The sequence below is a fragment of the Panicum virgatum genome, chromosome 2N, assembly GCF_016808335.1.
Source record: "Panicum virgatum strain AP13 chromosome 2N, P.virgatum_v5, whole genome shotgun sequence".
Taxonomy (NCBI): domain Eukaryota; kingdom Viridiplantae; phylum Streptophyta; class Magnoliopsida; order Poales; family Poaceae; genus Panicum; species Panicum virgatum.
The window spans coordinates 9,517,590-9,588,506 of NC_053146.1; the positions used below are offsets into that span (position 1 = coordinate 9,517,590).

The window sequence follows — 70,917 nt, forward strand, 5'->3', positions numbered from 1 at the left end:
CCCCCAGCACACAAGGAGGGCGAAGATGAATCAATCGAATGAGACTGAGCAGCCGAGTATCGGCGCAAGGAGGGTGTTGTGCGCCGCCACGTCGTCACCGTCGAGGAACAGTCCTGCCGCCACTGCCCCATTCACCGCCACGGGAGGTAGCCACATCTTGTCATCGAGGAAGGCCCCTTGAGACAAGGATGCATAGATCCGAGCTCCGATGTGGTGGATCTACCATCAACAGCCGGTGGATGGTGACAGGAGGCCTAGGGTTTGTGCGGGTTAGAATGTGGTAGAGCAAGGGTACGAGAGAGATAGGGGAGGGGAGGGGGTGGCTAGCCGCAACCACTGTTGTCGGTCGCCGTCGACGTTAGCAACCATCGGAGTGTGGTTGAGGACGGGCTGGCAGCCACGGTCACCCCCCCCCCCCGGGTCGCGAGGGACGTAGGGTTAGGCTAACATAGCAAGAACTTCTCCACACATTGAAATCAACAGAGGTTAGCTTTCTCTTAGAGCCTCTCCAACCAAACCCTTTCTTTTGGCCCCCTACTTCACCCATATGAGGACCTCTATTCCCTTGCCTACTTCAAAATGAACTCTACGAATCCCCTCATATTTGCCCCCCTACTTTCAATTCTCCCATATCATACTTTGTTGATACGAAGCAACTACCATGAGTGTGGTCTCAAAGTAAACGATGTTTGTTTGTTTCTTTTTTTTTTGAATGGCCATGATTTTCCATCCACTCTAGATCAGTACCGCTGCTCGCACCATTTTGATTCAAACAGGTTCGACCAGATATCCATCTTCGTCCCTACAGACGTGAGCCACAAATTACTGAATATATAGTAATCCACCTTTATGACAAATAAGGCTACGCTAACCGATCAAATTAGATAAATTAGTAGTACTATGCTTGTGCCTGCAATTGGCCAAGCCTATTCAATGACCTGAACTCAAGAACTTCAGAGAATAGTCACATATCAGAGAGGAAGCAAAAGGGGGGAAAAGACAACGAATAAGTGAAAGGGAATCAAATTACATGAGCATAGCTATCAAAACTCAATTGCTTGGGCACATCAACCAATTTTCAGAAATCAAACATTATCCTTCTTCACATCTCTTCCATAGCTTCATTCAGGACTCCCCGTTTGGCATAGTTTATTTTGGCTTCAGTGTAACACCCCTGGTGTTAATCCTTTGTTTAGCTGCTAATCATGACTTAATCATGGTCATTAGTGTTAATCAAGTTGGCTTTGTTTCATTTCAATCTTCGCTCCGCTTTAATCCTGATTTTCTCCCAAATTGACTCAAATAAACTTTTGTCCAACGTCAAAGTTGTAGATTTTTTATTTCTCCCTCTACAGCTCTTGTTTGGCCGAAATTTAAGTTCGATGCAAAATTTTAGGTTTACATCAGTCAAACTTAGATCAAAATTCAGTCAGTCATGGCCCATCTGTCATCCTCTTTCTCCCTCTCCCCATGCCTTCTCCTGTGCAGCACACAGGGCACGGCATGGCGCCTGGCCATCAGACCTCTAACATGTCGACATGACAGTGCCTGCCCATGCTGCCTGTTGTTCACTCGTCCTCGCCCTTATCCCCAACCAGCAGCTGCTCTCTTCCTCACCTCTCTCGATCGGCCCTCCCTTCTTCCTTCTCGCGTAGACCAGAGCCGAGCAGAGCTGGTGCTGCGCCGGCCATCCCGACCGCGTCCCCCTCCGATTCCTCCCACGAGGGCCTCCCCAACCGCATCCCGCACCTTCTCTGTCGTTCCCCCGAATGATTCCAGCCACTTCCCGGCCGGAATAGACCCCGCTCCGGCCGATCGCCATGGAAGCTCAGCCTGGAGCTCCGGCCGCCGTCAATCTGCTTCCTCCGGACCTCCTTTGCTCGAATCGAGGCTACGGTGAGCTCCGCTGTGTCACCCTCATCCTCCCCGGCCCCTTCCCCGACCTGCATCGGCTGCCCCCTCGCCGGAACCAGCTTTTTTTTCGAACAAGGGTTCACCCAGCTTTTATAGAAAGCGAATAAGGTTGGATACAAAGTCAATGGCACGTCGGGGAGACTGACTTTACAGCAAGTTCAAAAAAAAAAACTTAAGGCTCACAGGCCACAAACATAACGGAAAAACGACACTGGAAGCTAAAAGGGTCCTGCTCAGGAGGACGATCGCGAACTTTCTCCAGGAAGTCTTCGATCCAAGCTTTAACTTGAGGTCGCCACCCATCCAGGAACATTTGGTCAGTAGCTCGTAGCAGAATCCGCCACCTCTGCAAATGAAGATCAATTTTGAAGAGCACATCAGTTGGGTTCTTGACAAACACCCCCTTTATCGCCATTTTATTGCGTGTGGTCCACAGAGACCAGAGAGCACCAGCAAAAGTAATCAGTTTCTGCCCATAGTTTTTACACCCCAAAGGAAGCCACCCATCTAGAAAGTCACTCATGGAAGATGGTGTTTTATCCCACCCCAGAGCTATGATCTAGAGATTCTGGAACTTTGCACATACAACAATTACCATTCCCTTGCCAGTTTCTTTTCTTCAGGACCACCCCTGACTGGAGTCTGTCCTGGAAAGCTAACCACATGAAGACTTTGATCTTCAGTGGTAGTTTGCTTTCCCAAAGCAATTTCATCCTTCTATTTTCTACTCCCCTATTTGAGAGCATTCTATACATGGAGCGTGTAGAATACATGCCTTTTGATTCTAGAGCCCATCTTACTTGGTCACGGGACTCTGAAATCGAGAGCTAGGGTAAAGATTGAAGAAGGTGCTCCCATTGGACGATTTCAGCATGACCGAAAGATCGGCGAAATTGAATTTTCCATTCCCCCGCCACCCAACACTCACTCACCCTGGCATTTTTGTTGGTGCAGCACCCATAGAGCTTTGGGTATTGCAAACGCAACGGGGTGTTCCCTACCAATACATCCTCCCAAAACAGGATACTCTTGCCATCCCCTAAGATGAAAGTCGCCCCCCAATTGAATTTGGCCCTGATTTTCTGGATGCCAGTCCAGAATTGAGAGCCCTTCTTCCCCTTAGATAATGCCAAGGGTTTATTTCTCAGATACTTAGCTCTCAGTAATTGGCAGCAGAGGTCATCCTCTCGACCATATTAAAGATGCCAAATCCACTTAAGAAGGAGAGCCTCATTCAAGAATCTGGTATTTGTAATACCCAGCCCCCCAAAATCTTTTGGAAGACAAGTGTGTTCCCATTTGACCATGTGATACTTAAATTTGTCACTGTCCCCTCTCCAGAAAAATTGAGACCTCACTACATCCATCTGATGGTGAACTCCCTCAGAAAGATTATATATGCCCATGGTGTAAGTAGGTATGACGGAGAGGGAATAATTGGTCAGGACAAGACGTCCTCCATAAGAGAGAAGCTTCCCTTTCCATGATTGTAATTTTCCTTTCATTTTCTCCACCATTCCCTCAAAAGCACTGCTATGCAAGACTCTGTCATGAATAGGCAAACCAAGATACTTGAGGGGTAAGGTTCCAAGCTTGCAATTCAGCATATTTGCAATAGTAGTCTATCTAGATTCTGCCACCCCAAAAACATATACCTCACTTTTGTGATAATTGATCTTGAGGCCTGACATCCATTCAAAACAGTATAGAAGGAATTTCATGTTAGTAATGGAAGTATCATCACACTCCACCATTACCACAGTGTCATCTGCATATTGTAGGTGAGTGAGCCCCCCTCCTTGTACCAGGTGTGGAACTACCCCTTTTATGATCCCCTGGCTCTTTGCCTTTTCTAGTATATGAGCAAGGGCATCAGCAGCTAAATTAAAGAGTAGAGGAGAGAGAGAGGGTCCCCTTGTCTCAGTCCTCTATGGGTTTTAAAGTAAGGACCATTTTCACCATTGATGTTTACACACACTCCCCCCCCCTAACTGAACACATAATCCATGTTCTCAGTTTCTCATCAAAACCCTTTTTGATTAGGACCTCTTCCACAAAATCCCAAGATATGCTATCATAAGCCTTCTCGAAGTCAATTTTGAGAATCACCCCTCCATTTTTTTGCTTCTGAGCTCATGGATTATTTCGTGCAACATAACAGCTCCATCTAAAATATATCTGCCCTTAATAAAAGCAGTTTGACTGGGAGCTATAATTTTTTTTTGCCACATTGGTCATTCTATCCATCAACAATTTGGTGAAGATCTTGAAGCTCACATTGAGCAGACAAATAGGTCTGAACTGTCTGACATTGTTAGCATCCTTTATTTTTGGCACTAGAGTGATCACCCCATAGTTCAACCTACTTAGGTCCAAATGTCCAAGGTAAAAATCATTAATGAGTTTCATCAGATCCTCCTTAATAAAATCCCAACATTGCTTGTAGAAAGACACACTAAAGCCATCAGGGCCAGGTGCAGTGTTTTCTTTCATTGAGAAAACTGTTTTCCTGACTTCTTCCAGGGTGAAAGGGGAGAGAAGGAACTCATTGTCAGTTGAATCTAATCTTCCTTTCTCTGCCCAAGCAACTTCAAGTAACCCCACTAACCTGGCTAGTTGCTTACCAAAAAATTGTTTGTAGAAGTCATAGACCAGTCTCTGAATCTCTTTGGGTTCTGTATATACCCTCCCCTCATTTTCCAGAGATAAGATTTACTTTTTCCTTCTTCTGCCATTTGCAGACAGGTGGAAAAAACCTGTGTTGGCATCTCCTTCCAAGGTCCATTTCTCACTCCCCCTTTGTTGCCAGTAGATCTCCTCAGCCTCCATTATAAGTTCTAACTGTTGTTCTAACCTGGCTCTTTCCCTAGAGAGACAGATCTGATCATCATTTTCCATCAGCTGAATGTCAATTGCTTGGATTTTGCCCAAAATTTCCTTCTTATTTCTGATATATTCTCCTCTGATATTGTTTTCCCAGCCTTTCAGAAACTGTCTCAGCCCAGCAACCCCCCATGCCACCTATCCATGGAATAATCTGTGTCAGGGCATTTATCCATGATCTCTTTCCATTTCTTCTTCACAGTTTCCAAGAAACCCTCCATTTTGGCCCAATGTCTCTCATAGAAAAATTGTCTGCATCTCTGGGTTTGTGACTCTCCAGTGTCCAAGAGAATAGGGCAGTGGTCAGATCCTAGCCTGGTTAAACCATTTAAAGTGGTTAGAGGGAATTTAGCTTCCCAATCTGTGGAGATCAACACTCTATCTATATTGCTCTGGACAGCCTGATCTTGATTGTTTGTCCAGGTAAATTTGGCCCCCCCTATAAATGTCTCTGAGATCAAAATCCCCTATGAAACTATTGAAAGCATGCATGAGGTTTTTATTGCCCAAGCCTGAGCTCTTATCCTTCACTGATGTAATCAGGTTGAAATCTCCCCCTATGACCACTGGTAAAACAGCTTCCTGACATCTTGTTCTGAGTTTCTGGAGGAAATCCAGAGACAAGTCATGGTTAGCAGGGCCATAAACCACTGGCAGCTCCCATCTGAAGTTCATGATCCTGTGTCTAACAATCACCCCCACAAAAAACTCTCCCAACACCCACCCTTCCACTTGTAAGAGGTCCTTCTTGACTCCTAGCAGAATACCCCCCCGGAACTAGCTCGCCCTCGCAGCTCGAACTACTGCACCACCGCCGGCGCCATCCCGACCACCTCCGACCCCGGCCCTTGCATCAAACCGGCCCTAGGTGAGCCCCTTGTGCTTCCTCACCACACCCCTGCAGCCAGCATGGCCTTCTCTTGCCAAAAATTGAGCTCCTAAGCGCCTCCTGTGCACCAGATTCGCGTGAAGGACCTCGTGCAGCAATTCAGACTAGTGCAGGGGGTTTTCTGCAATGTCATAGAGTCATAGGAATAGTGTTTTAGGGACCAAATTGTTTGAAACTTTGAAAATCCATAGAAAATAGTAGAAAAATGCTAAAATGCAAAATTAGTTTTGTTAGCTTCATCTTTTTATTCTCTATATGATAGAAGCATGAGATGTTCTGTTTGATAACTTTTGCTGTGCAGTTTTATGTATGCAAGTTAAATAGTTTTGTAGCTGGTTAAATGCATAAATGGAGTTAGGAGCATGAGAAAAATATAAAACTAGTTGTCTTAGCTTTGTTTTGACATGTAGTACTTAGGAAAAATATTAAACATACTGTTTGGATAATGTTTCTGTGACGTATTGATTTAATCATGAGTAATGCTTGTTTTAGCTTGTTTAATTAATATCTGCAGTTCCACAAGTCTAAAAATTATGAAATTTATGTAGTAGCTCGCTCTTTGCATGCTTAGTTCACTGTAAAAGTTTCATGTCCAGAATCTATGCACATGTTTGTAAATCTGTTTTTGTTCAGTTTGTTTTGTTAAGGCCAAATTAAATGCTTTTTGTTATCAATAAAAGTTGGTAAATTTTTGTTGCATGTTTTATCAGTAGCTTGGCATGCTGCTAAATTTTTTGTTACTAAACCATGGCTACAAGTTATGTTTTTGCATTTGCTTAGTTCCTAACTAGACCTATGCCTTTTGTGTTGTTGCTTAGAATTTATTTTCTGCATGTTAATTTCAGCAACTTATTTGTTTCAGTTGTAAATCTTGTTAAATCTTTTAGGACCCAAAATGTGGATTATTTTTAGGTACCTTGGTTATGCTTGCTGTTAGTTAAATAAAAATATCTAGTTAATCTTTTTTGCTTTATAGTGTTGCTTGGCTTTTCTAAGTAAGTTTAGTATGGCTTTTGGAAGTGAAAAACTTCATTTATATATAACCTGCTGGCTGTGTGGTTTTGAGCTATTAAGTTATTGAAAATTAAGTGCCTTGTAGTAGATTAACCAATTGAACCTGTGTGCCATGCTTGATCTGCCTGCTATCTTTCTATGGTAGACTTGAGTAGTATCTAATTAAACACCTTTTGGCGCATAAATATGTGTGGTGTGACTCGGTTTATATCTTGTATGTCTTTTAAATGCATCATGTGGTGTTTTTCTTGAGTTCATGCATTTGCATTGTGCATATCATTTAGGTACGCTAGATGTACAATGCGCGGACATAAAGCACGTGATGGCGGGATCGAACCCCAAGATGGTGAATGGTGGATGCATCCAGAAGATGGAAGGACTGTCTGTAGTGCATGCTTGGACAGGAAATGATATCAAGCCGGTGCAAGATTGCAAGCTAACTAACTGACTTGTGTCAAACTCAGACAAGCCCCAGAGCATAATCCTTAATTTCAGTATTCAATGTTTATTTAAGTATTTGTGCATTTACGTTTCTAGGAGTTGTATGAAATTCTAGTATGCATGTATCTCCCTAGGTACCTATGAGTCTATACTATTGTGCAGGTATCGTTAGAAATGCCTTGCTAAGTAGGAACTCGGTAGAAGTCGAGTGATTCCTGTCACTCGCGAGATATAGGTCTTGTTACTTATGGAAAAGTTGCTGAAGAATGAATCAATGAGGAAAGAAAATGGAGACCAGGCGGAGATGAATTTGGTTATGGATATGGAATGAATGGAAAGTGAGCATCCGCCTGTGTTGCTTGAGGACCGTACCGTTGTTGTCATTGTTGATCGAGGATTGAACAGTACTAACCACATACCGAAAATAGGAGGTAGTCGAAACCGGTGAGCTGTGTACCGCTTTACAACGATACTTTGAATTCCGACCTGCTACGCTGGGCGTGGGAGTTGGCCGGTGTTGGATAGGATGTCGCCTTCGGGTTCTCTGGGGGTTCACCGTGAGAGGCCCAACACCTGGGTTTTAGTAGGCGTGGTTCAGATATCGTGGTAATGATGGGAACAGTTGACACGTGTGGTCCAGTGTGGCTTGCATGTGTCGTGTGAGTTAGATCCACCTTGCAAGGTTAAATCGGATCGATTCGCCGTAACTCGTGGATATGAGAGTCTTGGTCATTGTGTCACACCGTAATAAAGAAGTGGAATGAGATTGGAAATGTGATAATCTGAGATATGATTACATATTCTTGGAAGATTAATTTGATATATCATGTTTGCTCTAGATGATTATGCAAACCTAGTTGGTATTTATACAACAAAACCTGAGCTAAAATACTGAAAGTAAGGATCCACTATTAGCAGTTTTTCAGCAAAATAACTCCAGAGCCAAATAGTCTTGCATGTCTAGGAGTCGGCAAAGTATATACCACTAGTCGGGTAAGTCTTGTTGAGTATTAGTATACTCAGGGTTTGTTGTTACCCTGTTTTCAGATAGCTGCTGCTGATTCAAGCTAACCAGGATTTACATCGGTGGGCTCGATGTGACCTCCTCACGACTTCGTAGATAACGTTGTTTTCAAACCGACATTTTAGTTAAATTCCGCTGCATGTTGAACCCTGATAATTAATTCAAATTTATTTTGTAAAGCTTTGTTTTTGTTTTAAATTTGAAAACCTCTGTCTGCTTGTAATCATCTGCGATCGTCGTCGTGCGAGACTTCCAGTGTTTTCGATCATTAATCCAACAGGCTGCCGGATTATACCATTTTAAGTGCGCGGTGATTTGATTAACGTTTAAGATGATAGTTAACACACTTAAGTCGATTTAATTTGGGTGGTTCTGTCACATTTAGCTTCACTTATTTCACACAAATCGAGAGAATACAGCGTGAAACAATTTTATAAGCTCATGTTAAAATGAACTAGAAGCCAGACGAGCCCGTTTTTTTTTTGGCTTCACCAACTTTAGCTGCACTAGTGAAGCTGTTTTGGCACAAACTATACCAAACGGGGCCTCAGTAGACGTCGCTGCAGCCCCTAGAGCCGCCTCCCAACTGCCGCTGCAGCATCCCAACGCCACCTACACCCTCCCTATCTCACGCACCGGCTGCAGGCGCCACCTGCGCCTTCCTTAGGCGCTGGCTCCCCTCCATCCCCTCCCTCAACAAGCACAGGATTCCCCTTGATTTCGCGGCCGAGTGCGTGGGGCGTGCGGTGTCGTCGGAGCATAAGGAGACGAGGGCTTGCACGGGAATTGGAGATGTACCAGGTGTGGGAGAGCTCCGAGCAGGCGAGGGAAGTCCGGGAGTTGCAACAATTCGTGGATGAGGGAGCTTTTTCTCTCCCCTACATGTGGGAAGTCGGCTATGGAAGATGAAGGCTCTCTCATCCGTCGGGGCTCGGTTGGGAGTTCCGTTGGAGACTTTTTTTTTTTGCGCTTTAGCCCTCAGAAGTATAAGAGAGCAGATAAGATCTTGGTTGGAGCAGGATACGAGCACATCTACACATAGCTAAAACTATCTAATAAAGACAAAACGAATTGTAATTTAGGACGGAGGTAGTACTAATTAATGTTAGCTAAGAGCAACTCCAACAGATTGATTTTTTCCTTTCTCATTTCTTATCTTAAAGGGAAATCTCCCATCACAATTTTAAATTATAGAGGAGATGTGCTCCAGCAGATTGATTTTTCGTTTTCCCCTTTAATTCATGAGTGGCCAAGATCTTTTTATGCATGTGGATCTTGTGGCTAGGAAAAAATGGATAGAAAGGGAGAAGGAAAGAGAGAACGTGGAATTCCCCTTTAAAAAGGGGAGAGAGGAGGGAAATAAAGGGGAAAGGAAAAAAGGAAAAAGAGAAAATCAATCTGTTGGAGCTAAATTTTTTCCCCTAAATTCTCTTTATGACTAAAAAATAGAAAGGAGAAAGAGGAAAATCAATCTGTTGGAGTTGCTCTATGTTAATAGTAGCTGGCAGGTATTATTAGCTGGGCAACTACATATTAGTATTGGGATTGGTTGGATCCACGTATACTAATAAGTGTTTGAAGTAATTGTTCTTTGTCACCCTACTCCATTCCTCATGTCCTTTGTCTCTTTTTTTTTGCATTTGCGAATGTTGATGATTTGTTCGTGATGTGTTTCTGGTGATTTAATAAGATTTTTGTTTAATATTTCGCATTCTAATCAGATCTATTACACCTGGGTTTTGAATTTTTGTTTACATTCCTTACGGTTTTAATTTTTGCTGCAAATTATGGTTACATTAGATTCAATACCTAGCCTAATCTGATTTATATATTTTCATATCCACTTGTTTTGTGCATGTGGATGATTTGTTGATTTTTTCCCAACAAATCCCCAGTCATCTGTATTGGTAGTACCCATTTATTCGTACTCGCTTATTTGTAGGCTAGTTCATTGTGGTATTTTGGATTCTCTGATCCATAATCAATGGATATGAGGTCGATATCTTAGTTGTTATCAACCTTTTAGAGGTCGCCCTATGTGTGAAGTGTAAACTGCTAGTTATGCTCTTCTCTTCACACCTAACCTTTTTACTTACAGTTGGTACTAGTTATTTTTACAGTATAATATTCAGTGTAAATTCTGCATAAGATAACTGTCATTAGTTAACAAGTGAACCTTGTAGTGGGGTAGCTCCGTAACTGTGCAATCAATTTTCAGAGTTTTGATCTGTAATAGAATAAATGGATGGTTCTGTATATTCTGACTTTTTTGCACACATACAACATAAACAATCAGAATTTATATCTAGTGAATCATCTTTAGCTACTATATGCATCTGATTATCTGAATAAAATGCATCTATGTCTGCCTCTGAATTTCAATTTCCTGATTCATGTGTCATTTCTCACTCACAATTTCTATAAATGAGATTTGACAGTTTGTACTAGTAAATTTGACACTGTGCTGTTCCATGTAGTTTGTAGGTTAAATAATTGTCATAAAAAACTCTATGACATAATCACCAATTCTTGTGTTTTTACCTATCTATCTAGCTGCATGTGTATCTATTTGACTATATCTAGAATAAGTTTGAACTTTTATTACTCTAATTTTTTTTTTGAAATAGGAAATCTATACTTGCAGACTGCCTATGAACAGTTTACCATTTCATTGGTATATTCAATAAATGATGTTTCTGCTGCTACATGTCATATTAATTACTAGTTGTCCATTCCACGCCATTTCTGTTATTTATTTATTAAATATATTACACATCTATCAAGGTACATGCTTATCCTCAAGGTTGTATTCTTCATTATAAGGGAAGTAGTTGAACTCAATGCTTTCCTCAAAGATATAGTTAAAATTTCAGTTGACCTGAAACATTATAGCTCCTTGATTATTCATAGTGCTATTGCTTACTATGTATTTGCTCTATAATTACGGTGACATAACTAGTGTAATTTGTACACAATGTATATGTACCTGTCCACTATATTTGCATATGCCTTTTTTTTACAAAAAATTGCATATGCCTTTTTTTACGAAAATTTGCATATGCCTATTTGCTATTTGCATATGTGGGGTTTCACTCATTACCCAAACTATCTGTTGTTTGATAGACTTGTGGGTTTCAAATCCATTAGAGTGGCTATTTTTTTATGCTGGTTTGTCAAAATCTAACGCAACCCTCCTCCTTTACCCGGGCTTGGGACCGGCTATGCTGAGACGACTCAGGAGAGAGAGAGTCTTCCAGTCAGCATAGGCGGAGTTTGTTGTTTCATAGACTATAAAAAAAATCTGAATATTTGATATTTTGCTATATGCATCTGTGGGGTTTCACTCATTACCCAAACTATCTGTTGTTTGACAGACTATAAAAAAAATCTGAATATTTGATATTTTGTAAATTTCTCATTTGTATTTTAGGTTTCTCAATTTGGACCCAAGCTATCAGTAATTTGACATGGCATAGAATCTAAATATTTTTCATTTCAAGATTAAGATTTCATTTCAACTTGCAGCTGAGAAAAGGCCTCCTTTGATTATGCATGCCAATGCCATCATTTTTATTAGATTCGACATACTTTTTTTTTCTAGTGTAATGATGGATCTATACCTCAAAAAGAGAGGGGGGGGGGGGGGGGGGAATGAGGGAGGGAGGGAGTTTCCTATCGCTTCATCCTCCTTTTTATAGGATTTGGACTACCTCTGAATGCTGATTAATCTTTTCTAGTTGTACTCCTATTTGACTACATCTGAATGTATTATATATATATTTAAATGTTTGCTTGTTGTTAATCCAGAACATCCTTTTATATTTTTTTTTGAATAGATGCCTCCTGAAAGGCATTCTCATTTTTGTTGCTGTTAATTTCTAGTTGCAGGATCAATCAACTTGTGTTTATGTTTTCCCCACTATTGGCATCCAACAAACTGGTGCACAACACTGGCTTGTGCTCGCCTATGGCAACTCGCGAACAGAGTGATGATGATAGTGACTCACGCAGTTAAAGAAGCATGTGGTTTTCCAGCAGTGACTATGTGCAGGTCTTTTCTTTTTTATAATCAGTTGCTTTTTCGGTACTTCAACCTTTTGTCCTTTGTCCCATATATAGCATGATCATGTAGTCTACTTTTTCGTTTGCAATTTTGTTTTTTATTTTAGTTCTGTTCTTTTTCGTTCAAACGCAGCTATGCTCTTGATAGTGAATGCAACAATCTACTCTTTCCGTTCCAAATTATAGGTCGTTTGACTTTTTTGACACCAAGTTTGACCACTCGTCTTATTCAAAAAATTTATGAAAACATAGTCAAATTTAACTCATTCTTGAAGAACTTGTATTGATGAAGTAAGCCACAACAAAAAAATTGATATTTTGCATAAATTTTTGAATAAGACGAATGGTCAAACTTGGGGGTGAAAAAAGTCAAACGATCTATAATTTGGAACGGAGGGAGTATATGCTGCTACCTACTATCGAACAGGTGCATGGATGTGTTACGACATCGGAGAAGATAAAACCATTTTGGCAACTGTTGTGAATGCCAATCTCGACCTGCAAAGCAAGAACCATGCTCAAATTATGTTGAGGCGGCTTGACATCCGAAGATATTTGCAGCTCTGCAGCTCTTATTTGTTTCAAGTGATGTGAAGTGGCAAATACAATCTGATGAATCTATTTGGTGCCGGAGTTTCTGTTGTGATCCTATGAAACTTTGTTAGCTTTTGATCAACGACCTATGTAACTTTGATAGCTTCTGATAGCTATGAACCCAGAGATGCAGAGTCCATGCACAAGTTCAGTCTGTTTCTATTTTCTAATCTGGCTATTTTTAACTGTTGAACCAAATTTAGAATATGATGTTTTTCCCACCAATGGTGTTTCAATTGTTTTTTGTTGATTAGAGCCATCTGATTAAAATCTGATGGTTAGAAAATTCGGGTGCTAGTTACCTTTAAAACACACGAATGCTCCTGAATCTTTTTTTCGTGTGTTTTGTCCACTTCCGATGCCCGGGTGTCAGATGCTTACGAAACACTCAGGTATGAAGGGCGTGTTTGGCTGGGCTCCTCGCGGCTCTAGCTCCGGCACTGTTCACTACTGTTCGGTACTGTTTGAAGCCGCAAGAAGCCGCTAAAACCCAGCTTCGCGCGGCTCCCTCTAACACAAGACACAGTAAGGAGGAGCCGGAGCCGTTTTCTGTTGCTGCCACAGTGAGAAACAGTATAAAACAGTAGTATTTCCTGTAGCATGAAGCCGGAGCCGGCGGAGGCGGAGCCCTCCAAAGGGCCGAAGTAGACAGATCGGCGACCACCCCGACGCTGGGCCGTCGGGTTTTTTCTAGACCAAAGGGCTCTTTGGCCCAACTTTTTTAGACGCTGGGCCGTCGGCTTTCGGCACCATCACAAAAAACCACAACCACTCCGCCGCCGCCCCGTTCCATGGCGCACCTCCTATCCCCCGCCGCCGCCGCCGCCGATGCCGCCTGGGAGGCCGCGCTGGACGTCCACGACTCCGTCATCCGCCTCGACGCCCCATCCCCATCGCCGCCCATCCCGCGCTCCCGCACCGCCGCACCCTCCCGCGGGGACAGGCCCCCGCACCCCTCCCGCCGCCACCGCGCCCCCGAGCCCGCCTCCGCCTTCCAGGATACAGCGCGGCGCCGCGTCGCCGAAGGCTCGCCTCTCGCTCTCGCTCTGGGGCGCGCCGGCGCGCGGGCCCCGGACGCCGACTTCCTGCTTCCCCCCTGGCTCTGCGCCCTCCAGTTCCTCGGTGAGGGATACCTCCGAGCATGTGTCGCGGGTCTCGCCGCTGATGGCCTTTCTCTTCGCGTTTCTTAGCGAGTAAAATATGTTTGTGTTGCAGGGAAGGACCGCGCGTGGGAGCAGCCGGGGATCAAGGCGATCAGGGGTGAAGATGAATTGCATCGAGCACCTCTGGTGCGTGTTCCAAACCTGCCTAGCTTTCAGCTTTTCATCTCATCCGAGTGTGATATTTCGTGGTGCACTGACCATTTTGGGCGTTTGCATTGCCGTCAGGTGGCCGGGGTGGTGACATCCTGCAAGCCAAATGGCCTGGGTGATCTCCTGATTACGCTTAAGGTTAGCATTGGGAATCATCGCCTTATTCTGCTCCTTGTGCTGTCTTTTTTCTTTTCAGTAACTAGTTTAATGCATGTTCGATTGCTACTGCCACAGAAAATAGCATCTCTTTACCTGAGTGACAATGATTGGTAATTCTTGATAGGACCCTACCGACACAATTTCTGCTGCAGTACACAAGAAAGTTCTTTTGGAGGGTAATAATGATCAGGATATTTCTGTTGGCTGTGTCATTCTCCTCAGTAAGGTATAATATATAAGCTGCGGTTTCTTTTGTTTTCAAACTACTCTACTGACTACTGTGGTGGCTACTGGCAAGTGATTCATTAAGCAGTTGAGGATGTTTTCAATTTCAGGTAGCTGTTTTCCGTCCAACTCCCAAATCATGCTACCTGAACATTGCCAAAGTGGTTAAGGTATCATCCGTACATGCTACTAATGCATGCAGTCTGTTTTTGGTGTTCATGATGGTCATAGTTTCCCAGTTTAATTGTTATTGTAACCAATGACTGTTGAAATATGACTTGCCACTGAATGGTTAAAAGGAAAGGAAACTAAAATAAAACACTCTTGTAATATGTAGAAAAAATCCTTTATTGTACACTGCAATTTTCGGAATCTTACTAATGATATTGGTTATTGACTTGAATTTTGTGTATTTAACTGTGGTAATGAGATACAAACCATTACTTTAAGGCAACAAAACAAGCGTGAATCCAAAGGTGAAATTTTTCAATCAACCATTGATCTGGAATGGACTAGATATTACTTGTAAAATCTTGAAATGTTATAGCGCTTTAGTCATTGCACGATTACACTGAAAAAGAAAACATGACACTTGGTATCTCCCTTTTAATTCAGTTGCATTTCAAGTCTCAGGAGTCAGGAATTTAAGTGTATAGCATTCTTTCTGCAGCAATTTCGCAGGGGTGTTTTGTCAAATGGTCTTAAACACATTACATGATACTGTTTTGTATGAGAATCCTCTTATGACATATGGGTATAATATGCAAATGTTTGCAGGTTTTCAGAAAGGACTGCGATGCCCCATCTAAGCGATTGATTTCATCAAATACTACTGAAAGAAGTGAAGATTCTACCAACAATATAATGACAAGACTTTTAGGTCATGAAAGGATGATGGCCAGTAACAATGAGATGACAGTTATTGAGGTTTCTCTTCAACACCAGGGAACATCTGATTCAAATAATAGCACTTCAGCACTGGATATTTATGGTAGATGTAGTATAGGAAATAACCAGGAAGGTGGACTACAAATGTTGGCTGGAGGTCCACACAGAAAGACATGTTCTCAGCCTAGTCTTTGTGGAAGTACAGTCATGTTTGGAGACAGATATTCTACTCAGGCTAGTGATAATGAAAATCTTAGGCTACCTTTTGATAATGAAAAGATGCTCCATATTAATAAAAAGCTGAAGAGTGATGCAATGCTTCCTGATGGCAATGGTGAAACTGCAAGCTCAAGAATAGATACTGAGAACAGTAAGGTTTTAAAGAGGAATATGAACACTGAGTTAGATGGTATGTCAGAACAGTTTAATGGTCAACATGCCTCCATCATGGAGCCTATTGAGCATCAGCAAAGGAACTTCACTGCTGCGAATGCAGGTGTTCAGCCAACTAAAGAATATGCTCCTTCCATCAGTGGTTCTCTTCTCAATCCCGAAAAAGCATTGCCAGTTGCTTCTTTAGCAGAATGGACAGATGACCAGGTTTCTGAGCTACTTACTGACTACTAATATTGTAATGTGTATCTGATCAGCAAGTTGATAGATTTTGGTAGTCAATTTGCTGCTGTTATATTAATATATTTCTGTACACTAGCTCTTAGGATCTAGATTTGTATACGGTTGCTGTCCAGTTCACCTTTTTGAAATGTTTGTGCCATGCGGTCTCAAGTTGTACATAAATCTTTCAAGTTAGGGGGAGAAAGGACTTCCTTGTATCCATTTTCCCTTGTGGAAACAGAAAGAGAATCCATAAGATAGGTTGCATTTTTCTAAGCATTTTCAGATTTTTCTTTACACGATTATGAATGTGGGTACAAAATTGTGAATTGAGTTGGATATGTAACTCTAATTTTACCTTTATTCACTCTGTTCGTTTGGTTGTGGCTGGTGGCTGGTGCTGATTTGGTGTGAGAGAAAAGCACTGCTAGCTGGTTGGCTGACAAGCCAAGTGAATAGAGTATGCTGTCCGACATTAATATCTGGCTGCCAGAGGCTCACCAGATGCACGTAAAATGTAGCATTTCCACCTTGTACAATCTCTGTAAAAATGGTTTCGCAAACAAGCTGATCAGATCAACAAAGAATTGTGAAGCCCCTATTATAATTGACGGGATGCTCAAATTGCAATGCAGTATATTATTGGTAAACAAAAATGCACAACTCCAAAGTTTAAACCAATCCAGAGGCGAAGTGCCTTTGTCATTAAAAAAACCCACCACGAGATCTGCCCGTCGACCATCATCACAGCTGCCCCAAGATCAAGTTAATATTGAGATAGTCAAATGCTCATCACACATCAATTCACTATATTACGTCAAGATGCCATTACTGTAAGAGGAATAATTGATCTATTCCTCCAACCCTAGAAGGGTGGGTATATATAATACATATACATGGGCCTCTATACACATGAGCTCAATATACACCAACACCCCCCCCCCCCCCCCGCAGTCTGAACTACCGGCACAGCGGTGTTCAAGACTGGACAACAAGAATACCAACACCCCCCGCAGTCTGAACAACCGGTGCAGCGGTGTTCAACACTAGACAAGAATAGAGTACAAAGAGCTAATACCCCCCCTGCAACCATAACTAGCCACCGGCTACATTGAGGCTGGAGCGAAACTCCAATAAGGTCGAGGAGGGCAGCCCCTTGGTGAAGATGTCAGCAAACTGGGAGGTAGTCGGGACATGGAGTACCCGAACATCGCCGACGGCGACTCTGTCGCGCACGAAATGCAGGTCAATCTCCCCATGTTTCATCCGCTGATGCTGGACGGGGTTGGTGGAGAGATACACGGCGCTGACGTTGTCGCAGTAGACAAGCGTGCTCTTGGCGAGCAGGCTGTGGTGCTCCGCCAAGAGCTGTCGTAGCCAGGATGCCTCCGCCACGCCGTTAGCAATAGCCCGGTACTCCGCCTCAGCACTAGAGCGGGAGACAACCGGCTGCCGCTTGGACGACCAGGAGACCAGGTTGCCGCCTAGGAAGACGGCGTAGCCGGAAGTGGAGCGACGAGTGTCCGGGCAGCCAGCCCAGTCAGCGTCGGTGTAGACCACCAGCTCAGCAGAGGACAAGCGGTGCAGCTCCAGGCTGAGGTCCACTGTGCCACGGACGTAGCGGAGGAGACGCTTCAGCACAGCAAGGTGTGACTCCCGCGGATCATGCATATGGAGACAGACCTGCTGGACAGCGTAGGTGAGGTCCGGCCTGGTGAAAGTGAGGTACTGTAAGGCTCCAGCAAGACTCCGGAAGGCAGTAGGATCAGCCACCAGATCACCCAGATCAGCAGACAACTTCGCCTGAGTGTCGACAGGAGTGGAGCAGAGCTTGCAATCAGTCATCCCAGCCCGCTCCAGAATATCAAGTGCGTACTGCCGCTGGTGAAGGAGAAGACCAGACGGGCGAGGCTCAACAGTGATGCCCAAGAAGTGGTGGAGCTGACCAAGATCCTTCATAGCGAACTCCTGCAGCAGAGAGGAGATGACACTCTGAAGCAACTATTGACTGGAGGCTTTGAGCACAATGTCATCGACATAGAGCAGCAGATATGCAGCCTCATCCCCACGGCGGTAGACGAAGAGAGACGTGTCAGACTTGGCCTCGGTGAACCCCAATGTCAGCAAGAACGTGGCGAACCGAGAGTACCAAGCCCGAGGAGCCTACTTCAGACCATAGAGAGACTTGTTGAGCCGGCAGACCATATCCGGACGACTCGAATCCACAAATCCCGCAGGCTGAGAGCAGTAGACAGTCTCTGACAGAGTGCCGTGAAGAAACGCATTCTTCACGTCCAGCTGGTGCATAGGCCAAGAGCGCGAGAGCGCAAGCAAGAGGACCGTGCACACCGTAGCGGGCTTCACCACTGGACTGAATGTCTCATCATAGTCCACACCAAGCCGCTGGGTGAATCCCCGGAGAATTCAGCGAGCCTTGTAGCGCTCCAGTGTGCCGTCAGCCCGACACTTATGCGTCCAGATCCACTTGCCAGTCACCACATTGCAACCAGACTGACGCGGCACGAGGTCCCACGTCTGGTTGGCGAGGAGAGCCGCGTACTCCTCTTCCATCGCGCGACGCCAGTGAGGATCCGCCAGGGTGTCGCGGACAGAGTAGGGTACCGGAGAGACCCGCGGCTCTCCCTCGGTGGCGGAGAGAGTTGTGGCCTGAGACGCCATCCGCCGAGTCACCATGGGATGGATATGCCGAGGATCCCGATGGATGACTGGCGGGTGGTACACCGCTGGCTCGGCTCGAGAGGGAGCCGGAGGAGGCGGCGTCGGTGACGGCTCCGGTGTAGGCGTCGCAGGAGCCTCCGAAGCAGGAGGCGAATCTGGTGTCGGCGCCGAACGACGCCGGTGCACCTGGACCGGCTGAGCGTACCGCTGCGGCGCCGGTGTCGGCGCCGACCGGCGCCGGTACACCTGCACCGGCTAAGCGTACCACGTAGGTGCAGGGAAAGGCACCGGGGCCGCGCGTGGCACAGCGGGAGACACCGGGTCCGCGCGAAGCACGATCGAAGGTCCGGGGGCCGCGCGTGGCGCGACCGCGGGCACTGGGGTCGCGCTCGGCGCAACAGGGATCACCGGAAGCGGTGCCGATGCGCCGGGAAAACCTGCAGGGAAAGGACAAACAGGTAACGGTGGCTGAAACACCGGGTCAGTCGGAAACAGAGACTCCAGCTCGGGGTCATGAGAAGGAGTGGAGGAGGTGGAGTAGGGGAAATCCGACTCGTCAAAGACGACGTGTCGGGAGATCAGGACGCAGCGAGAGGTGAGGTCAAAGCATCGGTACCCCTTGTGGTCAGGGGAGTACCTTAGGAACACACAATGAGTCGAGCAGGGCGCCAGCTTGTGAGAAGCGGTGGCAGAGGTGTTAGGGTAACACGCACACCCGAAGACCCGAAGGTGGTCGTAGCGAGGAGGGGTACCGAAGAGAGCGTGGTGTGGAGTGGGAGCAGAAGAAGCAGTGGACGGAAGACGGTTGAGCAGGTAGGTGACGGTGTGGAGGCTCTCAGCCCAGAAGCGCGGGGGCAGAGAGGCCTGGATCAGAAGGGTGCGCACGACGTCGTTCGTCGTTCGAATCATCCGCTCAGTCTTCCCGTTCTGGGGAGAGGTATACGGACAAGACATATGCAGCTGGACACCCCGAGAGAGGAAGAAAGAACGGGAGGTGGAGTTATCGAACTCCCGCCCGTTGTTGCACTGGACGGCCTTAACGGTGAGGCCGAACTGAGTGGACACCCAGGCAAAGAAGTGGAGGAGGGTGGGAAAAGTCTCAGACTTGGCGCGCAAAGGGAAAGTCCAAGAGTAATGCGAGAAATCGTCCACCATGACCAGATAATATTTGTAGCCAGACATGCTGAGTACATGAGATGTCCACAGGTCACAGTGAATTAGATCAAAAGCATGCGCAGCATGCGAAGAAGAAGAAGAAAACAGAAGTCTAACATGACGACCTAACTAGCACGCATGGCAGAGGTGCTCAGCAGGAGCCCTAGTACATGAAACTTCGGTACTACGGCTGAGCTGAGCCAAAACGTCGCGGCCGGGGTGACCAAGCCGGCGGTGCCAGGTGGTGGAGGAAGGCGTCACGGCAAAAGTAGTAGACGAAGAAGCCGAAGGCGAGGCAGCGGAAGCAGGAAGCCGAAGAGTGTAAAGGGGCCCCGGGCTGTCACATCGGAGGAGCGGACGCCGGAAAGCCGAATCCTTCACAGTAAGACCAGAGGAGTCAAATTCGATAGAACAGGAGTTGTCAGCAGTAAACTAGCGAATAGAAAGAAGGTTGTGAACCATTTGAGGAGCGACAAGAACATTAGGAAGGCAAGGAGCAGAACCCACGGCGGTGACAGGAAGGCAAGACCCATCGCCAACCATGATAGAAGAAGGACACGAGGGGTGTAGGGGTCGGACAGAAGAGAGGATACCGGTATCAGGAGTGGTGTGGAATGAGGCACCCGAGTCGGCGATCCACTCGGTGCTGGCCGGCAGCGTCAGTCCCATGGTGTTGAAGGACTGCGCCAGAGCGGCCTGGTCCCACCAACAGGCCAGGTCGGCTGCTGGCCGGGCTGAGCGGGCGGGGTCCAAGACGGCGCGAAGAGGGGAGCGGCACCAGTGAACATGGCCGCCGGCTGGAGCTGAGGACGAGGCCCCCCTCCCGGACCCTGGAACGGCCACATCGAGATGCGCCCTGACCATGGGTTGCTGAAGGATGGCCAAAGTGTACCTCCAGGGGCAGGGGTAGGAGCGGGAGCTAGAGCCGGAGGCGGCGTGCCTCGACGGCCCCCACCGACACCGGTAGTCGCAGGAGCAGGGCCACCAGTACCACCACCACTCCGTCCCCCTACCGGCGATGTCCACGCCCCCCCTCCGGTCTGCCCGGCTAGAGCAGCACCAAGGAGCAAGGTGGCAGGAGCGGCGGAGGAGGCCGGAGGAGCAGCGACGAGCACGGTGGGGGTGGACGAGGACGATCTGGGCGTGAGACCCCGCGAGACACCCGATCGGAGACGGGACACCCGAGGTCGTGAAGAGCATCGGCCATGCCCTTCATCCTCCGGCAGAACTCACCAACGGAGAGGTCCCCCTGTTGGAAGGTGCGGAAGGTGGCATCGAGCTGGAGGGCGCAGTACTCGGCGTTGCCGAGGAACTGCCCCTCGAGCGCCACCCAGGCCTGCCGCGCGGTGCCGCCGTGGGTTCTGACGAGGTCCTGAAGATCCAAGGAGATGGTCCCGAAGATCCAGGACATGGCGACGCTGTCGAGGCGCAGCTACACCGCGTCCCGCGCCTCGATCGGCATGTCGAGGAGGACGTGGTTGTCGAGGGCGTAGCGGCGGAGGGCGAGCAGAACCTGGTCCCGCCAGCGTCCGTAGGAGGAGGACGTCGGGTCGAGGAGGACGGTGACCAGGGCCCTGATGTTCTGGACGCCGGCGGCCTGGAGGTGGAGCTGGGCGACCATGGGGTCAGTCAGGTCGTGCCGGGCTCCAGATCCAGCGGGCGGGGCTTGGCGGGAGGAAGAGGCGCCGGGCTCGGGATCGACGGGCAGGCCGAAGGAGACGCGGAGGAAGCGCTCCGCCTCGGCGACGCGGACAGCAGAGGCGTCGGCCGCGGCGCGTTCGCGCTCCCAGGCCGGAGGAGCAGCGACGAAGAGCGGCGCATCCGCAGGCGACATCCCGAGCTCGGTCCACGCGGCATCAGGCACGGCGTCAGCGGCGGGCTGCTTGCCCGCGACGACAGCGGCGCGATGGGGCGCAGCGGCGGCGGCGGGATCCTGCAGCAGCAGCAGCGCGGCCTGCAGGGCGGCCGGATTGGCGCCCGCGGCCTGCAGCAGCTATACTGCGGCCCGCAGGACGGACGGATCGACGTCGCCGACGGGCTGCTGGGCCCCCGCGCCAGCAGCAGCGGCGGCGGCGCGCTGCAGGCGGCAGGAGCGGCCGGATCCACGGCGTCGGCCTGCTACAGAGCAGCGGCTGCGACCGGAGCCGCAGCGGCGGCAGCTGGGCGCCAGGCAGCGGCGGCAGCAGAGGAAGTGGCGGCCGGCCAGGCGCACGGCGCAGCGGCTGCGCCTGCAGCAGAGGAAGGGGAGGAGGGAAGGGGAGGGAAGGAGGCGGCCCAGGAAGGGGAGAAGAGGGGCGGCGCCGGCGGCCGGCCATGGCTGCCGGCGGCGGCGGCTCGGAGAGAGGAGAGAGAGATGCTAACCCTAGGCTAATGATACCATGTAAGAGGGAATAATTGATATATTCCTCCAACCCTAAAAGGGTGGGTATATATAATACCTATACATGGGCCTCTATACACATAAGCTCAATATACACCAACAATTACATCATATTTCATTATGAGCAGTAGGACATACTGTCACCAGCAACATCATCTAATTGATTATCATCTAAAAGATAGAAGTGTGCATCTAAGCAAGCAGTAGAATTTGATGTTTACGTTTTTCTTACATGAATACACAAACGCATAGTTAGAATACTAATACTACAATATATTACGTCAAGATGCCATTACATCATATTTCATTATGAGCAGGACATGCTGTCACCAGCAACATCATCTAATTGATTATCATCTAAAAGATTGAAGTGTGCATCTAAGCAAGCAGTAGAATTTGATGTTTACGTTTTGCTTACATGAATACACAAACACATAGTTAGAATACTAATACTACAATAGTTCTGCAATCGTCATTTCCTGCTACTACAATCTGTATCCTTCCCAGCTGCAGTGTTGACTTGTCGGTTGAGATAGGCTTCATAGATCTCCACGACAAGCCTTGGGTCCTTGTCAACAAGCTCCTTGTATTCTTCCCGATCCGCTAGTGTGGACATATTGTCCATGAGCACAGAAAGGGAGGCCTCCAGCAGCTGTTTTGCACTGTGGCGATGTGCAAAGGCATAGTGGGCAATGGCATTTTCGTTGTTCACTTTGGATGTTATGAACTTCTCACAGAAGGTCTTCAGGTGCTTTACTTCATACTTCTCAGCCAACACCAAGAGATCAGATGCCATTTGCTCATCTAGAAGAGCTTCTGCTGTGTACATGTAATGGACAAAAGCACGAAGGACATCATAGGAGACATCATAGATTTTGATGATGCCACTCCTCTCTTCCATCTCACTCTCAAGCATTGCTCTGAAAACAGGAGATCTGCTTGCCTATTTGATAGAAAAAAGTCAGTTTAATGTACAAGGTAATTCTAATGCAACAAAAATTGCAACCAATCCTGAGAGGTACAATTAACACAAAAATGAGGAATATTTGGAGCAAAACCAACTAAACACTATTGAGGTGAAGCTCAAGCAACTGGAGAAATTAGAAGAATGTTAGCATAACTTTAAAACTAGGAAAAGGTCATGTTGAAGTTACATATGCATCTGGCTAGAATATGCAGTAGCATTTTTTCTCGAATACGCGGGAGAACTGCGTATCATTGTATTAATAGAAGAGAGTCTTACATAGACCCAAACAGACACCCATACAGCCTTTAAACTGAAAGACCTTAATCGCCTATTGCTGTCGAGAAAGATCTGACCATACACCCACTAAGCTATGGCAGCACTAGCAGCATGCAAGGACAGCCCCTTAGCACCAGCTAAACTCCATAAATGGGCTTCCTCCCTAGCATGGGCAAGAGCCGTAGTTATGCTAGGGGTAGCACTATTGAACACACAATCATTTCGAACTTTCCAGATGGTCCAAGCACCAAGCATTAGCATATGGAAATGTAAAAAAAAATGAAAAAAAGAACGTCCAAATAGTTCATCGATCAAGGATTCTAAACGAAAAGGTGCGGCAGTCACAAAATGAATATATTTTTACCATGTCAAAATAATCCCATCCTGGAGCAAAACTAAAAATTTGTATGTGTATGTGACTATGCCATGTAGTTAATCAGCATTCAGCACCAAGACTAGCAAGATTAACATTTTATTATATTCATGTGACCGTGCCATGGATAATCAGGACTAACAGTGCCTATTCCAGGCATCTCTAATACATTGTATCGTAGGTTTTAATTAAGGAAGAGAGAATGATCTACCTTGTATGCATCAAATTCTCAGGTTAGCTTTAACAAAGCAAAACAACTATAGTACGGACATTTGAGTTATGGGGCCAACAAACGTATTTTAGATAAAGTTGCTGCTCCAATGATTCAAGCCTTGAATAAGCACCTTTAGGGAAAAAGTACTGTATGTTACATTAGAAACCTGGATCATCCAATTTGCCTCATCATTTAGATGATATGTCAAACGTTCCGAACTTCAGATACGGTTGTTGGCATTTAGCATTATAATTGCCTAAAAGCATTTTGAAAGTCTAAATTGTCCAAAGCGTGAAAAAGAAAGGAAAAGATGTGTATGATCTCCTATTGCCCACTCCCTTGAATCAAGATCAAGATTGTAGATGAACACTGATATATGTATGGTTTGTTACATTCAGAAAAAAAAACGCAAATCGTGAAGATTTTTCATATATGTGCAAAATTTGTTCCATCCACTAGCATACTCCTGGTAAATGTAGTATATTGTTTTAGGTTTAACATGTTTGGGTAGTTTCAGCTATTTCTCATGTGTCCGATCATCAACCGAAATGACCACTGAGAAATTCATGAATAGCCATATGTCGAGAACTCCCAGGGGCTCGAGATCTCCATTGCATGGTGGTATCAGTAGTGGCAAAATGCAAATGGTAACCAGGAACAACCAGTGATTACTGATTACACAGTGGGACAGTGAGCTACTAGAACTATTCAACCGGCTTCTAGGAATCAGAGGTCTAAGAATGAAATAGGAAAGCAAAAACAAGGGGCATCAAGAAACCTCATCACAAACCCATAATCTTTTTTTTCCTTCTAGGACTAGGTTTATTTCATAGGCTAGTCGATCTAGAGGTCTGCCAAGAGCGGAACTATCAAGAACCGCACAAGCGAAGCAATCAAGCATGAATCCCACCAAGAAATCCTCTAACAGCGCAGGGTGAGGTTCAAAGGGGAAGAATTACTCACAAGAATGACGCGGTGGGCGGGGACGGCGGGTGTGTCGGGTGTGCGCGCGGCGTCGGCGTCGCCTCCCGCGCCGGAGGAGGAGCAGGAGGGGATGGCGTGGAGGAGGAGGTCGGAGTGCGGGGCGGATGCGGCGTCGAGGGTGGGGTAGGGGAGGCGGAGGAAGAGGAGGCGGGATCGGAGGTCGTCGATCTCACGCTTGAGCTCCTCCTCCGTCTCGCTGGCCTCCTCGTAGCACTCCTTGCAGGTGCCCGCGTCCTCCTCCTCGTACTCCTCCTTGCACGACTGGCACCACATCTTCGGAGCTCCTCCGCCGCCGGCCGAACTCGCCGCCGAGCTACGAGAGCGTCCCTCTCCGGAGTGGTGGTGCGGCCGCCGCCGATTGGACGGCGAAGTGGCGGCGCGGGTGGGTGGGCTTTACCTGGGTTGTCTCACGGGCTCTTTGCGGAGTCAGAATGTGGGCCTCAACTCATTGTCAATGAGCGCATGGTAGCCCGGCCCACTAATGAATATCATTTGTCCCTCAAAAAAAAAAAACTAATGAATACCATTTCCTTCTCTGTTCATAAACTTCATTCCTCCCATCCAAAATTTATGATGAAGAACGATGTAGCTAAATCTTGATGAAAATCATCTAAATTGAAATTTAAGATTTATGTTGTTACATTAATCATATAAAATCATGTGTTTTTTTTCTGTTTCTGCATTATTCTAAGCATGGCATATTCTGATCATTAATAATTCACAACCGAAACAACATCGAAGTCATCCCAGATTAAATATTATTTTAAAAAATTATGCTTCTGCAGGAATTCGTACATGAACAACTAAGAGATCTAACTATGCTTCAAGCTCGTTCTCACCAATTATCTTTATACCGTTCCGAGCTTCTATGTGTCAATCCCAGTTGTCGTGCTGCCATTCTCTCCAAGCGTGCAGTATAAAGATCAATAAGCATCAACATCTTTTCTTCGAATTTTAGTCATCAAGCTCAAGAATCGTGGAATCATCCTCCAGACTTGATTGATGCTTGCAACCGTGACATGCAGGCATTTACCAAAGCAAGCATGCCTGCAAACATGGGACTAAACAAGTTGCTCCTTGTTTTCCTCATTGCTGCAATGATTGGCAACCTTTGATTTGTCAGTTTCCATGGCCTGCAGCTCACCGCGATGCGCAAACTTGATGGTGTCCTTCCTGAACGTCAGGTAGATCACAGCAGAGATGTAGAGCAGCATAAGAGGGAACACGACGATGCCGATGAGCACGCTAGCGTAAATTGGCATCGAGTTGTGGAAGATCCAGCCAACTAGTCTAGAGCTGAGGAAGTAGATGTTTGTCCCAATAATGATAAACCCGAGGATCCACGAGAACCCAATAATCTGCACGCGGTCAATACATGCATAATTAGTTAAGGAAATAAAATAATTTGTGCATTCATACACAAAATTGTTAAATTCTACTGACTTCTATACATACATAGATGGAGTTCTTATTTTCTCCCATCTTGTTGCTACTACTGCTGAACTTTAGAAGTGGGATGAGAGCAAAGGGTAGCTCAACTGACAATATCATCTGCACCAAAGTTACAGTAAGTTAACCGAATCAATCAACAAGATTTTCTCTATACAACCAGAAGATTCAGTTCATCCAATTAGATCAGCTAATTAATCAGAAGATTTCTGTAAATGATGTTTGTATAGACAAATGGTGGATGCACCAGATTAAGGAAAACAATACCGATGCAATGATGATGAGACGGCCAGCACCGCTGGACCCACCGATGATGGCAACGATTAAGCTAGGTACAATGGCAATACTGCGAGTCATCAAGTTCCTCAACCACTGTTTCATCTTGATGTCCAAGAAACCCTGAGCAAAAAGACAAAGTCATGCAAAACGTAGATCAGGTATAGGTACGACTGCTTGTAGGTTTAGCACGTGAAATGTGGTGGTTATGTAGAACAGTTTAGATACACTGGGGAAGAAGATACTAGCTCTGATATGGTTTGGTTTTCTGAGCGAAAACAGTAGGGACAAAATGATCTGATTACCTTGGAGTTAGGACAGATGCAGATCCTTTGTGCATCTTCAGACATTATGTTCTTAAGTGTGTGTATATATTAAAAAACCCAAAATGATGTAGAACTTGTACAGTTGGTGATAAATTTACTAAATCCATTCTCACGTGACAAATCTGAATTCTTTTACAAATAACAAATCCCACTTGATATCAAACATTCTGTGACTTCATCTATTAGACCAGAAGTAGTACCTGCATGATGTATTGCCCAGCGTAAGTGCCAGTGATGGTTGAGCTTATTCCACAGGCCAGGAGTGCCACGCCATATACAACGGCACTGTTCTTACCTAGCACATTCTGAAATACAATATAAGTAATCCATTATAACTGGTAGTTGACAATTTTAGCAAAAAAGCTAGTGACCAGGCAGTAATCACAAGTAATACCCTGAGGAGGAAGGACGAGGAGTCCAAGGTGATGTCACTGCATTTTGCCAAGTCATCAGGTGAGAGTTTGCTTGAGTTACAGACGGTTCCAGAGACAGAGACGATACAGATGTTGATGAGAAGTGCCACAAACAGCGCTATGCCACTTTCAAAAAGGAAGAACCTGCAAGCATCCTGAAGTGCAAACAAGTAAAAAATATATATATCTGCTGATTACTGCGCCGTTTCCTCACTGCAGAACATAACTTGAATGTTTTCTTATCTGTTCACCTTGATTCCTCTTACTGATGAGGGTGTGTTCCTTGACAGTACCAGGGCTGAGTGCAAGAATAGATTGTGCCTGTAATTAATTTAGGAAATAATTTATTTATACTGAAAGAGAATTTGAGCTATTTCATGCAACATTTAGAATATAAGATTGCGTGATCAGAAATACTATCATAGAGTATGGAGTTCTAGTTTCTAGTGGATAAACTAGTAGGTAGCTAAAAATAATTATCCAAGACAAAATCTCCTTGAAAGAAAACAAAAGAAAGATACGCCGCATACACAAAGATAAGCACAGAAATATTGTAAAGATTACTTACGGCATCACAAGAGCCCCAAGAAGGGCTATAGTGTCCCCAGTAGCACCGGACCCGCTCAAACTGGGGATGAATAGCCCATGGATAACCTCCTTTGAAGGAGGCTTTACAATGCTCATCTCTATGAAGAAGCATGCTGCCATGGTGAACACCAATAGCGCGACCAAAAGCTCCAGCTTCCTAACCTACATAAATGTACAAAACAAAGGCTACATGTTAGTGCATATGCATGAAAAATTCTTTTATAAATGGTAAATTATTAAAACTATGCGGAGTTCAGTTTCGGAGAAAGTTTATGGTGAGTTTGGTTTTGTGGAGCGGGATGCATCATCTCACTTCTGATTTTTCTTGTTTCGTTTGGGGAATGGGATGCATAGATCTACCTTGTGATTCCTCATAAGCACAAGTTTAGTGTAAATATTATATTAATAGTGGAATCAACCCACCAATATTCGTAGGATGATCTCATGAAGGATCAAGAAGGCCAACTCAAACCAAACACACAATTGGATGAGGGGTTGCATGCCACATTGTTGGCTGAGCAGTGAGCACTGATATACACACAACCCATTTGTACAACCACAATCAGGAGATCAAATGGTTAGAATCACTTGGGTGGTGTTTTCTTATTTACCAAAGGGGTTGGATTATCAGGTTCGGATGCGGTTGTATTAATGGCTTCTATGTGAAGCATCCCTTGTTTGTATCGCATTCCAAATTCTAAATACAGTGCACCTTAGGTGGAATTCTGGATACAGCACACAACAAACATAAAAGAATTAATGGTATCCATAACTCTTTCAGGTAAAAGACAAATGCCTTGCGCATTATATAGCTCACACGCGCTGCGTACACTACCACCAGCCCAACACACAACAAACAGGCTGACCAAGTAGCTGGAAAAATTCCCCATCGCAGGTGGCCATGGAGAACAGCCCCCCATGCGGCGATTTCTGGATGATCATGGCCAATCTCGAGTCTGAGAACCCGGTTGCCAACATCGCCGCTATGAACCATGCCTTGGTGTTGATTGAAGGAGGTAAACTCCCTGAGCCCCAGCTCGTATGCCGCCTAATCGCTGGCCTTGTTTCCAATTTGGAGAAGCCTCACCATGAAATTGCCACCAAGAGGGGATTCCGCTCAATCTTGAAGGCAATCTCGGATGCCATCACCAGCAACAACATCAATATGGATGCAGCCTTGGGTGAGGCTCTCCATGCCATCCAGTGTTATTTAATGAATGAATCCTTGCGCAGTATCCAGCAGCACGCAAGTATGGTGAGGCTGTGGACGATCCAGGAACAATTGACTGCGGTGAAAGTCATGTATATCTTCTTCCATAGCTCACCAGAAATCATCAATGACACTAGATGTGTCAGAGCCTTTGCCTCGCTGATGTTGTCACCCCACGCCACCGTGGTATATGCATGCGCGGGCACCCTTCCCTCACTGTCCCATGTTGTTCCAGGCTTTGCATTTGCCATGGCAAGAGCCTATTGCAATATTCTCATAGTATTTCCACCTCAATTATCACTTCAGATACCCAGCGTGGTTTTAATACTTGATATGCTGAAGCAAATTAGCACGACTATGGTGGATCACCCAGGGTTCGACGACCTGGCCATGGATGTACTAGGGGCTTTGGCAAATCGCAATTTTGCTGTGAGAAGGAAAGTTCTGGACCTGGCAGTGAGCCTCCTCACCCCAAGGAACATCGTTGATGTGCTATGGTTCCTGAAGAACGAACTAGACTTGGCAGCCACTGCTGACATCCCTATAGAGTACCAACAGATGCTGGCGGAGGCAATTAGAGAATGTCAATCTGCTTATCCGGAGAGCATCATGCGATTCATACTAGATCCAAAGTACCTTGTGTTCATCGATTGTATTTGCTACATCAAGGAAATCATGGACCGCAACCCCATGTTGCGCGCCCAGCTCCTGAAGGGTATTCTGAGGGCGCTCCGGCATGTCAGGTCATCACCAGTGTGCGCTGCCGCTGTCTGGGCCGTCTCAGTCTGCTCTGAATCACTGCTAGAGGCCCGTGGCTCCTTCGATGCAATTTTGAGCCTCTTTGAGGACCTACTGAAGCGACGTGATATAGAGAAACTGATACATGGAGATAGAGAAGTGGAGCATGAATACATGCTTCCTCGTGATTATTATGGGTTCAAAGACAGGGATGCCCAGGGAAATCACCTGAAGCCATGGCTAATGGAGATGGAGGAACTGCTATATGTGCACATAGGGCTCACAAAGCAGGCAGATAGATGCTATGACATTGCTTCAAGTTCCAAGGGCATTTCTAGTTCTGAAGATGCGTCTCTTTTTATTCCATCACTGGACCATACAGACAATCTGGAGATCCTTGTGCAGTCTGGTGATGTGCTCTTGGCAGACTTTGTGGATGACATACTGTCCATGCTTCTGGAGAAGGCTGGAGTGTAGCCGTAACAGTTCTTGAGTTCATCTGAACTAATAAATTAATAATTCTGGTAGAGCTAGAGCTTGAAGAATTAGATATGCAGTAGTCTATCCTGTAGTTGAACCTGTATTGTCAGTACCTCAATATGATAATGGCATCTTTTGCATGGAAGGAAGAATTGTTAATTTTTCTATGTGCTAATTACTTTTATTACTAATGCTAATACCCTTTTTTTATAATTTTTTATCCTCTGTTTCATGTGACTGGCTCTTATGTTGTTCCATCTTTAGCATAGCCCAACCTACTTGGGATTAAAAAGCTTTACTGTTGCTGGATATGAGCTGTTAACAGGATTGAATGCACTTTCATAATGGGCGAATCAAATGTTTTGGGGGTATTCGAGACAGAAAGATTAGCACTCCAATCTGCTTCCTTAAGATTGCTTCTGAGCCTTCAAAATATTTGGGTGCTCTTTGCTTGCTTGTGTTAAAAAGTTAAGAAATGCAGAATGGAATAGGAATCAGTTTTATAGGTAGATAGGCTTATGTTGATACAGCTATAATTCATCTACATTTCTGACTTCCTAGCTCCAAGGGGGTATTACTTAGCAGTATGACTCGTATGGGCACCAACCCCTTTGTTATCATGAAAATATGCTCGGAAATATCAAATTATTGATATATGGAAGTTATTTTGTCAACTAAAGGTCACGGATTCTATGATGTAATAGATTTAGAAAAGCAGATTTTGTTATAAAATTGCAACATAATCTCTGTAACAGAAGTGGCATTTAGCAAAAATGTTATAGCTAGGAAACGTCCTAGGAATAACTCTGTCAAAATCTTTTTAGTTTTCAGTAAAATGTTGTATCAAACTCTCATCAGTTATGGATTGTGTTGGTGGACGATACTCTTCGGGGCGAAGGGGTATCACAACAGCCCGAAAACCTGAGGTCGAAGCTTCCTTCGCAGACAGCTCGAACAACGAGAGTGCGAAAATTAATGCAAGCGTAACTGCTCATTTGTATTCAATGTCCCATCATCAACAGTTACAGGAGTATTTATAGCCGGCGGTTCACCTACCCGCCGGCCTGGATTCCCAGTAATGCCCCCTAACTGCTAGATTCTCGGAATATACCGTGGGCAATTAAGTACATTTACACTTGAGTGGCTTATAGCTAGACTCGTAACTCCGTCTCACGTCATGCCCGTGGGCCCGCTCTGTTAGATGTCCTTCGCTGGCCTGCTCGTGGCAGCCCGCCTTCGGCTTCTTGGCTCGGCTGCGGCCGGAGACCCTTCATTACTCTTTGCGGCCTTAGTTTTCGCTACGCCCGAGGGAGCCCTCGGGCGACCCGTCAACTTGGATTCGCCGGCAGTCTTCGCCTTCGGGCATCTGGCTTCGCGATGACCGAAGGCCTCGTCCCTTCGGACATTCCGTCAGGACGGCTCCACCGGCAGCCTCTTCGCTGATCTCGTTGCTTCTTCCCGTTCTTCGGATGGCCACCTCCGGCGACGCCCGAAGGTGGCCTCCCCAACAGATTGTTTAGGAAATTTAGATAACTTTACAGATTATTATCTTCCTCTGCTGCTCAGAACAATCTCCTAAGATGGAATGAAGTGCTCTTCCTATTCACATGCTAAGATATGTACTAAATGATATTTTCATATGTTTGGAGAGCTACAGAGGTTTCTTGTAGAGTTCCTACCAGTTCAATAGTGGATCAAGCATTCAGGAAAAATTTGGCAAGAACAGTCTTTGGAGGAATTTTTCATGAACTCAAGATGATAAGAAGCATGTTGCCTACATAACACTTGAATTTGTTGGTGGGAAGAGAAGTTCCCATTTTCATCAATATAATATTTTTATTAAAGAACCTGAAGTATGTGGAGGAAATTTTCATGAAAAGATGGTAAGAAGCATGACAAGTTGGTATAGTCTGGAGGAACCTGAAATATCTCTATGTTGCGTGAGTATTTGAGACAAAATGAGTAAAAACATTTTTTCTATGCAAAGTCTGTGTTAGAGAGGGGTTATTCAGCCAGCCCTTTGGGCCTTAGGTGCTGGCACAGGCCTGATGCCATGCTCCGCCCCTAGGGATAGATAGATGATGTGCTGTTACGCAATGATCTCTTGATTGGTTCTGTTTCTATTTCTATAAACCCTAGAGACCCTTGCCTATATATGTATATGTGCCTTGCACTCCCTAAATCAATCTACTATTCCCGAGCCATATTGCTTTCAGTATATGACTATATGTCTAATAATAAGATGATTACCCCATATTTTTGCAGTCCAAGGAGGAGAAGCGTGCTTGAGCCGGTGATGAGAACCCCCACCCAAACAGGGATGTGGAACAAGATGTTGAAAGCAAAAGCTGTCCCTATAACTGAAAATGCTAACAATTGTAAGAAGCAGATGATGCGACAACCAAGCAACAAAAAGTTAGATCATTATTGTTGTTCTTTTCCAGTAATGAAGGCAAATGAAAATTGAAACTAACAGAGTTCTCTATATTCGTAAGAAAGAATTCTCCATTGATGTGAATTTTATTAATTTCTGAAATCTTGAAATTGAACATGTACACAACGTTTTCTAGAAGGAACCAGTGGATCAATCAAATTGAAAACTAGCCAGAAGAATAAATCTGTCATTTTAACTTCTGCATTAAGAATTAGTGTTGAACAACACTACTGCTCTTTCCGTATATCAATCTAACCTCAGTAATATTATGCATGACAAGCAGAAAATTAAACATGGCAGTTCAACATTGAATTTCTTTCTAATTTAAGATTATTTTATTGGTTCTAACCTTCTGGGATATCTGCAGCAATCACAGCTAACTCTGCCAGCAGCCATAGGCAGATTCTGACCCATGTTGGATATTCCGCCTTGCACAGCTCGGCAAGATGCCATCCTGAGTCAGTGAATAGCCATCAAGACCGTCAGATTTAACATAGCAGTCCTATGCATGACAATTAGTTGTCTCTATAATACCTGTGACTACTCCGAGATTAGCAGATAGTGACTGAATGATTAGTGCGAAGACGAGACCAATCAGGATCACCCAGAGGAGCTACAGATGAGGAAATTAAGAATAAACAGCAGAACCAACATAATTAGTTTTCGTCTAGTATTAGGCTGGAATGTAGCTTGCTAGCTAGGAGCCTAGGATGAGTGGCACGCAAAAACAATGATCGGAAAGTGTACCTCATATCTGTGATTGGATCCAGCCTGCAAATCCGTCTCCACTGTACAAATATGACAAACATGAGAACCACAGCATGATGCGGATTTGGAGGTCGAGAGAAAAAGAAAGGGTGCGGCCCGTACAGTTCCCGGGATCAAGGTAGGCCAGGGAAACCATAAATCCTGGTCCAACGTGGCACAAAAACCTTTTCCATGCTGGCTCCTGCATCAAGAAACACCAATGCATCAGTTCTGTAAGAGACTTGGCTCGGATGGAACCCAATTTTGAGTTGGACAACAGAGGAGCCAGAGGACCAACTGCCGTGAGGCTAGCAGCTACAACGAACATCCGCGGACCCTTCCCTCTCATGCAGCAGCACGAAGCCAAGATCAAGCAGGCATTTCCACAAACAGGCAGCGCGCACGCGGAAAGGTAGAAGGCGATGGGTCCCGCTTACCTTTGGCGCAGCGGGAGCGCCGCTCCCTCCCCGTGCGGCGAGCGCCTCGACGTCGACCACCACTCCCTTTGGCGCCTGCGCGGCGTCCATCGGTAGCTCCCGTACGTAGCGCGGTGATGGATCAAGCAGGTGACGACGGCAGGGGAAGAGGAAGGAGGACAAGGCTGGCCGGCCGGCTAGGCGCCTACGCGTAGCTCTCCGACGCTGGCTGGTTGAGAGCGAGATCGATCTCTGCGGCTCCGCGCTCCGCTTCCCCCCTCCGAAATCTCAACTAATAGGAGGAGTAACAAACCAACAACCACAACCAGTGGACGCGGCGCGTCCGGCGGCGGCGGCGCGCGCGCTCGCGCCCGCCGCCGCGCGGCCCGAGGCGGGAGCGCGCGCTGCACGCGCCGCGGGGGCTGGCGTGGGCAGACGTGGCCGGGGCGCGGGCGCGCCGCCGGGGACGAGGGCCCACGTCACCGCCCCTGGTGCGTGCGCGCACGGCGCTGGCGCTCGGGGCGACACTCCAGGGCCGGCCTGCGATCGGGATCGTCTCCATCTGGCTGTGTGCATGCATGCTCGCTCCCACGGTTCTTCCGCCAAGACCGAGCTCCAGCTTTCCTTGGGTTGAGGGCAACATGCATGCGTAGTTCAAACTCGGTGGCATCCGGTTCAAACTTCATTCCGTTCATCGGCTTGCTTTCTTTATGTTTATTCCAACTTATTCTCTCTCGTAAATTCAACCGAAAATAGGATGTCAATTGTTGACCCTTAGATGTCCCTCCAACTCTCTTTAGTTCAAAATCTATTTGATCAAACAAAAGAGAGTTGCAGGTGCATCTAAGGATCACTACTTTATATCTCTAATTTTCATAATCTATTGGTCAAACAAAAAAAAAAATTCTAGAATCCTTTTTAAATATCTTCGGCGCTCCGCGTAGACCGTAGTATATTGCAAAATCATTACTCCATGGTCTGTAATCATAAATCATACATAATGCTCTATTCTAGGAAATCACCCAAGTGGAGGGGGCAAAAATAACTGTATATATATAATCACAAGTGCAAAAATAACAGTTTACTTCTAAATGACAGTTTACTCAGCATTACTGCCGAGTTTTGGATCCGGCATGTGTGTGCACACTTTCAATGGTGGTCGTGGATTTCTCTCCGACAGGGATGTAAATGGTACATTAATATGTCCAAGGTTTTTTAATAGCAAATGCAAATCTAGATCAAATACCATATACAAATATTATATGTTCAATATCCATTGGTATCGAACAATTTAATATGAAGATACGGGACAATTTGATAAGATGTTCAGTATCCGACGTATATATCATATAATTTAATAAGATGTTCAATACCCATCAGATATTAGCCAATTTAAGAGATGTTCAATACAATTTAATAATATGTTCCATATTCGATTATTCATCGGATGCCCGCGGACACTCTAATTAGAAAGGAGTATACTGTATACATGCAAGTACAATCTAATAAATAATATCCAACTAATAACCTATTATAGACTTATTTTATTTATCATTCAGATTTTCTAACAATTAGTACTCAAGTGTTTTCTTCTTTTGTTGCCAGCCAATTTGTTGTTGTCTTGCGACTTGCGTGTCATTTGTGGGCCTCTTTGTCTTCTTCGTTAGCCGAGTTCCCTCCTAGCTTCGATCTGGGCCTTTTTCCTTGTGGGCTGATACTTCCATGAGTGGAACACAGTTAGTGGCCGGTGGCCCAACCAGCATGTTAACGGGCTGCTCTGCTTGTCATTGTGCACATCTTAAGACCTAAAAGCTTTGCATGAATAAATCGCCATCCTTGCGTTCAAAAAAAAGAGAAAAAATCGCCATCCTTGCGTTCAAAAAAAAAGAGGAAAAAAATCGCCATCCTGATTTCCTAAGAAAAATCAGATGACTAGATGACCACTGTATTGATTTCCGTGCACTGAGCACATTGGCTTGGGGTAGACTATATGTCCCCAGGCTTCAAATCGTACATCCATCGTCTTAAAAAAATCATTCCGAAGATTCAGCCAATTTAGCCACATTCAGCCCACTAGATTAATTCGACCCAAAAGTATTTCACTTCCTCAGACAACAGCTTGCCACATTAATTCCGTGCATGTTGCATGTCATCAATTCGGGTCCGATTTTATTATGCAGATAGAGATATAAATGAATGGAATACGAACAAATATTACTAATATCATATTTATTTTTATATTTTATTCGAATACAGAGTCGGATATATATAGTGTTAGTTTATATCGGATAAAATTGTAACGGATATCGATATTATAAAAATATAACTTTTAGTATTTGGACACAGATCAGTTACGGATATTGAACATCCGGAATTAGAGATGGCAATTGCACCCGCGGATGCGGGTATCCGTGGATTTCAGACCCGGTGGATGCGGGTGCAAGTCTCAAATTTAACCCACGGATGCACCCGCAATATGTGGGTGCAGGCGGGGTCTAGACTTTCACCCGTGGATGAACCCGCACCCGCACAATACCTAAACTCTGGCCCATATAATATTTTGACCCAGCCTATTTATCCAACATATAAATACCAAGATGTAACCCTAACTTCTATTTTCCGATCCCCACCCGTGCCTCGTCTCAGGCACCACACACAGGCAGGAGGCAGCCCGTAGGCTGCAAGCTTCAGCCTCCCGCCCCCCTCCCCAAACCAGACCTCATCCCGGCGACAAGCGGTCTAGGCGGCAGGACGCACGCGCCCAGCCCTCGTGTCCCCAACTGGCGGCTAGCGCCTGCGCCTCACGGCCTGACCAGAGCCCCTCTCCCTCCCTCGCCACTTCGATCTTGCCCCTTGGTTGATTTGTCCGCTGTCGCAGGCTCGCAGCCAGCTGATTGTGATTTGTGATTTTGAACTTATGGATTAATTGTTAGTTTGCTCTTATTATTTTAAAAATGTGTTGTTTGACTATTCGAATTGAGGGATTTGTGCATTCTTATTATAGCTGTTGCAAAACCCGCGGGCACCCGAAACTCGCCCGAAACCCGGCGGGTGCGGGTGCAAAAATGCACCCGCGGGTCTAACTGCGGACGGATTTTCCCCAACCCCGCGGATTTGCCTGTGGGCGTGTATTTGCCAAACCCGCATCCGCATCCACATCCGCGGGTGCCATTCCTATCCGGAATCGGATACAGACAGATAAAAACCCTTCCAAACCGAAATGAATTCAAATATGATAGGAAAATATCCGTACCATTTATATCCCTACATGCAGCACCTATGCAGCATATAGGTATGCATGCTATGCTTGGGTCTCGCTACAAATTTTTCTTCTCTTTCCTTTTCTTTATTCTTTTTACTCCTTTCCTTCCTTCTTTTCCTTTTCTTTTCTTATTATTTAATTCTAAGCCTTCTTTTTTCTTTCTCCTTTTATTAATATTTATTTTCCTTTTGTATTCTTATCTTGATTTTTTTCTTCTTCTTTTATAGACAAGCTATTAGTTTTTTCATAGTTTTATTTTATAATTGTATATTGTTAAATATATATCTAATTGAATTATCTGCTATGCAAACCACTTATTCAAAATGAAGAATGGTATATTATTATAAAAATATTTTTTTCACATTTAGGAGTGGATCATACTCAATTTATACTATTTTATTTGTACTTTGGATTCATAATTGGTGGGTGAAATGATTTATTTTTTGATATGCTAATTTTTTAGCTCATGTATATATATTTATTTCTATGATGTAGATATATTTGTCTTTGCGTAAAATTTATCTGTATCTAACTAATTTATTCACAATGCTAAATTATTGTTCACTTTGTAGATTAAATAGGTCCGTAATGTTGACTCATTTTTTTGTCATATACGTTTTTTCATTTATCCTATACAATCAAATGTTCGCGATGAATAATATTTTGTTCGTTATATATTATTGTTTGTTTGTTATATTTAATATTTATTTATAGAAAATAATCATTGTTCATGTTCTTAAATTATTTGTTTCTAAGATCTGAAATTTAATATTGAGCATTTTAATAAAATATTTTAAAAAATATATCGTGCAATCATAGGCAAGTGTAGTCTTGTTTCAAAGACCTTATCATAATAAAGATAATAGCGTAATTCAAATTTATTTTAAATATTTGGTTTAGTTACAGCTTTTTTAGTTTTCGGATCTGCATGCATGTAGGATACAACATGGTCAATGTCCTCCTTGCATGCATATAGATCTCTCCTCTATACAAGCATGCAGACTATATTGTTGGACCATCAGCGATGACCCGGTTAATAAGGTGCCTTGAGGTGATGGTTTGCGGAACATCATCTCGAGTGATAAAGAATCACGCCCCATTGGCTTGGCCGCTTGGTTATGCTGTATATGCTGATAAGATCCGGTATATGGTATATTACCTACTGTTTTTTTTTATTAGCATAGTGTCCGTGAATTGCTATGGGTAATCCAACTTTGTGCTCGTTCTCCGTGTGCAAGTCATGTTGTGATCATGCGAGATATTGATTGTCTTGGATCCGCTTGAGATTCTGACTAATTTATCCGGGTTCCGATTATGATTCTGATTGATTTGTCCAGGTTCCAATTAGGATTTCTATTGATGAAAGGCTAGTCCGACTCGCATATGGGATGAACTAAAGCTCACATGTCAATGACACAAGACGGACCAAACTAAAAAATTTAGGTGGAAACCTTACTCGCTTTAGTAATAGGTATAGATAAAGGAATTGTCAAATCCCGACCTCTACATTAGTGAAGATGTATCCGGCCAATTATTACAAATGTTTATCGCAACAGAGTAGGGAAAGGATTACAAACCCAGTCTATTGCTAAACATCCATCCATTTGTTGAAAAAAAAAAGTCCATCACCACCGTCTCTAGCATGCGGCAAGTAGTGGCAATAGCCTCCCTGTCCTCCTCTTTGTGAAGCTCTTTGTGTCGAATCGCCCAGGCTCTCATAAGTCCCGGTATATGGTATATTACGTACTGTCGGGTACCACAATTAGGGGCACCCTAATCCAGGGACCAAATCGCAATCAAAATGCAAAACGCAATCAGGCCCATGGTGCCTGCCACCTTGCCAGGCTCTACAACCACAGCAAGCCTGGACCTACAGTCCTCCTCCGATCCGAAGGGAAAGAAGGATTGCTCAATAGCTCCAACTCTCCTACAACGCCCAAAGTCCTTTCCAGGACCCAAAGAGGCCCAGTCCTCACTCGGCCTACAGCCCACCTCCGCGGTACGGCCCATCCAAGACCTCCCTCTAACCCGCGGAGCTACCTCCGCCTCGCTCGAGGCCTCCCCGCCGAGGCCCTCGAAAGCGCATCGCACCTCCGCCTCGCTCGAGGGTAGCGGGTCTGCCCTCGGGAGAGCGGACCAACTCCGCCTCGCTCGAGGCCACCCCTCGGCTGACGGAGCTAGTAACCCATCTGCTCACCTGCCCGTCAGACAAGGGCATTAAATGCCAACCACTCCGCCGCAGAGCGTGGGTCGGACGGCGTCAGGCCGCCATGCCGCACAACGGCTGTGACCGGGGTCCCGTCCGCCAACTCCGGTCACTGCTACGCCATCCCCAGCACTACAGCGACACTGTGGGAATCTGCGACACTCTGCACAGACGTGTCCGGCACTGCTCCTGCCACTGTGCTTCCTACTCCGCGTACTTTCTCCGCTGTGGAACCCTCGGACGGCATGGGCGCGACCCTCGAACGCGGTCCGGACCTGGACCGGAGCAAGACCCCCTCCTGCAGGACCCTCGACGCTCTGCAACGCCACGCCTGGAGGACAGTACCCTTCACAGTAATCGCCACGACGCCCACTGGAGCCACAAGGTCGCCGGCGCGATCTCCGCGAGGTTAGGACACCGCCCAGGACAACGGCCACGCCCGGCGCCATGATCTCCAGTGCCACATAGTATACTTCCTACAGTAGACATTGTTGTCGGTCGAAACCCACCGGCGAGTAACGACGGGCAACACGAAGAGCCGGGAGGTTGCTGGGGCGCTGGCAGGCACTGCTCCCTCGTCGACGGCCCGCAATTCCGTCACGCGCCTGGAGGTTTTGTGGAAAACCAGGCGTGCCACCTGACCTATACCCGATCAGGAGGGTGCAGATGTGCTCCGAACAGTTTCCTGCATACAAAGACACGTGTAAACGTAAGTCCGAGCCGTGGTCGGCTCCCCGGGACGACTCTTGCATCGGCTTTAAAGAGCCGATCGAGTCCCGGTGTCAGATCGGATCTGTAACCATCCAGATTTCGATGAAATAAGCAAATAACTGTAAAGCTGCTTCAATTAAATCTAACTAATCTAATCCACGATGGTAAAAGCTTCACTGCTAGATTGGAACATCCTACACGTGACTAGGCCTAATGAACGTAACAGATAACTAAACCATAACCCAAAACAGAGGCCTAAGAACTAGCAAGAGCCGATTCCCGGAACAATCCCTATCAAGGCTAAGATAAAGCATCTACTACTCCACCGGATCATCCAATCCGTTTGTAAGGCCTAACCTAGCAGATATTACGCAAACTCTTAAGATAAGAGCAAACCATAACAAATCAGATCTATTAAACTTAAAAGAAGCAGGATGTTGCCTCTGTGCGACTAATTCTATGCAACAAGAACTAGCATGAGATTGAAACGTGACTGCACAGAGACAACATGATATTCGTAGATGATAAGCAACGAAGCACAACAGATCTACTAAAGCCATGCTACGAATATCAGGATAACTAGCATTACTCGCCATCAAAAACGCTTCAGTACGAGTAATACCAAGGTAAAAGCAAGAACAACGCTGCCCTGATCGCAAGAAGCGATCAGGGCAGCATGACGCTTACTTGGATGAAACCCTAGGAATAGGGGTGGCGATGCGCCGAGAGTTGTTGTTTGCGAGACGTGATGACGCTCTCCTTATGAATAACAAAGGATACATATTTATAGTCCGGAGACTTGGGAAACAATCTAAACTAATCTTGTCCCGATTGGACTCTATCTCTAACCTTAAACTAAATCTAAGGATACACGGCCAATGTGGCCCATATGCTCACGCAGGAGCCGATTTACAAGCCTTCCTCAATCTTCTGTTTTAAGCCCATCTTGCTTTCGGCCCATAAATTAACCCTGTTAATTTATGGCGATAACACATGCCCCCTGGTTTTGGCAATGATAATTCCAAAACCAATCCGTCGCTTCATCTTCCCGTTAATGTTCATTAACCACATTGCAACCACCAAGGAAGACGCAACGTCTCTGCAACTGGCTCCTCGTAGAACGTGAAAACTGCCGATCCGTCTTCCACCTTTTCACTATTTAATCTCACCCGAATCGACTCTTCTCCACAGCAAAACTCCTTCTTCCTCCCAAAGCCAATAACGCAGAAAACCACCCCAATCCTCCAGCAGCCATGGCCATCTCTTCTTCCTCCGGCTCCAACTCATTTGGAGACTCTTCTTCTTCTTCGTCTTCCCCTTCTTCCTCTTCCTCCCTCTCGGCTTCCTCCATCGACTCTATCCCAGAGAGCCGAGAGCCGACCCCCCGAGTGGGACCCAACAGCAGCCTACGAGGCGCTGGCTCCTCTGCACTGGGACGCAGAGGAGTTCGACTTCGGGGTCGCCTCTGAGGAGGACGAGCCCATGACTGAAGGAGAAGACCTCCGACTCCTATTCCAAGAAGAGTCGGAGAAGGACGAGGAAGAAGACCCCTCGTCGGACGGAGTCGACTCTTCCTCGGAAGAGGAGATCGACTCCCCCTCCGATGATGACGAGCCGATGGGCGGAAAGCCCTTCCGGTTCCTCGGGTCCTCCGAGGAGGACAGCGAAGAGGAGGTCAGCGGCGACGACGGCGGCTGGAGCGACTCCGGGTCTGAAGGCGGCAGCAGCGCCTTCAGCAGCGACGGCGACGACGACGACGGCAGCGACGACGACGGCAGCGGGGATGTGCCAGCCCGAAGCCCCAAGCGTCGTAGGTACTAGGTACCTACGAACAGTAGTAGTAGTATTGTAGGAGTAGAATAAAAAAGCCGAAAGATCGACTCCTTTGTAAAATCGGCTTTCCTTGTAATGAACTTTCCTTTTAATGAAATCGAGTTTCCCCAACTTCATATCTTTGTTTTACCTTCCAAAAAGCCGATGGCAACGCATCAGGCTTCCATAAATATCCAAGAGCCGACGAAATTCAAACTAGAAGCAACCCGCAGAAGAATAATACTTCTAGTCTGAACCGAACTCGACGAACTCTCGAATCCGAACGCAATTCGAAAATAAGCTCTACAAATCCGAGCAAGAACTCTCCAAGCAGCCAAAATTCGAATCAGAGCCCACAGCAAGCAAACCCTAAGTCGACAGATCTGTACCATGGCAGATTCTGCAACTCGAACGACAAGCTCTGCAACCGATGATACGGCAATCTGCGGCCTGAAGGTAATATTCGGCCTAGTCTTTTAGTTTTCTTCAGCTCACTAAGCTTCTGAAACTGAAACTCTGAAATATGACACCATACACATACTTTTGAATTTCTGAAATTCAGGTGTCAGACATCCTTCTGCCGCATCCCTCCAATCCAAAATCTTTCTGTCTTGGCCCACAAACCCATGAAACCCCCACAGATTTGATCTCTTGCGAAGCAAATAGGATCCCTTTTGTGAGTCAAAACATTGATTTGAACCTCTGGGCCGACTGCTTAAGAGCCTGGCCTAATCCACCTGAGAGCTGGATTACATGGTACAGCAGAGTAGCAAAAGCTCACATACCCTTATGGCAGGATTTGAACATAGCCGATGCACTTAACTTATCACTGTCACCCCTTGACAAAGATGAAAATCTTCTGAAAACCATCGGCCATTTCTGGTCTGATGCTCTGAATTATTTCCTCTTTGGTCATGGACCCATGACCCCTACTCTGCTGGATGTTACCATGATCACTGGACTAGACATTAGCTCCCCTAATCCTGCTGCTCACAAAATGGCAGAAGTCCCCTTCAAGCTATCTTCCAAGGTTAACTGCACGAACTGGGGCACTTACATGAGTCAGCACATGAAAACAAAAGGTCCAGTGACTGAGAAGGAACACACAGACTTCTTAAATCTTTGGCTAGAGCACTTCATCTTCTGTGGCCCTTCTTTAGCTCCAACTAAGAACTATCTCCCTTTGGCCTATCACCTGGCCCATGGTAATCACACCGGCCTAGGCAAACTTTTTCTTGGAGAAACATACAGATATCTCCATCTGATGACATCTAACTTGCTCAACCACAAGAAACTGAGAACTGGAGGCCCTTGGTGGTTTATCCAGTTGTGGGCACAACTGTACTTCCAGCACCATATTCCCAACTTCCAAAGCCTAACCAAGAACTCCTTTCCCAACGAGAATGGCAAACCAATTAGATGTACCAGTTACGGCCAAGCTTTATTCAGTCTCCCTGGTAGTAAACTAAATTCAGCAGATGCAACAAACTGGTTCAGAGTCTTCTACAAAGGACTAGATAATCCCCTATATTTCCCATTTACTGAATCTGAATCCTTCAAAAACCCAACTGCCTTCAGATTAGATAGCTTTGCCGATGATGACAGCACTCAGCATCTATATTCTTTGATGATTCGACCTAGCTTCCTTCCTGTTGGCATCAACACTTCTAATAGAATCATCAAACCAGGCTATGAATCTTACCAACCAGTCATAGCAGCTCGGCAATTTGGCCTATGACAGGTCCCTCCCCACTTCCATATTCACCACTTGGTGGAGAGCAGAGCCGATCTGCCTGATGGTCTCACCAGCTCGAGATGCTACAACATGTTTGACAATCTCCACATTTCAATACCAGCCGATTTATCTTTCACCTCCTCATCAATCGGCTTTGATACTTGGTGGAACATGTGGAAAACTCATGTCTTCAGAAAGTCTCTAAGTTCTCGACTGCAGCAAATCGATCCTGAATATGTAATCCTCGAGGAAGAGGTACTGAATTTATGCATTTTATTTTTCCTAAGTCCTCTATCCCTTTCTCTTGGCTGAACCTGCTCATCCTGTCAGCAGCAACAAGATGGTCCAGAACCCATGACCAGCACTGGGGAGCCATTTCACTTCCTTCCAACTGCTCCTAATGTACTCTTCTGCAAAGGATCACCACCAATGAAGAAAGTGATAATGACTATTCAGCCAGACTTACTCCAGTCGGCTTCCAAGCGAAGACAAACTTCTGCAAGCATTGCCCCCCGAGTCTTGACCAAGAAAAGGAAGATGATCACGAAGCGAGTGATCAAGAAACTAGCGCCAGCTTCCCCAAGTCCATCAGAGTCCAACACCAACCAGGTAACTCATCATTCAAGAACTTATATCATACATATGTACCTTGGTTGATTATAACTCTATTTCCAGGATGCAGCTGAAGAAACCTCCAATGTAGAAGGCCTGAATCAACACGAGACGGCTGCAACTCCTGATGCACTGATGGATACAAACGAAGAACAAGCTGATACAGTCGATGCTCTTGATGCTAATACCAGCTCTGATGGGACGATTGCTCCTGAACCGACCAACACTTCTTCTCCAGAACAGGTGACATTACAAAACCAATTCTGAACCAGCCGATAACTTCATAAATGCACATTGTTCTAACTCCAAAGATGTCCATAGAGCTTTGACATTTCAGGTTTGGTTTCCTTCGACCCGGCATCAATGGGTCTGATTGTCCCTGGAGCAGAAACATTATCTCTGCAGCAATCAGCTAACTTGACACATCAGCTTCAACTCATCAAGGATCTTCTATCCGCTCCAATCACCACTCTTGAGTCGGCAGATAGTCACAGGCGATGACAAGGATGACGAAGCAATTGTAGCATGAGCAGACGCCGTCCGTACTGAAGCCATCCACGCCATAGTGGAATTCCTGAACCAGTAGATAGGCTCAAGAGAGAATTAGTACTGCCTGTTAACTTGAGATTTGTAACTGTCCTTTAAAAACATCTTAAGTCGATGGTCACACATCGGCTGTTCGCTTTTCATATATTTCACTAGCCAACTCAAAGTGTTGGCCTGTCATGATGATTTTTTTTTACTGGCCAACTCAACGTGTTGGCCTTTCATGACTCTTTTTTTTTTACTGGCCAACTCAACATGTTGGCCTGTCGTGATATAGCCAGATGGATGTCATCGGCTTTCATTACTCGCCTCCCCACATGCTCGGGAAATACCTCTTGAGATGCTGACCATTGACAGCAACAGGAAACTTGACACCGTCCAATTCCTCGAGCATGTATGCGTTCCCAGGCAAAACCTGATCAACCTTGTACGGCCCATGCCAAGTTGGAGACCATTTACCAAACTTTTTGTCTTTAGTTCCCAATGGCAATACCGCCTCCCAAACCAAATCTCCAACTCGGAAATCCTTAGGCTTGACCTTCTTGTTGTATGCACGGGCAACTTTAGCTTTGTTCTCTTTGATTTTTTCCAGCGACCAAAGCCTTAGCTCTGTCAGGTCCTCCACATTATCGTTCATTAAGGTTGCATACTGTTCGGCAGATAGATCATTCTGAAACTCAACACGCCTTGATCCAGCCGTGATTTCCCATGGTAGCACAGCATCCTGGCCGTAGACTAGATGGTACGGCGACGTCTTGGTGGACCCATGACACGAAATATGATATGCCCACAAAGCTTCTGATAACACCTCATGCCAGCGCCTAGGATATTCATCGATCTTTCTCTTTATGAGTTTGATAAGGCTCTGGTTGGATGCTCCAGCCTGTCCATTGGCTTGGGCATAATACGGAGATGATCTGATCAGCTTAATCCCCATGTCATCGGCAAACTTTCTGAACTCCTCTGATATAAAGACCGATCCTCCATCGGTCATAATGGTCTGGGGGATCCCAAATCTGTGGATGATGTGTTCTTTGACAAAGCTGATCACATCTCTTGATGCTACTGATCTCATGGGCACTGCCTCTACCCACTTTGTGAAATAATCTGTAGCAGCTAAGACCCATTGGTGACCCTTGCTAGATGACGGGTTGATCTGTTCAATCATGTCCATGCCCCATCCTCTGAATGGCCAGGGTTTGATGATAGGATTCATCACTGATGCTGGCACTATCTGAATTTTGCCAAACCTCTGACATGCTTGACATCCCTTGTAATATTTGAAACAATCTTCAAGCATAGTGGGCCAGTAATAACCCGATCGCCTAATCAGCCATTTCATCTTATGAGCCGATTGGTGTGTACCGCAGGCTCCCTCATGAACCTCATGCAAGAGCCGATTTGACTCTGAAGCCCCCAGACATTTGAGCAGTAGTCCTTCCAAGGTCCTGTAGAACATGTCATCCCCTATCAGAACGTACTTCATGGCCTTGAGTCTTATCCTTCTGGGTGCCCCCCGAGCCGAATCCTTCAAGTAATTGAAGATATCGGCTCTCCAGTCTCCGGGTTCAAGAAACTGAACCTCCACGTCGACTCCATCGGCTGTCTCCTTGTAGCCAGAAGCCATCTGTGCCAAATCATTAGCTTCATTGTTCAGAGTCCTGCGTATCCAGTGGAAATTGATGTACCTGAATCGTGACATCAACTCACGGCACTGCATCCATATTGGGAAAAGAGCCTCGCTCTCACACCTATATTCCTCCGTGAGCTGAGAAATCACCAGCTTCGAATCTCCAAAAATTTCCACCGCCTCTGCTCCAGCTTCAAGGAGTAGTTCCATCCCTTTGCGAACAGCTTCATATTCCACCAAATTATTGGTGCATGAGGCAGTCATTCTGATGGAAAAAGAATATGTCGCCCCACGAGGCGAGACCAACAGAATTCCCACACCGCACCCATCATCACAAGCCGATCCATCAAAGAACATAGCCCAAGCACGAATAAATACTGCAGCAATATCAGTGCTGATCCTGTCCGCAACAAGATCCACCAGTGCTTGTCCCTTGACTGCTTTTGTAGGCTGGTATCGGATATCAAACTCTGACAATGCAAACATCCATTTTCCAAGTCGGCCTTTCAGGACAGGAGCCGACAGCATGTGCTTTATGACATCTGATTTGCATATAACAATTGTTTCCGCCGAGAGCAAAATATGACGAAGCTTTGTACATGTAAAGTATAAGCAAAGGCAAAGCTTCTCGATTTCAGGGTACCTGGTCTCGGCGTCTAACATGCGTCTGCTGAGGTAGAAAACCACCCTCTCCTGTCCGTCATGCTTCTGAACCAACACTGAAGCAATAGAAGTGTCACCCATGGATAGGTACACATAAAACGGCCTATCATGCTGAGGAGGAACCAACACTGGAGGCTTTGACAAATATTCTTTGATTTCATCGAAAGCTTGCTGTTGTTCTGCCCCCCAGCGAAACTCATCATCAGATTTGATCTTCACCAGACCCATGAACGGCTCAATGCGCCCAGACAGATTAGAGATAAACCATCTGACAAAGTTTATTTTACCGATGAGCTTCTGCAATTCTTTCTTCGTAGTAGGTGGCTTCATCGTCTTCACAGCTTCTTGACTCTTTAGGCCGATCTCGATTCCCCGTTCATGCACCAGGAATCCCAGAAATTGACCGGCCGATACACCGAAAGCACACTTCTTTGGGTTCATTTTGAGCCCATACCTTCGAGTTCGTTCCAAAACTTGGCGCAGGTCTTCTAGATGCCCCCCAACCGATTTGGACTTGACCACAACATCGTCAATGTAGATTTCTACCAATCTGCCAATGAGATCATGAAAAATGTAATTCATGGCACGTTGGTACGTTGCACCGGCATTCTTCAGTCCAAAGGTCATAACCAAGTACTCGAACAAGCCAACTACGCCTGGCACTCTGAACGCGGTCTTGTTCACGTCTTCCGGGGCCATGAAGATCTGGTTGTAACCGGCGTTGCCATCCATAAAACTCATCATTTTGTGGCCAGCAGCGGCATTGATCAACGTCTCTGCAACAGGCATTGGGTATTCATCCTTCGGAGTTGCTCTTTTGAGATCTCTAAAATCGACACAGACACGCCATCGGCCATCTTTCTTTTGTACCGGCACCACACTAGAGATCCATTATGTATACCGGCACGGCCTGATGAACCCAGCATCCAGCATCTTCTCCACCTCTTTCTTAACTTCTTCTAGGACTTCGGCCTTCATCTGACGTGCTGGTTGCTGAAACGGCCGAAACCCCTTCTTGAGCGGGAGCCGATGCTCGACGATGCTTCTATCCAGATCGGGCATTTCAGTGTAGTCCCATGCAAAACAGTCCCGATACTCTTTCAGTAATGCAATCATCTCCTCACGCAAAACCGGATCCAACTTTTTGCTGATAAATGTTGGCCGTGGCTTATCCCCAGAACCGATGTCAACTTCTTCCAAATCGTCAGCTGACGTGAACCCTTATCCTAGTTTGCCGTCGTCGGAGAAACCAACTGCGAACGCAGGCGAGTCTTCATTGTCTGCAAGATCAGCGGCAAACACAGGGAGATGACAAGAAAAATTATTTGGCCAACCGCATGGGCTGGCCGCCTCTACACTTCCATTATAATTCGAAATCAAATAGTCGATGAGTGGCCAACTGCCAGAGCAGGCCATCGTGTGTACATGATGTAACAATTCTGAACCCAAACGGGATTTTCCTATTTTTTGGGGCCGGTCGCCGGGACCGGCCTCTCTATTTCTATTACATCCCGTGGCATGCCAGGATGCGTTTACTCTGTGAGGCCAGTGGATAAGACCAGCCTCAATCCATTTTTTGTCGCCTCGATCCGATCACAGTCTTCAAGGACGATCCCTGAGATCGGCTCTTGTCCTTCTGCATCCCAAGCATGCATATCCGCGATGGAGACCTCGCTGGAATCGTCTGCAGGGACCACTTCTACTTCATCGCCGTCCCATTGGACGAGGTACTGATGCATTGTGGAGGGGATACAACAGTTGGCATTAATCCAGTCTCTTCCAAGCAGCACCGTGTACGTGCTCTTACTGTTAACGATGAAGAATGATGTCGGTACAGTCTTGCGGCCCATGGTCAGTTCCACATTAAGAACCCCCATCGCCTCTGATGGCTGTCCATTAAAGTCGTTGAGCATCACATTGGTCTTGATCAAATCGGCAGAAGAACGACCCAATCGGCGCAGCACAGAATATGGCATCAGGTTAACTGCAGCACCAGTGTCGACCAACACCCTGTTCACAGGTTTGTCGTCAATGAAGCCCTTGAGATATAACCCCTTCAAGTGTTTGTAGCTCTTCTCCTTGGGCTTCTCGAAAATGATTGGCCGTGGGCCGAGATCCAGCTGCGCGACGGCCAATTCCTCCGGTTGGGGTGCTCGAAACTCCGACGGGAGCACGAACACCATGTTCACGTCAGCCGATGGCTTTTCATCGGCTTTTGTCTGCTTGGGGCGCCACTCCATCCTCGGGGGGTGCCTCTCTTCCCTCTGCGGTCGCCTAACTTGCTCCGCGAGATCCGGACGCACTTTCCTCAGCACGTCAAGATACTTTGCTTCTGCGTCTTCGAGGTTGCGCAAGCGCTGTACTCTACGATTCTGCGACCAATTGAGCCCGTCAGGACACCACCGTGGGCGATGGTACCTGTCTTCTTCCTCTAGCTCTGAATCACCTCCGGATGGGCGCCCCACATGGTCGTCCTGACGTGTTCTGGGCCCCAAACGCCAGAACACCGATGTCTTGTCCTGTTGGTGCCCTCGAGGCCTGCACTCCAAGCAATCATCTATAGTAGGTAATCGGCTCATGCCGGAATTCCAACAATACCTGAAGAACGGGCAATGCCAGTGGTCGCGTATAGCCTGGCGCCTTCCCAACGTCCTTCCCGTGCGGTGCTCGTACTCGTCTTCTTCCGATTCGCGTCGGCGGCGCAGCTTGTACTGGTACTGGTACTTCTCCAGGAGCCGATTAGAAGCTGGGAGCTGGTTGCGGATACGACGTACTTGCTCTTCAGTCACATGTTGCTGCTCCAACTCACGTTCATCTTGCGGCCGTTTGCCAGAAACGACCTCTCTCCTCTGCTTGTTATGGCGCCGCACAGGTCCCACCATGTTGATCTGGAATGCTAGATCCTGGTCTTCGGATCCGAAGTCTGACAGCTCCACAACGTTAACCGGTGGGAAGGGCTTCATGTCAACCTTCATGGTGTGTTGAGCCAGGATCAATCGGCCTTGTTCGATAGCCGATTGGATCTGTCGACGCAGCTCCTTGCATTCACCCGTGGCATGAGTGAACGAGTGGTGCCATTTGCAGTACAGCCTCCCCTGCAGCTCTTGTGGCGTCGGTAGCTTGTGGTTCTCTGGGAGCTTAAGCTGTTTTTCCTTGAGGAGCAAATCAAATATCTGCTCTGCTTTCGTCACGTCGAAGTCGAAGCCCTTCACAAGCCCCTGCTGTTTGACCCACTTGCACGGGACAGGGTTTGCCCCCCGGGTCCACTCTGCCACGGCTACTTCTTGCTCTTCGCTAGAGTCGTCAGATTCCTCAGCTTGTGCCATGTTTACATGGCGCTTGAACTTGTCCTGGTACAGCTCAGGATGGTAATGCTCGTACGCTGTAAGCTTCTGCACCAGGTGAGCCAAAGATGTGAACTCCAACTGGAAAGCCGCATCCTTGATCGGCTTAGCGAGTCCCAGGACAGCCAGATCGACTGCCTCCTTCTCTGTGATGCGCGACGAGTAGCATCGGTTCTTGACTTCTCTGAAGCGCTGTATGTACTCCGACACGGTCTCTCCTCGCTTTTGCCTGACCTGGGCGAGGTCGGCAATTCCAGCTTCAGCAGCCTCCGAGTGGTACTGGGTGTGGAATTGATCTTCAAGCTGCCTCCAAGTCCGGATCGAATCTGGAGCCAGTGATGCATACCATTCAAAAGCTGGGCCTGTCAGGGATTGGCCAAAGAACCGGACCCTCAATGGATCCGATACTGAGATCATCCCAAGCTGCGTTAAGTAACGGCTCACATGCTCGATGGAGCTGGCTCCTTCTGACCCGTTGAACTTGGTGAACTCAGGAAGCCGATACTTGGGTGGCAGTGGGATCAAGTCATAATCACTTGGATACGGCTTGGAATAGCCGATCACTTTCCTCTTGGGTAGGATGCCGAACTGGTCTCTCAGTATTGCACTGACCTGCTCCACACTGAGAACTCCTAGGGCCGATGGCTCAGCATTCGGCCCAGTAGCGTACTTTGCCAGCCACGCTTGTTTCTCTGCGTCTGCTCCAGAAGCTCCTGGGTTCACCATCTGCGCCGAGCATACTGGATTGACGCTGTCTGGGATGTAGGCGCACGTGTAGCCGTGCGGGATCTCCTTGGGTGGCTCGGTGAGGAATTGGCCTTCTCCAGGATCACCGCCGATCTTGTGGATGACGTAGATCGGCGAGCTCTGTGGTCTGGGAGCTGCAAATGAGAATGGCAGTTGCGGCCTAGAATGCAGTGCAGCTTCCTCTGTGTGACTCCCCAGGGTTGGCCCCGATGGAGAGTACTGGTTCTTGATTATCTCCTGGATGACGCGGTGCGCCATACGCCCAAGCTCGTTCATCAAGCTCTAAGAGTGCCGATGAAGTGCATGGGCCACCATGTAGTTCATCTCCTGACGCAGGGCCCTGGTGCGCTACTCTGATGGTACAGACATGTCCACGTTGTCGAGAGCGCCTTCCGGCGAGAACCCCTTCCACCTGATGCCATGGTTGCGGGTCCTCTCAAAAGAGCCGATGAGATCGGCTTCCAGCAGAGCTTTGATCTCATCATACTTCTTCTTATGTTCAAGAGAGAGCTCTTCATATGTGACGGGCTTGGGAGCGGGTTCTTGATCTTGAGCTCCGGTCATCATTGCGGTGGATGTTGTTGCCGAGGGTCCCACCGAGCGTGCCAGAATGTGTTGTCGGTCGAAACCCACCGGCGAGTAACGACGGGCAACACGAAGAGCCGGGAGGTTGCTGGGGCGCTGGCGGGCACTGCTCCCTCGTCGACGGCCCGCAATTCCGTCACGCGCCCGGAGGTTTTGTGGAAAACCGGGCGTGCCACCTGACCTATACATGATCAGGAGGGTGCAGATGTGCTCCGAACAGTTTCCTGCATACAAAGACACGTGTAAACGTAAGTCCGAGCCGTGGTCGGCTCTCCAGGACGACTCTTGCATCGGCTTTAAAGAGCCGATCGAGTCCCGGTGTCAGATCGGATCTGTAACCATCCAGATTTCGATGAAATAAGCAAATAACTGTAAAGCTGCTTCAATTAAATCTAACTAATCTAATCCACGATGGTAAAAGCTTCACTGCTAGATCGGAACATCCTACACGTGACTAGGCCTAATGAACGTAACAGATAACTAAACCATAACCCAAAACAGAGGCCTAAGAACTAGCAAGAACCGATTCCCGGAACAATCCCTATCAAGGCTAAGATAAAGCATCTACTACTCCACCGGATCATCCAATCCGTTTGCAAGGCCTAACCTAGCAGATATTACGCAAACTCTTAAGATATGAGCAAACCATAACAAATCAGATCTATTAAACTTAAAAGAAGCAGGATGTTGCCTCTGTGCGACTAATTCTATGCAACAAGAACTAGCATGAGATTGAAACGTGACTGCACAGAGACAACATGATATTCGTAGATGATAAGCAACGAAGCACAACAGATCTACTAAAGCCATGCTACGAACATCAGGATAACTAGCATTACTCGCCATCAAAAACGCTTCAGTACGAGTAATACCAAGGTAAAAGCAAGAACAACGCTGCCCTGATCGCAAGAAGCGATCAGGGCAGCATGGCGCTTACTTGGATGAAACCCTAGGAATAGGGGTGGCGATGCGCCGAGAGTTGTTGTTTGCGAGACGTGATGACGCTCTCCTTATGAATAACAAAGGATACATATTTATAGTCCGGAGACTTGGGAAACAATCTAAACTAATCTTGTCCCGATTGGACTCTATCTCTAACCTTAAACTAAATCTAAGGATACACGGCCAATGTGGCCCATATGCTCACGCAGGAGCCGATTTACAAGCCTTCCTCAATCTTCTGTTTTAAGTCCATCTTGCTTTCGGCCCATAAATTAACTCTGTTAATTTATGGCGATAACAGACATCCACTGCACACCCCCGATTCGGGAAGAAGACGACGACTTCTGACCCCCCGTGCATGTACCCCGCCCCTCTTTGTGTCTATAAAAGGAGGAGACGGACCTCTCACCCGTTGAGATCACCGTGCAACACACAACTCCCACGCACCCGCTCTCCTGATATTGGCACTCACCTCAATCACTCAGTAGAGACTTGGGAGTCTCCCTCCCTCTCTCGCCTCACTTGTATCCCCCTACTACAGGCACCCTGGTGCAAGATAACACAGTGCCCTCGCGCACTCCTGCTGGACGTACGGCCCCGCGGTCGAAACCAGGATAAACCTGCGCGTTCCTGTGTTGCCTCTTGCATCAACCATCTAGGGTTATTGATCACGCACCATCTTCACTAGTTTGTGCCGGGCCGCCGGATCTGGACACCGACAGTTGGCGCGCCAGGTAGGGGTCGCGCTGCGTGATTTCTTCATTCCCTCTTGTTCCCTAGATGGCAGACGGGCCACGCCTGCTCCCGGCAGGCACGATGCTCCGGTTCGGGAGCCTCGACTTCGTCGCTACCGGCAACGGGTATGACATGGAGCTCCTCCCGGCAGGGGCCAACCCCGACACTCCGACTCCACCACCCTAACACAGGAGGCGCTCGAGCCAGCGCGCACGATAAGCGCGCATGGAGCGGTGCAGAGCGGCCCGCCTTGCCACCCCCATGTGGGTCGAGGTCAGCGTGTTGCAACCTACAGCAGCGGTGGAGGATGTCGCTGCACCACCACCACCACCAAGCACAACCTCGGTGCCTCCCAAAGAGGGCGCGACTGCACCGTCGCCCTTTCCCTTAAGGATGCGCAATGCTGCTACGACATACTCCTCATCGGTCAGCACCAACATGAGCGCGTACGAGGATCTGCCGGGTCGTCACCTCCTCTCGGTCTGCAACCTCATCGCGTCATCACCCGACGACTCCTACCCCGACACCGTAGGCACGATTGCCAACGACATGAACTTCTTCATGAACAACTTCATGGCCCCGGAGTGGGACTACTCTGGGGTCCGTGACCTCGACGCTTTCCGGTCATTTCAACTCGCGGCAGACTACTGCCTCACCTGCTCCGAGGACTCCAGCGAGGGGGATTACGATCCCACTCGGGAGTGCTTCATGGTCGAGCTGGCAGATGGGGCTATCGACGATGCAACGAGCGACGACGGAAACAACGAGGAGCCCCCACCAGCAAACCAAGCTGTGGTGCCTGCCGCAAACCCAGCTGCGTCGGCAGGATCGGCGGCGCGACAGGCACAACTGGCGCAACTCAAAGAGCTCGAGACCAGGCTCGATGAGGAGCGTCGGCAGACCCGACTTCTGCGTACCGCGCTCGAGCAAGAGCGCACCGCACGTGGTGCGCGTGCTCGGGCGGCAGGACGTGTCGCCCAGGAGCGGATCCTGGCCGAGACGACGTCGACAACCCGCTGGAACTGAAAAGGGCCAGTCAGAAACTCGTCACCGTGGCCTACCTACTTTAGGCCATGCCCGAGCCCTCTACGCCTGCGGGTTGCAACATCCGCAATGAGACGCGAGCACTCATCGAGCAGGCTACAGTACAGCAGGATGAGAGCTTCGTGTCTCGCATGCGTTCGATAGCCTCGGCAAAGGCCGGTGGAACTGCGCTGCAAGGCCACGAAGCCTCGGTGCACACTACACCGGGAGGATGGGGCAAGGCAGCCGTGGCCGACGATGCGAAAGCACCCTCGGTGCATGACCTCATCAAAAGGCCTCCTGCGAAGGAGCGCCTTCAAGAGACGCGCGGGCACGCCGACGATGGCAACACCCGCAACATCATCAACGGGAAGAGGTACAACCCTCGATGCGGAGGGCGGATCGACCCTGAGCACGACAGGGGTGTATCACCGGAGCCTCCGGGTACCCGTGTGTTCAGTCGGGAGATCCGTACTGCTCCCTTTCCCCCACGCTTTCGCCAACCCACTACCCTCATCAAATACACGGGGGAGACGGACCCCACACTCTGGCTCAACGATTACCGCTTGGCATGCCAGCTAGGCGGTGCAACCGACAACGCCGTGATCATCCGCAACCTTCCTCTGCACCTCGCAGACTCCATGCGGACGTGGCTCGAGCACCTCCCCACGGATCAGATCCACGACTGGGCCGACCTAGTCAATATCTTCGTGGGCAACTTCCAGGGCACTTACACGCGCCCCGGGAACGCCTGGGATCTCTGAGGGTGCCGGCAAAAGTCCAACGAGCCCTTGCGCGATTACATCCGGCGCTTCTCCAAGCAGAGCACCGAGCTCCCCGCCGTCACCAACATCGAGGTCATTAATGCCTTCCTCGAGGGCACGACATGCAGGAATCTGGTGCATGAGCTTGCGCGAAGCTGTCCCACCAACACCAATGAGTTGTTCGATGCCGCCACCAACTTTGCTTTCGGCGAGGAGGTAGTCGGTGCCGTCTTCGACGGCAAGACGAACAAGCGCAAGGAAGAAGCGGGGCAGCAGCGGCAAGACGAAGACCCCCGCCAAGAAACAAAAGCGGGGGAAGAAAGGAAAGAAGCCAGCCCCACCGAACCAGCGCAGACAGGGGCAAGCAGAGGATTCCGACGAGGCCTTCGTCGCTTCCCCGGACCGCAAAGGCCCCCGAGGCCCCCCTCGGGGCGGTGGCGGCCTATTCGACGAAATGCTCAAGAAGCTGTGCCCTTACCACAAGGGTTCGGTCAACCACACCCTCGAGCAATGCGAGATGCTCCGCAAGTACTACAACCACATCGTGCACCGCGACGAGAATAAGAAGAAGGATGCGGACAACAAGGGTGGCGACGGCGAGTTCCCCTCGGTGGAGAACGCCTTCTTCATCTTCGGAGGGCCCACGGTGAACATGACCTCTCGACAGCGCAAGCGCGAGTGCCAAGAAGTCTTCTCCGTCACCAAAGCCACGTCATCATACCTCGACTGGTCGGAGGACACCATCTCCTTCAGCCGCAAAGACCACCCCGACTACGTCCCGAACCCGGGGCAGTATCGACTCATTGTGGACCCCATCATCGGCAACACCCACTTCTCCAAGGTGCTCATGGACGGAGGCAGCAGCCTCAACATCATGTACGCCCACACCTTGGAGCTCATGGGGATCGGCTTGGACCAGCTCCGCCCCAGCAAGTCGCCGTTCCATGGCGTTGCGCCGGGGAAGCGAGTCCAACCCCTCGGCCAGATCGACTTGCCCTTCTGCTTCGGCACGGCGGCCAACTTCCGCAAGGAGGTGCTCACCTTCGAGGTGGTAGGGTTTCGGGGGGCATACCACGCTATTCTTGTGCGTCCGTGCTACACCAAGTTCATGGCGATCCCCAACTACACCTACCTCAAGATGAAGATGCCGGGCCCGAAGGGTGTCATCACCATCGGTTCCTCGTTCGAGCACGCCTACGAGTGCGACATCGAGTGTGTCGAGCATGCTGAGGCTCTGACGGTGCACGAGGCCCTCGCTGCGCAGCTGAAGAACATGGCAGACGAGGCCATGGACTCCAAGCAGCGGCACGCGGGCAACTTCGAGTCTGCCGAAGGTGCCAAGGACATCCCCCTTGACCCCAAGACTCCCGATGGCAAGGCGCTGAAGATCAACGCTACCCTCGACAGCAAATAGAAAGTGGTGCTCGTCGACTTCCTCCGCGCCAACGCCGATATCTTTGCGTGGAGCCCCTCGGACATGCCTGGCATCCCAAGAGAAGTCGCCGAGCACTCCCTTGATATCCTGCCGAACTCCAAGCCGATCAAGCAACGCCTGTGGCGCTTCGACGAGCTCAAGGGACAGGCGATCGGCGAGGAGGTTCACAAGCTATTGGAGGCCGGATTCATCAAGGAGGTATTCCATCCGAGTGGCTAGCTAACCCTATACTAGTTAAGAAAAAGAATGGGAAGTGGAGGATATGTGTAGATTATACTAGTCTAAATAAAGCATGTCCTAAAGTTCCTTTTCCTTTGCCACGTATTGATCAAATCGTTGATTCAACTGCGGGATGCGAACTTTTATCCTTCCTCGATGCATATTCTGGTTACCATCAAATCAAGATGAAAGAGTCCGACCAGCTCACGACTTCTTTTATCACCCCTTTCGGCATGCACTGCTACGTCACGATGCCCTTTGGCCTTAGAAACGCCGGAGCTACGTACCAGCGATGTATGCTCCACATGTTTAAGGATCATATTGGGCGAACTGTAGAGGCATATGTCAACGACATTGTCATGAAGTCCAGGAAGGCAGACGGCCTGGTAGCCGATCTCAGGATCGCGTTCGATTGCCTTAAGGTCAAAGGGGTAAAGTTCAACCCCGAGAAGTGCGTGTTCGGAGTCCCTCGAGGCATGCTCTTGGGCTTCATCGTCTCCCAGCGAGGCATCGAACCCAACCCTAAGAAAGTCTCTGCCATCACTCGAATGGGACCGATCCGAGACCTAAAGGGGGTGCAGAAGGTCATGGGTTGCCTGGCAGCCCTCAGCCGCTTCATCTCACGCCTCGGTGAGAAAGGCTTGCCTCTGTATCGACTCTTGAGGAAATCTGAGTGCTTTTCGTGGACCCCCGAGGCCCAGGGAGCCCTCGACAAACTCAAGGCGTCACTCACCAGTGCTCCGATCCTAACACCACCGATGGACAGGGAGCCCCTCTACCTATACGTGGCAGCCACGACCCAGGTCGTCAGTGCAACCATCGTTGTAGAATGACAAGAGGAGGGACACGCTCTGCTTGTCCAGAGGACGGTATACTTCATCAGTGAAGTGTTGTCTGAAACCAAGACACGGTATCCACAGATCCAGAAACTGCTCTACGCAGTGATCTTGGCTCGGCGCAAGCTGCGCCACTACTTCGAGGCCCATCCCATCACCGTGGTCTCGTCTTTCCCCCTCGGAGAGATAGTCCACAACCGGGATGTCTCGGGTAGGATAGCCAAGTGGTCAGTGGAGCTGATGGGAGAAACTCTCGCCTATGCACCTTGCAAGGCGGTCAAATCCTAGATCTTGGCTGACTTCATTGTTGAGTGGACCGACACTCAGCTGCCCCCACCTCAGATTCAAGCCGAGTGCTGGCTCATGTACTTCGACGGGTCTGTGTTGAAAACCGGTGCAGGTGCGGGCCTGCTTTTTGTCTCACCCCTCGGGGAGCACATGCGCTACGTGGTGCGCTTGCACTTCCCGGCGTCGAACAACATGGCGGAGTACGAGGCCCTCCTCAGCGGTCCGGGGAGACTCCCAACTCATCATCGACCAGGTGATGAAGGAGGCCAGCTGCCACAACGAGAAGATGGAGGCATACTGCAACGCAATGCATCGCCTCGAAGACAGCAGACGAGTTGGCTAAAATCGCGTCTGGGCGGACCATTGTTCCCCCGAACATCTTTGCCCGCGACCTCACCAAGCCATCCATCGACTTCAAGAACCCTGCGGAAGCCATCAGAGCGGCACCCGAACCCTCGGGGGCTGCGTCCATCGAGCCATCGGCCAAAGACTCCTCGGCGGAGGAGCCCAAGACCTCCTCGGCAGATGAGGCTGAAGCAATGGAGATCGACGAGGCCCCATCTCCGCGAGACTGGCGTACCCAGTACCTCGACTGGATGATTCGAGGGGTCCTACCCTCGGACCATGCTCAGGCGCGGCGCATCGTCAGGCGGGCCAAGTCCTTCGTCTTGATCGACGACGAGCTGTACAAGCGCAGCCCCTCGGGCGTTCTGCAACGCTGCATCCCATCTCCGAGAGCAAGGAGCTGATCTGGGACATCCACACTGGAATCTGCGGTCACCACGCCACGCCACGCACCCTCGTGGGCAACGCATTCCGGCAGGGCTTCTACTGGCCCACTGCAGTCGCCGACGCCACGGACGTCGTGCGATCCTGCAAAGGCTGTCAGTTCTATGCCCAAAAGACACACCTCTTGGCTCACGATCTGCAGACAATCCCCATCACATGGCCGTTCGTCGTATGGGGACTGGACCTCGTCGGGCCTTGCAAAAAGCGCCCGGGGGCTTCACCCACTTATTGGTAGCGATCGACAAGTTCTTGAAATGGATCGAGGCTCGACCCATCGGGAAAATCAAATCTGAACAAGCCATTCTATTCTTCACCGACATAGTTTTCAGGTTCGAGGTTCCGAACTCAATCATCACCGACAACGGCACCCAGTTCACGGGCAAGAAATTCTTGGCGTTCTGCGACAGCTACCACATACGCGTGGACTGGTCAGCAGTGGCTCATCCACAAACGAATGGCCAAGTAGAGCATGCCAATGACATGATCCTACAAGGCCTCAAGCCAAGAATCTTCAACAAGCTGAACAAATTTGGCTGAAGGTGGCTCACGGAGATACCCTCGGTTATCTGGAGCCTGAGAACGACCCGGAGCAGAGCCACGGGTTTTACCCTATTCTTCCTCGTCTATGGCGCCGAGGCCGTCCTCCCCCACAGACTTGGAATATGGATCGCCGAGGCTCAAGGCTTACCAAGAGCAGCAGAACCAACAAGCCCGCGAGGACTCGCTAGACCAAGTGGACGAAGCAAGAGATGTGGCGCTCCTGCACTCAGCGCGATACCAACAGTCTTTGTGATGATATCAAGCGCAGAAGATTCGGCGCCGAGACCTCAACAAAGGGGACTTGGTGCTGAGGCTTCGACAGGACAACAAAGGATGCCACAAGCTCTCACCACCATGGGAAGGTCCATATATCATCGCAGAAGTGCTCAAACCTGGCACATACAAGCTAGCTAACGAGAATGGCAAAGTCTTCACCAACGCTTGGAACATTCAGCAGCTACGTCGCTTCTATCCTTGAAATTTCCAAGCTATTCGTACATAGTTTGTACTTGTATTTCAAATTTCCCGAAGCAATAAAGAGTATGCTTTACTTATTTATTTTTTGGGAACCTTCCGAACTCTCGGGGGCTTGGACGTGCACGAACACTGAGGCAGGCTCGGCTTTATCCTCGGCAAAGCCAAGCCTCCCTCGGGGGCTACTACGGGGGGAACCCACGAACGTCCCCAAAAACGCCAACGTTTTTTTCGAAAAATTTCCGTATCTAAGTTTCTCGTATACTTAGAAAGGTAGACGCAAGGCATAAACGACTATGGAACGGGACCGGCTGAGCCACGGGACCGCCTACGCTTCCGGGATGCGGCATCCCCACTCACCTCCCTACACCTAAGTTGCTTATGAACGCAAACTTCCTCGCAGAGACCTATCTAAGATGCATACGAGAACACGGAAATAAAGTAAAGAAAACGAGGGCTCGAATGCACAAGGCCTCGAGCGGCCACACTGTCAACATACATTAACTAGTTCTCTCGCAGAAAAATAGTTAAGACAAAATACTAATTCATTTACACAGGCTCCACGGCCCAAGAATAGGTTGCCTTCTCCCCCTGAGGATCCTCAGCAGCATTGTCTTCGGCTTCGGGGAGGAGATCGCGCTCAAGCTTCTTGGACAACATGGCAGCGATGCCCTCGATGGCGGTGTCGGCCTCTTCCATAGTAGCCATCACAGCATCCCCCTCAACGCCAGGCGCGATGACGTATCCCGACGACACTTGCTCGAGGTTCATGTCATAGTGCGTCGAGGCCACGGCGAGGGTCCTCTGAATGCCGAGGCGGAAGACGCTTCTAATATGCTTGGCCACCCGACCGCCCAGCGATCGCAGGCGGCTAGCCACCGAGCTACCGGATGAGGCTCCCTCCCCGTCGAGTTCCTGGCACACGGCCACGATAGTCTTCTCCAGGTCTGCGTGTTCAACCTGCACCACTATGAACACAACCTGGACGGCTTCCTTTGCCGCGGTCTCGTCCGCCACCGTTCTCCTCAGCTCTGAACGAGAAAACAAATATAAGTTTCGGCAAACTAAGAATCAATTTAAGCAAAAATCTCGGATACTTACCCATGATGCATTCCTGCGCCTCCTCCAGCTGAGTCCGCGCGGCATTCGTCTGCTCCCGGAGCATGGACAGGGAGGCCTCCCTCTCTTTGAGGGCAGTTTATGCGTTGCGGATGGCCACCTCCCGTGCCTCGAGGACGACGTCCTTCTCCGTGAGGGTGACGGTGAGCGTGGTGATGGCCGCCTTCTCGCGCTGGAGCTCAGCCTCCTTAGCCTCGAGCACCTGGTCCTTCTGACGCAGCTCGGCCGCCTGCTCCTTGACCACCTGGGCCTTGTGCTCGGCTACGGCTCTCTGCTTGTCGCGCTCACGGCAAGCCTGGGCCAGCTCCTCCTCCTGCACGTGGTCCCGCTCCTCCAGCTCATCCCCCCGGGCATTGACTTCGCTTATCTGTGTGAGCAGATGTGCGTTGTCTTCTGCGAGCTTGTATGGCCTGGTGTACTAGCAGGCCAGCTCTTCGCTCTTGTTTAGCGACATTTGTTTCAGCAGCTGCAAAAAGAAGGATGTGAGCGAGAAATCATGGAGCGCAAAGTGATAAAAATCGCTGGACAGTTACTTACATTCTCGGTCTTAAGGTGCTGCCCTTGGAGGATGTCCAGAGTGAACCAGAGCGCGCGCTCGATGTCGCCGCTGGCATGATCAAAGCCCTCCCAGGCCTCGGTCTCCGTCCGCTCGTTGCGGTCGAAGGCAGGGGGATCCCAGGCTTGACTGCCGCCCGCGTCCCCTCGCGCACGGACCTCCTGGGCAACCATATGTCGGCGCCACCCTTTGATGTCCCCGCACCGAGGATGCCCTCAGAGGCCGAAACAAATTCGGCGATCCGGGCAGCGGCGCTAGCCGCGGTAGCTGGGTCGATCTCCTATGAGTCCCCAAACTCCTCGTCCGCCGGCGTTTCCTCCACCGGCACCTCCACCACGGGCGCCGTCTGTGCCATGGCCACTGCCGCGGCACCCTCGTCCCTAGCCCCTGTGGGCTCGAAGATGAGGACCTCCCTCTCCATCTGGCTGGCGGTGAGCTCCAGCGCATTCCCGCCAGTCTCTCCTCTTCCTCCTCCCGGCTGGGCGGCACCACCGGGACCGCCACGGCCGGCGTCGTCCCTGGCTTCCGGCCGAGCGGCGTCCTCTACGTCGTCTCAGCCGGGCTCGACTTCGGCATCCAGCCGGGCGGCGTCCTCCATGCCGCCCCGGCTGGCCTTCTCCTCGGCGTCGGCCCGAGCGGTCGCTGCTGCGCCACTCTGGTCGGCGTCGTTCCCGCCCTCCTGCGCTCGGGCCTGCTAGGCCAATAGGGCCCCCCGGGCCACCGCATCCCGGAGCGTCGCGGCAGCCGCCTCTAGCGTCTGGGACTCTCCGGTCGGGGGCTGCGGCGCCGAATGCGGCATCGCGCTCGCCTCGATCTTGAGGACCTTGGTCAGCGCGAGGTTGACCGAATCCTTGGTAGCGGCCCTGTGACTGGACCAAGCAGGAGAGAATGCCAAGATCAGCGGGGACCGGGGAATCGAAAAAACAAGTACAAAAAAACAGAATCAAAATCACTTACTCCGACAGGGAGCTCAGCATGCGCTTGCCCGTGCCGCTCCTCTGGGCTCGCGGCACGCTGATGCCCCCTGACGACTCGCCTGGGGGCATCATTCTCGGGCTGGCCTGAACCCTCGGGGCTGTCCGCCCAAGTGTTTCCGCACTCGCCGCAGATGCCCCGCCACTCGTCAACGTCCCAGACCCGGATGTCCGCCTGCCTGTCGCCGCCGCTGACATGGGCGATCCCCTGCCCGTCGCCGGCAAGTATGAATCCCTGCCCGCCGCCGATGCGGGCGACCTCCACCCCGCCGCCGGCGTGGGCGACCTCCGATCCACCCTCGCTGCGGGCGTCCTCACAAGCATCGCCGGTGCGAGTCTCCTCTCGCCCAGCGCCATCGCCGAGGCCTCGACGCCGGCCCCTTGCTGGGCCGGCGGAGGACTCACGGCCGTCACCATCTCGAAGTCGTCGGACTCCGAGAAATCCACCCCGCCGGTCGAGGAATCCTCCTCCTCAATGGACTCGGGCGTGGTCGGCGGCGAGAGTCCCTCCCTCTTCGCTCTGGCGCATGCCTTCTTGTGGTTCTCCTTTCTCTCTCTCTTCCTGGCGGCCTTCGCCTTCGCTTCGTTTTTCTTCTTCTTCACCGCCTCTGCGTGCAGGCGGTTCGCTTCGCGGACCTCGGGAAGCGGGTGCTTCGAAACATAGCTCTTTCGGCTCAGTCCATGCAAGCACGACCCAGATCAAAAGCAAGAAGGAGAAGGATCAGTGCAAAATCGACAAAAATCAAAAACCAGACTCACCAAACTGATGTACCCCATCTCGGGGCGCATCTTAATCTTCCAAAGGTCCTCGGGGTCAGAGCGGAAGTGCGCCACCGCACTTTTCGCCCTCTGGGCAGGCCTCGAGGGTGAGCAGCTCGCTCGACATCCTCGTACCCTCGGCAACTGCCTTGGGAGTCAGCTCGAAGATCGCCAACCTCCTCTCCATGAGGGGAATCACCCTCTGCCGGTGGAAATTCGCGATGATGGCGGCCGCCGTCAGCCCCTTCTTCGCCAAATACTGCAGCGCATCGATGACGACCTCGAGCCTGGCCTGGCGCTCGGGGGGCGACACCCCCTACTTCCACATGTCCGGCCTCTCCCGCAGGACCCTGTTGGTGAATGCCGGAAGACGCCCGTCGTCGTTGCACAGGTAGAATGTAACACCCTAATTTAAATTCCAGTATTTATTAATAAATTTAATTGGCTTTATTTAATTTTCTAAGGTTTATATGTGTTAGTCTTGCATTTAATCCAATTTTTGTTCCTCAAGTAATTAAAATTTATCATAGGGTTAAAAATATTTGTTGCATTCATGCTAGTGCATACTTTTAATTGATTGAGCGTGGTTTGAATTCAAATTCCAATTTGAATTCAAATGTGTTTGGTTTGTTTTAGAAATAGGAAATAGAGTTAGGAATAGAAAAGGAAAATAAAACCAAACCCTAAAACCAGCCCAGCAGCTTGCATTTAATCCAATTTTTGTTCCTCAAGTAATTAAAATTTATCATAGGGTTAAAAATGTTTGTTGCATTCATGCTAGTGCATACTTTTAATTGATTGAGCATGGTTTGAATTCAAATTCCAATTTGAATTCAAATGTGTTTGGTTTGTTTTAGAAATAGGAAATAGAGTTAGGAATATAAAAGGAAAATAAAACCAAACCCTGAAACCAGCCCAGCAGACCAGCCCAGCTCCTTCCCTCTTCAGCCCAGCAGTCAACGCGGCCTCCTTCCTTGGGCCCGCTCCCCGCGTCCGGCCCGCGACCCCACTTCCCTCTTCCCCCACGGATGGCCCGATCCCGCAGCGGCCCAGCGCCCCTCGCTCACGTCCAGCGCAGCGGCCCGTTCCGCGTGCATGGCCAACTCCCACGCCTCGCGCCCCGCCGGCCCGACTCCCACTCTCTCCGCTCCCTCAGAACCGCGCGCTCGTTCTGAGTCGCCCGTCCCGACCCGCCGGTCCCACCTACCGTGTCCCCGCCTCAACCGCTGCCAATGCTGGCCCACTGGTCAGCTCCGTCTTCCCCGCCTTACCCTGCCGCGCAACAAACGCCCGCCGCTAATCTCGCCGTGACGCTCGCCCGCGCCCTCCACGGCACACACGCCGAGATCCCGGCTCCCCTTCCTTATTTAGCACCCCGGCCTTCCCTGCACCCGCACCTTCCCATCTCCCCCGCCCCACAACCCTAACCCAGCCCTACCGCGCTCCTGGCGTGTAACACCCGGTTTATAAAAGAACATAAACCGAGCAGTCATATACGTGCCAGGATCAAGTCACACGTATATACAATAGAATGAACAGTATATCATAGCACATATCACGTAAAAAGATATAATAAAGCGAATACGAATGATATTTATTACATTAATGACAAAAAATGTCTGATACAGCGGAAGCGAAGTACAAAATACGATAAAGACTCTCCGAAGCTGAAGCAGGGCGCCACAGGGACGTCGACTGGGAGACGAACGCCTAGAAGTCCTCGTAGTCCTGGAAGCGCTGAGCGAACTCCCTCGCGTCGGCAGGAACTGAGCAGCAGTAGCGTATCCAAGAGGAAAAAGTAGAGAAGAGGCAAGGGTGAGTACACAACTTGTACTCAACAAGTATAACACAAACTATGAGGCTCTAAGGTTGGCTGACTGACTGCATTAGCTTTTAATCTTGGCAAAATTTTATTAACGCTATTTACTACAAGTTGATGAATTACCATAAACCCCGTTACATAGTAATTAATCAAATTTAACCATGATATTACTGAGAACCAAACCGAACCAAACCAAGGTAAACCCCGAGAGGCACCCCCTCGTCGGAAGGAGCTAACCCCACTAATCAAAAGGAGGATCTGGGCCGCTCATAACCGTGAGCACGGCTAGTATACCAGTTTTACACTCTGCAGAGGTTGCACATCTTTACCCACAAGTCGTGAGCTACGCCAGTTGTTCATCACACTTCCTTAGGTGAGATGGCTAGCGACTCACTACGAGGCCGTTACAAAGGACACATTGGTAAGGTGTAACCGCTAAGGATTCAGGCAATGCAACGATGGTACCCACCTCGAAGGGTGCGCACACCAAGCCTCGTAGCCTGGGCACCATTGAGGCTCGACTCCCCTCTTGCCCCGTCGGTAAGTTACTCCCGAACCAAGATGACCTAATTAGTAAGCCAAGACCGTCCCATTCCAGTCTTGTGGTAGCGCTGTTGTCACAGGTTGTCGCTCTATGAACCGGTCCTTATGGAGAGTGGCCAACCAGGCAGCAAGCACCGTGCTGGCCCCCTAAACCATGTTTCTAACAAAACCAATTTTTAATGAGAAGTGAGCCACTCAAGCCATATAGAGGGTCACTCTCAGAATTAAGTTCAAGTAAACCGTTAATCAAATTAATTAAAAAGGACCATTATGTGTTATAGCGCGTCACCTAGCACAACTAACCAAAAATGCAACCCAAAGGATATATGTAAAGGATATAAAGTGGCTAGGAAAATCCTTATAGGCATACAATATTAAAATGCAGTATGAAATTGTAATTAAAGTGATAGGTGGTGTTCATGTTATACTTGCCTTCCTCGTAATGCTCCTGCTACTGCTCAAACTGATCTGAAGACGGATGCTGCTCCGGGTACTGATACTGGGTCTCCTCAGATGGATCAACGTCTACTCACGATCACATGGCCAAAAACAGTTCACAACATAAACATACAAGCAAACAAAGGCTAACACTAATAAACAGTACAACAATACATAAAAACAGCACACTAAACTAGTCTAAAACTATTCTACGCGTTACAATGATCGCGTGGACATAAAGAACGTCTAAAACGGAGCTAAAACGCATAATTTAGGCCAAAAACAAGTTCTAGGGACTTATCCGCGAGAAAAACTAAGTTCCAGGGGGTTTTCTGCAAAAACCGAGGGTCTAAACGTAAATAAACCTTAGTTCCAGGGTCTAACGTGCAAAAATGGCAGGCCTGGACGGCGGGTTCTAATAGGGAAAAGCTCAGGGGCCAAAACAATAAAATTAGGGGCGGATTTGGAAATACTTTTGAACTACTAGGGACGGCGGGTTTATTTGGCAAAAGATGAGGGTCTCTTTAGAAAAAGAGCCAGGCCGAAGGGGTACGCGCGGATCTGATCCGCTGGATCACGATCCCGCGGCTCAGATCTAACCAAGCAACGATCTAATCTTGGGCGTTGGTTTTGGATCGAACGGATTAGGTTGAAAGGGGGCGATGGCGGCGGCGCGGGTCACCGGAGTCGAGCTCCGCGGCGGTGCTGCGCCGGAGATGGCCCTTCTCAGCCTTCCCGGGGTCAAAAGGGCCGAGATCTGGGTCGGGAGGGATGACCGAGGCATGCGTGAACCTCCTGGGCACTTGTCGGGGCACGGGAAAACTCTGAGCGGTGCTAGCAGCTACGGCGGCGGTTCTGGACGGCGACGCTCGCCGGGGTGGCGTGTTCCGGGCTCGGATGCGGCCTACAGTCTAAGACCACAAGCGCAAAAGGAAAAGGGGTCGTGCTTGTGCTCACCGAGGGTCTTGGTTGGGCGGAGTCGCAGCGCATGACGGCCGGCGACGCAGACTGACGGCGGAGCGGGAGCAGAGCTCGTGGTCCAGACGGCGCAAGGCTCCGCAGGGCTCCGGGGCTACTCGGTTCGATGAGTGGCGACTCTGTGACGCAACGCTGGGGGTCATCGAGGTACAAGAAACGCCGGCGGCGTGAAATCAGGCGGGCGGCGCAACCTTACCCGAGATGGCGTCCGGCTCGATTCCGGTGAGGTGGGCGCCTGGGGTCGATGCAGAGGGCTCAGGGAGATTCACTGGACCGCGGCGAAGCTATTGCGGGGCACGATGGAGTTTGTGCTGCAACGGGGCGGCGAGCTCACGGCGGAGCAGAGGAGCGGCGGCCCGGCGGAGCAAGATGCGCGGCGTGGAAGTGGGGCTGTGGTGGCGGCTGCGGGATGGGGCTTAGGGTTCCAGGGGGGCGCTATATAGGGCGGCTCAGGCGATCCTGGGCGTGCGTGCCCAGGGAAAGTCCCGGCGGAGATTGCGGGCGGGGCGGTGCTGCGCGAGCGGCGGTTGTGGGAGGAAGGGGAAGGGCCGACAGGTGGGCCCGAGCGGTCAGCGAAAGCGGGGGGGGGGGGGTCGGGCGAGCGTGGGCGCGCGCTCTGCGGGCGCGAGGCGCCGGGCTGCCTGACGGGTGGGGCTCTGGCTGGAGCGGTGCGTCGCGGGCCGGTTGAGCTGAGGGAAACGGGGTAGCGGACCGTCAGCGGGGAGGGGCGAGCTGGCGTGCGGGCCCGATGTGGCAGAGGGCGAGCGACGCGAGGCGCTGCGACGCGAGGCGCTGCGCCGCGCTGCGCGGTCTGCTGGAGGCGTGGCTGACAAGCGGGCCCGCCGTTGTCAGTCGGGGGCGCGCGCCGCGTGCTGGTGGACCCGGACGTGGGGCGGGGCGCAGTGAGACGGGGCGAGCGCTCGCGGCGCTGAGCGCGCGGAGGTGGGCCGAACACGGGAAAGGGAGGGACGCGCGGCCAACGGGCCGGAATCGGGCTGCGGGGGAAAGAGGGAGGGGAAAAGCTGGGCCCGCGTGGAAAAAGAGTGGGTTGGGCTGGTTTGGGTGCTGGGCTGGGTTTTCCTTTTCTATTTCTATTTTTCCTATTTCTATTTCTAATTCAAACTCAAACCAAATGAATTGAAATTCAAATTTGAATTCACTCTAGCACTCAAACAAATAAAGAAATGCTCCGGCATGATGCAACAACGAAATTAAACCTAAGATAAAATTTTAATTACTTAAGGAACAAAATTTAGATTAAATGCAAGACTAACACAATAATCCTTAGAAATTTAAATAAAGCCAATTAAATTTATTAATAATTACTGAAATTTGAATTAGGGTGTTACAAATCCTACCCCCTTACAGGAATCTCGTCCCGAGATTCTGGGCTGCCTAGCAAAGAGATCAGGATAGGTCTTCATCAACTCCTCTTCCTTCTTCTGGCAAGTCCTCCGAAAAGACATCCGGGAATTCAGACACCACGCGAATACCATTTGTGGGTATAGCCTCCATCTGATGAAGAAAACCAGAAGGCTCTGTAGCACTGACTGTCACCTCTTGGCCATTAGATGCTAACAAGTGAACTGACCGCTGAGCACAATCAATTCTGACTCCCCACTTGGCAAGAGTATCCATTCCCAGAATCACATCGATACCCTTGGTGTCTAGCACCCTCAGATCTGCACTGAATTTTACCCCCCTTATGGCTATACTGACTCGAGGGCAAACAATATGGGATCTCAACTCCCCTCCTGGTGAAGAGACTAGCATATACTTCTTTAATGGGGTGGTAAAGAAACTATGCTGCTCAACATATGACTTGGTGATGAATGAATGAGTAGCACCAGTATCGAAAAGCACTGTAGCTGGATGGGAGTTGACCATGAACGTACCAATAACCACGTTAGGAGCCTTGGCCGCTGACTCGGCCGTCACGTGGTTCACTCTGCCCTGAAGCGGCGCCCTGGGTTGAGCTGGGCGCCCCTGCTGTCCTGCCTGCCGTGGAGCCGGTGAAAGGCGCCACTTGGTTGACCTCCCTGTGAACTTAACATCACATCTTGCATTATTTCTGCTGCTTGCTCTTTGGACTCCTTGTGACTCCGTGGCTGAATCACCTTCATAGTGATAGTCAACCCATCAACATAATCATAGAGTGCTTGGTTCTTGACCTGTGTATCTCTAGAGCACTTAGGATCCTTTCTCTTCTAGACAGTCTGTAGCTCATCGACCGATGGACCATCAAGGAACAGTGAATCATCTGCTAGCTCTTCTTGACGAGACCTCTTTCTCTTTGTACTGGAGAACAACCTCTGGTTCCTCCTAATTGTAGCTTCATCTTCAGTCGCACGAACTTGACGACAAGGAACGCCATAGAATTGACAACACGGGCAAGCTTTCTCACCATCACCCATTGCACTGACTCCAAGGTCTTTTTGTTCTGCCGACATCTGAGCTGGGATAACAGGAAAATACAGATTGGTAAGGTCAAGGAAGAGAGAAAAACTCTATTATTTAAGGTTCTATCCTATTTAGACAACACTGCACAGGCATTACTGCTGATAACTCCAGATAAATGTCACATAAATCTGGGAAAAAGGAACTAGAGCATAACTCTTCTGTTTCATCTGAGAGATTTTCAACTTCTCTTGTACTAAATGTAGGCCGGGGTGTCACATCCCTACCCCCTTACAGAAACCGACGTCCTCGTCGGTGAAGCTCTGGATATCACCTCCTCTTCACACTACACTTCTTTCTCAACAAGCAAGACAGGAGCCCAAGGCAGGATAAGGCAGAGAGGATAGAGTGGATGGTTTTACCCCCAATGGTCTAACTCGTTTTATTAATTAATTTAATCTTTAACTTAAAACTGATTTTCATTAAACAAATTTAACTACTAAACTATACAATCATTCAAAAATCCAAATCAAACATGTAGCATAAAGGCAAGCAGACAAATTTATAATATAGCCGAGTTTAACACACAACTCGACTAACACAACGCGTCGCAGAACGTGCTATCATATTATTATAAAAGGGTCACCTATCTCATACTCATTGTGGTCAGATGACCGATTCAGGCCAAATTCTACGAAAACTATTCTTTAGAGAGAGAAGTCAAGGCAAGACGAGTAAAAGGCATAGAATTCAAGGGGTATAATAGTAAAATAGTTTCAGCAGGCAAGGATTGGAGAGAAGAAGTCCTAAAACTCGACCAGTTCTATCTAGACTTCGTCCTACAGTCGATATGGCTCTGATACCACTATGTAACAACCGGTTTATAAAAGAACATAAACCGAGCAGTCATATACGTGCCAGGATCAAGTCACACGTATATACAACAGAATGAATAGTATATCATAGCACATATCACGTAAAAAGATATAATAAAGCGAATACGAATGATATTTATTATATTAATGACAAAAAATGTCTGATACAGCGGAAGCGAAGTACAAAATACGATAAAGACTCTCCGAAGCTGAAGCAGGGCGCCACAGGGACGTCGACTGGGAGACGAACGCCTAGAAGTCCTCGTAGTCCTGGAAGCGCTGAGCGAACTCCCTCGCGTCGGCAGGAACTGAGCAGCAGTAGCGTATCCAAGAGGAAAAAGTAGAGAAGAGGCAAGGGTGAGTACACAACTTGTACTCAACAAGTATAACACAAACTATGAGGCTCTAAGGTTGGCTGACTGACTGCATTAG

General features: G+C 48.7%; 3 protein-coding genes and 1 long non-coding RNA gene across 4 annotated transcripts; 2 read left to right on the forward strand and 2 right to left on the reverse strand.

Moving 5' to 3' along the window:
* The first annotated feature begins 11,829 nt into the window (after positions 1-11,829).
* LOC120659699 lies at positions 11,830-13,057 on the forward strand. The gene is made up of 2 exons (XR_005669146.1): positions 11,830-12,216; positions 12,361-13,057. It is a non-coding gene; the product is annotated as an uncharacterized LOC120659699 (long non-coding RNA).
* Positions 13,058-13,570: 513 nt separating this feature from the next.
* On the forward strand, positions 13,571-16,300 carry LOC120659700. The gene is made up of 6 exons (XM_039937920.1): positions 13,571-13,943; positions 14,037-14,110; positions 14,210-14,272; positions 14,418-14,519; positions 14,629-14,688; positions 15,296-16,300. Exons 1-6 carry the CDS (start codon positions 13,613-13,615, stop codon positions 16,031-16,033), a joined length of 1,368 nt encoding a protein of 455 aa, XP_039793854.1. The 5' UTR covers positions 13,571-13,612; the 3' UTR covers positions 16,034-16,300.
* A 6,128-nt stretch (positions 16,301-22,428) lies between these two features.
* LOC120659702 (BTB/POZ domain-containing protein At4g08455-like) lies at positions 22,429-25,446 on the reverse strand. Its single transcript, XM_039937922.1, has 2 exons — positions 25,029-25,446; positions 22,429-23,178 (listed from the first exon to the last, which is right to left on the reverse strand). Exons 1-2 carry the CDS (start codon positions 25,320-25,322, stop codon positions 22,708-22,710), a joined length of 765 nt encoding a protein of 254 aa, XP_039793856.1. The 5' UTR covers positions 25,323-25,446; the 3' UTR covers positions 22,429-22,707.
* A 285-nt stretch (positions 25,447-25,731) lies between these two features.
* Positions 25,732-34,477, reverse strand: LOC120659701 (metal transporter Nramp1-like). The gene is made up of 13 exons (XM_039937921.1): positions 34,148-34,477; positions 33,834-33,912; positions 33,711-33,751; positions 33,498-33,576; positions 33,313-33,417; positions 32,780-32,889; positions 28,082-28,263; positions 27,765-27,834; positions 27,495-27,668; positions 27,301-27,405; positions 26,766-26,897; positions 26,505-26,600; positions 25,732-26,407 (listed from the first exon to the last, which is right to left on the reverse strand). The coding sequence occupies exons 1-13, from the start codon at positions 34,235-34,237 to the stop codon at positions 26,111-26,113; spliced, it is 1,560 nt and encodes a 519-aa protein (XP_039793855.1). The 5' UTR covers positions 34,238-34,477; the 3' UTR covers positions 25,732-26,110.
* Positions 34,478-70,917: the final 36,440 nt, after the last annotated feature.

Bases quoted from the DNA above. Each gene is read 5' to 3' on its own strand.
- LOC120659700 (XM_039937920.1), top strand. From the start codon at position 13,613: ATGGCGCACCTCCTATCCCCCGCCGCCGCCGCCGCCGATGCCGCCTGG. The intron at 13,944-14,036 runs GTGAGGGATACC...TTTGTGTTGCAG, and splicing joins CTGCGCCCTCCAGTTCCTCG to GGAAGGACCGCGCGTGGGAG. The intron at 14,111-14,209 runs GTGCGTGTTCCA...CATTGCCGTCAG, and splicing joins AATTGCATCGAGCACCTCTG to GTGGCCGGGGTGGTGACATC.
- LOC120659702 (XM_039937922.1), bottom strand. From the start codon at position 25,322: ATGTGGTGCCAGTCGTGCAAGGAGGAGTACGAGGAGGAGGACGCGGGC. The intron at 23,179-25,028 runs GTGAGTAATTCT...TCTATCAAATAG, and splicing joins CCGCCCACCGCGTCATTCTT to GCAAGCAGATCTCCTGTTTT.
- LOC120659701 (XM_039937921.1), bottom strand. From the start codon at position 34,237: ATGGACGCCGCGCAGGCGCCAAAGGGAGTGGTGGTCGACGTCGAGGCG. The intron at 27,835-28,081 runs GTAAGTAATCTT...AATTAATTACAG, and splicing joins CTTGGGGCTCTTGTGATGCC to GCACAATCTATTCTTGCACT. The intron at 26,408-26,504 runs GTATGTATAGAA...GACCGCGTGCAG, and splicing joins AAAATAAGAACTCCATCTAT to ATTATTGGGTTCTCGTGGAT.